The following is a 72089-nucleotide window of genomic DNA, read 5'->3' as shown; positions in this document are numbered from 1 at the left end:
CGAGTGCACGCCCGGCTCGCTTCCAAAACTGAAAAACACCCCGGATCTGGCTTTGCGTCATCCTCTTCCTCCATAGACTGAAGTATCACATATGCACCACAGTGGCGGTAGTAGACGTCATGCCATGATACACAAATGTGATTGGCTGGCGTGCGTATTGGTATGTTCTTGGTACATGTACATTAGAAACATGACACCATACAATCGATGAACCAGACATCAGCTATTTGGAATCAAATATTGAGGAATTATACCAGACTCTACAATTTAACAACTTAAAAAAAAAATGTATTGCTTTTCGATTAAATTTTATTCATGGAATACTGTTTTGAATACAGAATATCTCTCCCTTTTATTCTGAGCATGGTAAAAATAAAAATTTGCTGTGGAATTATAATATCTCCAACCTACGTAGAATTGTAGTTCACAGGTGGATCCAAATAAAATACACTCCAAGCATGAGTCATCTAACATGGATATGAATAGATTCTTCACCTCCAGTCACCCAGTATTTATGTATTGTACCTCTCAACCATGGTATATCCCAGACAATAGTCTTGAGTACAGACCTGCTCTTCCAAATTATCACTTGAAACATAATGGTCCCAATTCAGGAAGGTGGTTTCAATTGCACCATGATACATGTACACAACCATGTCCATGGACAATAATACAATATATGTACTGTAGCTTCATGGTAAAATTGAAACCACTTCTGAGAATTCAGGCCAATAGCAGTGATATAGGAGATTGGATTCAGGGGCGGATCCAGGATTTTGCAAAGGGGAGGGGGGGGCACATTTTCCTGAGGAAAATTTTACAAGAAAAAACAAACGAACTTTTCAACGAAACTTGAAGGTCATTTCGTCCACGTAAACTTTGACAAGGAAATCAAAAGGTCGTCACTTGGGTATGAACGACATATTCCCATTTAAAAAAAAATGCTGTGACTTACACTTGTGTAAGAACGGCATATTTACATAAAAAATGTTAATTATGGCTCTCTAAAGGGGGGGGGGGGGCGCACGGGCCGTATGTACCCCCCCCCCCCCCCGATCTGCCACTGATTGAAACATGTTTGTACACTTTACATGAAATTGGCTCAGTTTGGGAGTATCTCTTTGATTATTCATTATGATCTAATTGATCAAAGTGATATTCAGTCAGAAATATCTGGTGCATGATGATAATGTGAATTAAACTTTAAGCTTCAGGCTTGTAAATTTTTTTGTATACATGTACATGTACAACCACTTCTTAGAGAGTACTATACAAACCATAGATTACCCCCCCCCCCTTCCGTTCATTTTGGAGTGTGGTTTGTCATATTGAAACTTGTGACCATTTCTTATATCCTGTTACCTCATAGTGAACTGGCTGCATATATTCACTTTTTCCCCGAGTTTGAAACATGTTTATATACCCACTATCAAGCACGTTTCTCAAAGGGCTGCGTTTATCATTTCATTACACGTACATAGTGGAAAAACTGGACTCGTCACTGTGTAGCTTGTTTGGGCTGATGGCTGTTATGTATACTCGGCATGGTATGCACATTTTCTCTAAAACCAGAAACGGGTCCAAGTGATCAAAGTACAAAATAAAATGCATTTAAAAAAAAATGTGTTTTTATCTCTCATGCAAAAATATGTTTATACTGACTCAAACTGTGTTTTGGATCACACAGATTTGACATTTAGATCCACCAAAATACCTGGTATTTTTGCCAGTATGAAAGCAAATTACAGTAATATCCCCAAAAGAAAATACCTGCTCGCTCAACAGTAGCAGGTACTGTTCAAATTTACAAAAACTTTTGCCAAGGTCATGATTAGTATTCATGAAAGGAAAGGAGAACTATCTCATCCCATCGAGTATGTTCTGTTCAGGCGCCATACATGTAAATATACATCCGGTTATTTTTAATCTCGAGCCCTAGCAACTGACCGGCTAATGAAAACAATGCACTAGCGACCCTTACATCCGCGCAGCGTTTTGGCATGCCTACAATGCATAATACACAAACAGCGCATTCATACTTTGAGCTGAACGTTGTGATACTACATGTAGTAATCGAGTTTACCCATTTCGTTATCTGGAAGTTTACAAATCTTTCTGAACTTTTCTGTGCTGTTCCTGACATTGTTTCATTGTGTTTCTTATACTTTGTTTTCATGGCACTAAGGTTAGTGCTGTCGTCGTTAAGTGGATGTGACGTCACTCCGCCCCCGCCTGTACACGTGGGGCCCTCCAGTTGCTACATGTAGCTTGCTGAGCTAGTGATCTTGAATACAATTGCTTGTAAATGTTATGGGAACTCTTGTATTAATTAGCATAAAACTGGGGGCACAGCACAGTAATTGTAAGTTCAGGAATCAGGAATCGTCAAGACAATGTCGTTTGCAAGTTTCATAAACTTTGGGGGTAAAGAAAGGAAAAACTGAATAAAAAACATTTATTGTCGATCATTATATATTTTTTTCTTTAATTGAACAAGGATCTGTTATTAAAGTTTAACTGCAAACAAAATTTAACTTCCCTATACATAACTTATAATGATATAATGTACATTTAGACTTATAATGTATACCACTTCTTGTTTTTTATCCTTGTTGTTTTCTATCCCTCGACCAATACATGCAACCTTTCCATATTTACGTGCACATATGGTCATTTAGTCAGGGAGAACTCCCATCACTCTGGGCATGGAGGTAGCTTCTACCTCCATGCTCTGGGTCAGTCATGAACTTTGTAGTGATATGCTAACAAGCGGTATCTATATTATATTGTAGATAATTGACTTAACATGATGGGTATCTGCATATTGATATACATGTACATGTGTCTCACAGTAGGGTTAAATAGCATGTTCTCTCTCTCCCTCTCTCGCTCTCACTCACCCTCGAGGTTTCTTGTTCTCTCTCTCTCCGTACATGTATTTACAACATTATTTATCCATCCATGTATTTTATCTATCTCCATCCATCCTTTCATCAATCCGTCCATTATCTATCTATCTATCTATCTATCTATCTGTATGTCTGTCTGTCTGTCTGTCTGTCTGTCTGTCTATCTGTCTATCTATCCCTCTCTGGCCTGCCAGACAATTAAGATATATTTATTTGAGTTATCACATCCTTGCAATTCAAATGATATCAGTGTCGGGTATCCATCATTACAGACTCGGAATCCTACAGAGTCTTCCGATCACTGCTTGTACACAATAGATTTCTACCCCTCATGCACACATCCTCTTCCTCACACGTTAATACCAAAGGTTAATTGTAAAGCTGGCTGGCTGGCTGGCTGGCGAGGCGAGCGATATATGTCTTCCTGTTGTTATATGGACAACTGAGTTCAGTTTATTGCAATGTTTTCATATTGAAAAAATAATAATTTGTTTTTGCTTTTGATAATGTTTTGATATTAATGGTCACAAAATTAATAATTGTGATCAATTTTCTTTAGTGATCACCAAGTATCTATGCAGTATAATTTTTCATTAGATGTCAATTTGGTGCCAAATGATTTCCTCAAGATGGAGGGGACACTAAAATGATATTTTTCTGGGCAAATGCCTTTAAAATTTCTGCATCTAGACTAGAGGAGGTCTAAAGAACTGACTACAATACTTTATGAAATACAGTGTCTTGGGAACTATTATCTACCAGCCAGAGTATAAAAACAGTGTCCATTGCACATTGGAACAATTAGCAGCAGCAGCACAGAGGGTAAAAACATAAAGGGTTTTGAGAACTGTATGTATCTATATGCCATACCAAATTATGTAAGCATGTTTTTATTTCTGTTTTGCCTCTTTGATTTAATACAGTAGATGATTCCTCACTTTCATTCTGGATATCGCCAGTACATGTACGTACTGTATATCAGGACTGATGTATATGGCTGGTAGTGGTACCCTACTATCACGGGCTCTGTATACTCAATGAGGCTGGGGTCATGCTGATTAACCAGCTACATGTAGCTGTGATCAATTCAATTGTGAAGAATCAAATGGGCAGATGAGACCAGGGAGTACGACACTGCCTCTGTGCCCTCTCATTGCATACTAACAGATACATTTTGTAACGGGTCTTTGGAGCGCAGGGCTTTATAGCGTGCTGATCCAGTGTACTAGCAGTCTAAGATCTGTCTTGCTTATAAAGATGCGTGCATAGTTACGGTTCTCGCTATAAATGATGACAAAATTAATAGTGGAAAGGACATTGTGGGTGGTGGAGAGATAGAAAGGCAAGAAAAAGAGTAATTCAGATTAAGAAGTATCCTTGGTGATATACAGTAGGTGTAATCCATAAAAGGATTGTAAGCCTGATGAGATTGGATTGGATGAGGTGAGATGAGAAGTCCTTGTGGCAGTGAATAGAAGATGAGGAGATGAGTTTAGATAAGTCGAGAAGTCCTGGCGGGGATGAGTGGTGACAAGCAGTTAGAGCGATAGGAGGTCGCCAGGTCAGGAGTTCAAACCCCGGCCGCGTCAGACCAAAAGACGTTAAAAGATGGAGTACCTGCTACCCTGTTTGGCATTCACCAATACAAGGGATAGAGCTACGTTGATCTGGTGCTGCACTGTGGCTGCCAGGCCAACGATTAATTCGGAGGATTTCTGTGTCGAACAATAAAATGGATTTTTGATTTCGATTGATTGTTTTTTTTTCAACGATGCATCTCAACATTCCGGGCTTGACTGTCCATCCTTAGGAGAGCGTTTCATGAACATTTGTCATCTTGCAGGTTGTCTGAACTGACAACTTTCGTTGATTCTGTTTGGCTGAGAAGCACTCGCTATGGTAACCACGGGATAAAACAGAAGATCAAATATCCAATGATTATTTCATGAAACACTCCCCAGGAATGAACATCATCTGACATTTAGTAGATCTTGAAGTACATGTACAGTATTGTACTACATGTAGTACACCAAAATACCGCATTCTCTCACTCTTTCTCCTATCTTCTTTCTCTTTCTTGTACAGCTTGATAACTCGCATGTTGGTACGCGAACCAGCCAGTCGTGTGACGCTGCGAGATATAGAGAATGATCCCTGGCTCGAGCACGGCAGGAGGGCAAGGAGACCTTCGGATCCCATCATCACCAGGGAGCAGATCTCTGAACAACTCCATAATAGTATCCTGGACATCATGCTCAACGGCAAACTGGCCGAGAAGACTGCCATATTAGAGTGAGTGTAAAAGGGCCATTTCTTGAACTTTTTGGACAACCCGTAGAATTGAGTGTGTGTCTGTGTGTATTAAAACCAGAGGTGGAGTATAGTATTCTAGACATAATGCTCAATTGTAAACTGGCTGAGAAGACTGCCATATTATGTTTCATTTCTTAGACATATTTACTGCAAAATAAGGCTTGGATTGCACTTGTAAGAGTGTTGAGCACTCTGTGATGAGTGCGTACGTACGTAATTTGATGTCACTTGCAAATCTTCCCTCTGTTTAATTGTCCAAATTTGGCATCTGTACATTTATAATGCTTCTTGGTTCTGTTGTAGTGATTTGAACCTGGTACCTTGTGGTGCAAAATCCAGAGATTAATCCTCTGGATCAGAACACCGCTGTTGGTATGTCTGCAATAAAATTATATTTGTGTTTCGGTTTGTTGCCCATCTGTAGGTCTGTGGAGAAGGACTGCTATGATCATCTGTCTGCAACCTACTTCCTTCTGGCAGAGCGCAAGCTGAAGAAGCAGAAAGAAGAGAGGCTCAAGTTCTCGGCCAGTGACCTGAGAAAGGCCATGATCTCTGGTCAACCTAATCAAAGTGCGGGAGGTCAAAGGTAAGACAGCGGTCACTAACAATGCTTGAGAGATACATGTAGGTTGCATTTATGCTTCCTGTGTGAAGACAGAATTGGCATTTTGACACAGTGGGGGTTAATGCTCATCATAAATGCACTTCCACAGAGTCCAGTGCTCTTGATTTTTTTTTTGATGTGCATACTAAAGTATGTTGACCCAAGAGGAAAGGTGTGCTGTTATGCTGCTATCTTAATGCACTTATAAAAACAATGGCATCAAAATCTTCCATGACGTTTGCTCCTGCATCAAATGCTCCTATCGAAAATCCACACATTATTAAGCCAAACATAAATCCAAACTTCAAACTTGACTTTAACCTTGATCCAAATCCTTGCCTCATTCTGAACCGAAAACACTATCACAATCCTAACTTACACATTATATCTTCAGAGAAATTAGTGGAGGAGCAGTTGTCGCTGAAGTGAATGTCTTGTTACCCCATTTAAATGCTTTTTGAAATGTGTTTATAATCCCTCAGAAACTGACTTTTTGAAGAAATGCTTTGAAATATTCCTTTTTACAAATAAAACTCAAGAATTAATGAGGCTTTGCTCGATATTTACAAAAAATTGTACAAGGATGATTATAATCACTTGTAGGCGTAGTTTGATCAATTTTTTTGTCGTGATTACGGTTATGATTTATCATTTTATTCATTGTTATTTGATACTATTCGAAGGAGAGCCCAAGAAGATGTTCCACATCCAAGCTCTATGCCTGGCGTCAACAACAACAGCAAACAGACTGGCCAAGCCCCGCCCTCCACCACGCCGCCAGCCTCCAAGCCCGTTGCTATACCAGGGGCTGGTGCAGTAGGAAGCAAGCATGACAGCCGTAGCCTGGATGACTCGCCCCTATCTAATAGTCCTAGAAGACATCTTATAGAGAGGGAACATCTAACCATCCATCCCAGGCATGGTCGAAGTATTGTCAAGGAGGGCCTGGGCTCACTAGATGTAAGTTTCAAGCTTTTCGAGGACTGGATTTTTTTTCCTCAAATTTCCACTTGGTTTACACCTGGGGGGCGTTTCATGAAAGGACTTGTCGGACGTTTTATCCGACAAGTCTCATTTTATCCGACAGTTACCATAGTAACAGTACCTCTCAGCCAATCAACATCAGAGAAAGATGTCAGATCTGACAACTTGTCGGATGAAAATCTTGATGAAACACTCCCAAGATTTGTTTATTTCCCGTTTGGTCTAATACCACATGGTCTAATCCTAGTTTGTCTACAACCAATTCGTCTACTTATCATTTGGTATCATTTCCATTCAGCCTTTTCACCATTTGTTCAAACACCAAATATTCATATGATTAGATAAACTGTTTATGAACCATTTGACAGAGTGCAGAATTAAAGTAGAAGTGGAAATTATACCATCTGGCATTAGACTAAATGGCATTTAGTGCAAAGGAGGTGGCTCATTAATTTTAGCATACCTACCTCGTTGAATCACTGAATTGAATTCGTAGGTTGAATTTTTCACTATTTTCTCTTTCTAAGGAGGACGAGTATCAACATCTTGCCGAAGACGAGGAAGTAGATGGACAGGAGAGCCAGGACGGCCATCAAGATCACCAAGACCCTGCAGCATCATCCACCTCGGAAGGCTGTGGCAAGGATACAGGAGGGAACGGAGGCAGTAGGCAATCTCTCAACAGCAACAGACAGGCCCTCCAGTCAAAGATATGCACATCAGTACTGAACCAAATTACAGAGGAAGAAGGTGAGTGCTCGACCTTTAACCTTTTAGAGTTTTCCTTCACAATTTCTTCCAGGCCCAGTTGCATAAAAGTTCCTATCCTGGTGGGTGTTTCATAAAGCTGTTCGTAAGTAAAGAACGACTGGTGATCTTTTCTTTTAGTAAATGGTATATTCATTGGCGATGGTTTACCGCGTAAGAAAGGTTTACCAGTCGTTCTTAAAGTCGCTCTTAACTTACGAACAACTTTATGAAACGGCCCCTGGTATAACAATGCTCAACAACCAATCAACATTAAAGATTCCATGGGAGTTACCATTGGATGACAAAGTTACCAGGTATAGTAAGTTTATGCAACAGGGCCCAGGATAGGTTTGTTCGATCTAGTCAGGAAGCAGTGGAAATATTATTCAAGAGCTTTTCTTCAGTCTGGACCGCAGGACCATTCCATGAAAGATGATTTTTTTTTGTCAGCACTGACAAGTTGTCACTATCTGATAGTTACTACAGTGACTGTCAGACGCGTGTGCTTCTCGGCCAATCAGATCCATGAAAAGTCTTCAGATCTGACAACTCATCAGACGACAAATGTTGAAGAAGCTCCTGCAAGAAATTACCAACTTCATGAACTGTGAGATCATAGTTGCTTCATATTTTGACATTAGCAGTAGAAAATTTCATCAAGAAAAAGTAGAAATTGTTTATGCCATCTTTGATTATTGGAATTGGTACCACAAGAAGGTAGAACTTGATGTGTCGGTTGCACTTTATACCTTTCTTCTACTGTCCTGATAACTCTGTTGTAGAGTATGTGAATGTAATGTATGGTAATTGTACAAATTCATTTCCGAAATTTATTCAATAATGTGTACATCATTGTATTCCATATCATCGTATTAGTGTGAGAGCATCCTCAGCAAAACATTTCACACACCGCGTTGGTGCAGAAATGCTCTTACGCAATGCACTATTACGTGCTGCGAAGGTTGTTTTTGCGAGTATGTGATGCTCAAAAGTGTGGTGTTAAGGGCGTTTTTGCACTGACACAACAATATAGGGCTGAGCGATATTTCAATATTATCAAAATTATGTAATATTGGACAAATATTGAATATTCGATAGTGGTTGTATGATTATGTTGATATTTTGCGGTAACATGATGTGCTCAAAATATTGTCAGTTATGAAAAATTAATCACTTTTAAAAACAAATGCTGCTCTGTATTGTTAAAATCAATTTTGTATAAATGCCCGCTTCTCATGGGCAAGCCCTGATGCAAATCCTAATTGTCATTTCCCCTTCTCTGCTCTGATGGAATTGAAACTCATAATGAATGTTTATTATAATGAATTTTCAGTCTTTCATTCCCCGTTTCCCTGCTCTCAGGGTATTGAAGCTCCTAATGTTCGCTGCGAAATATTGCATTATCAGCAATGTTTTGCTGGCAATAATCGACCAACATTGAAATCAAATATAGACCATCACTAATAACCATATCTTATTGTATACAACTTTTTTGTGTGTCTTTCTCCCAGATGAGTATGAATCTGATGAGGACAGAGGGGCATTACGGAGGTTACCTTCGCGTGACAACAGACAACCAAAGACTTCCTCGAGTAGCAAGGACAATGTACGACAAATCAAACCCAGCAGTAAAAAGTTCACGCCTCCATCACGAGGGGGTTACAGCTCCTCGGACGCCAGCGACGACGATTCAGAATCCCGAAGAAGATCAGACAGGTTCGATTTGCCCAACCCTACAACCCATCGGAGGGGGAGCAAGGATGGCCCTCCAAGCTCAGGGAGCGAAGGTGGAGGAGGATCACATAATACCCATGGAGGTGGTGGTGGTGGTGGTGGTAGTACTGGCGGAGGGAGTAATAAGCAGAATGGTAAGGCTGGCAAGGGTAATGATTCTGGTGGTGCAAATGGCAACAACACGTCCGGTGGAGGTACTAAAGGTTCTGGGAAAGAGCGCAAAAAGAGCAATGAACTTCGTGAAAGTCTAAAAATGAGCAATCTCAGTGTGAACTCCTCGAACTCGTCGAGCTCGTACAGCATAAGCAAATACGCCATTGACCCGGCTAACAACACGCCGAGTGATTCCGACGATCCCAACGCAGAGTCCAAGACATGGTCGCGGAAAAACAACCTGCGCAAGGACCACGTGACTCGGTCGGACAGTAACCTCTACATCATTCCAAAGAACGGAGAGAAGCCCAAGCACATTCACACGTCACCGTCCAAAACCAGTCTGAAGAGAGATAGTTCCAATCTAAGTGAGAAACTCAACTTGGATCTCAACAGTAACATGCCCCGGCGAACCTCAAGAGAGAACAGAGACATTCGTAAAAAGCGCAATCGAATCGCAAGCGCCAACGGTCAAGGGGGCAGAGGTAAGAAGGACCCGAACAAGAAAGTGGAGAGCAACTGCTGTCGTCTCATATAATGTTTTATCATTTGGCAGAATGTGTTTGCTGTATGTCTGAATGGAATATATCTTGTTTCCAATATTAGTCAATATAACTTGCGGAGATTGAAGCAACTAGGTATAGAATTATAAACGGACTTCATGAATCTGTTTTGATATCCTGTTTTTAGTGTAGTGTACTCAGGACTGTTGATGTTACCATTATTTCCCTTGTTAGGTGTTTACAACCTCGCAGTACAATTCTGCTGGCTCCAAAATCCTCGTATTTACAATATTGTGGTTTGTTGGTGAATGCATCTTCTAATAAACTTAATTTTTGAAGGATCAGCATGGTATGTGATGTACTCCTTCTATCACAGCATCTCATCCAGGGCAATATTTGGGATTTTGGGCAATTTAAAGATAGCATGCAATTAATTCTGCTTTTTCCCTTCTCCATTTTTTTAAACCTTGTCATAGCTACTTACAATAAATTAAGAGTTTATGCAGACATGAATTTATTTGAATTGAAGCAGAACACTTGATTACAGGGCTCTTTACCCAAAACATAACAATTGATCATACGACTTCATGATCGATAAGATTGATAATTATGTGCAATTAGTTGTAAATATCAATTATATGATTAAATATTAGGGTTGGTGTTGTAGCATCCCAATCAGTTTTGAGGTTTGAGAAGAATAATCAGACATTCACTTCGCATGAAATAACTTGAAATCAAATTAGCTATGTGGTATCTAGATATGACTCTGCCCCATATTTTTATGTACAAGTCCAGAAATGCAGTTAAATTTCATTTTCATCAAAAGTGCTATTGCCATGCATATTTTAATCAGATATGAATGACATATTCATACATCCCTCTGTAGACAAGTCCTTCGAATCAAGTCCTTTGAAATGATAATCTTGATCACATAGCAGTTTAGTTTTATATACAAATACTACAATGTGAATTACATGTGTGTAAAAAGGCCAGCACAATGCTGCATTTTATCAGGGGATCATTTCTCTTTGTATATTTTGATTTTTTTTTTGTAAAACAAGTATTAAAGTTTTACATTTTATCACCCATTTTCTGTTGCATCTGCAAACTTTTAAAACAAAAATTTCATTGTATTTTTTTTTTCAATTTGAACTTTTTATCAGCTATTTTCTATGATATCTTGCAAAATGACATGGTATATAATTTAAAAATAAAATCAATTTACAGACCATTATATAACTATTCCAATCCTGTATTATTGATTTTTACTCCATAAATGGTATTACAGCTTAGTCAAATATATTTCAGAGTGGTAATCATTATTGATGTACCTTGAATTCAGATTTTTCTGAAACCCAGGAGAGTACGAGTTCAATTTCTCTTTCAGTTTGAAGGGGTTCTCTGGGCTGAAAATAATCAAGTAAAATTCACTGAGCTAAATGCTGGAAATATCATATCTGGTAACAAGTAACAAAGTTATTGAATTTTAAAGTTAAGGAATATTTTGTGAAAACAGTTATAAGGACATCATCATGAATGTTCATTAGGTGGGCTGATGCTGCCACATCTCCAATTTCCTTTTTCTTATGTTTATTCTTTTGTTATTACATGAAATCATAATTTTTTCATTTTTTTATACATGTGTGGATCATATGTCTCTCTTATGATAAAACAAGCTGCAGCATCATTTTTTTTAGTTCTTAGAGGAAAAAATTGAATAAACATAATTTCGTGTAATAAATACAAAGGAACCAGTGGGGATATGACATCATCCGTTCCTCATTGAATATTCATGCAGACATTCATAGAACTGTTTCACCAAAATAATGCAAATCTTTAAAATATCATAACTTTGTTATTCCTTGTCCACTTTTGAGTGTTTTGTTTGTCTGATTTTTCTTTATCTGTTCAAATCATATCATGTTTCAGCCTGGAGTACCCCTTATAGTAAATTTGAATATAGAATAGGATAAGTATCATTTTTAAATGGTTTGTTTCGATAAGTCAAATAGATTATGGGCAAATTTTGAGTTTTTTATCATGAGTAAAACACTCCCCATTTGCACAGTACTCAGATGTTTATATTTCCTCAAGATATTGATCATATCTTCCTCCGGACTTATTGATATTCCGACATAGTTTGGTCAAATCTACGCCATTATCTGCGAACGGGAAAATTAATGTTGACGGAATTAATGTACATAAGATACAGCTTCGGGAGTTTATTTTGTTAGGATACTGATCACAACTTCATCGTGTAATGTTTTTATTTGAGTTTGCTCAATTTTGGGTGTATTTCTGTGTTCTTTTAAGCAGTCTAATTTGGGATCAGTAGGGTGAAGTGATGTGTTTGGATGAAAAATGATTGTGAAGGGATAACATCAGTCTGGAATCCTGTTCACTTTTAAAGAGGCTGGAAAGTTTCTTTTCTTGTCACACTTCAATGAACTTCCATTGGCATTGGAATAGATACAGGAAACCATATTCATGATGTATGATATTTAATTTTTTTTTTATTTATTTACTTACCATATATTCACATGTTTACAGGTTATAATGAAAGAAATGGCAGAAAATTTACTCATATGAAACATACATGTATACTAGAATTTGAAATAGTAAAATGGACCAGAAAATAGCACAGGTGCTAGCTAGGCCTAGCCCCACATTTAAGAAACTTTTGTGTTGTGAAATAAGTTTTGTTGATTTTTAGACAGACATTGTGATGAATTACTTCAATATGAATTGAGATTCTCATCAACAATTTGTAGTAGAAGCCAAATGTAATAGAATTAAAGAATGGTGACATTTGAAGGCATTTGCTAGCTTTGCTAACAGCTGATTAAAAAAATTATCAAACTATGATGAAACATGTGTACGAGTACATATATTCGAACTGAAAAGAACCTGAAAACAACCATTATTGAGAATGAAAAGATTAAAGTACAAAACAATCCACAATATTATATAATTTGGCTTCTTCGAGACCTTAAGAGAACACATATAGTATATGTGATGAAATTAAGGTGGCATTTCCAGTCACTTCATATTTCACTTTTTTGAAGCACTAAATAATGATTTTCCAACAGGATTTTTTCAAACATATCACTCACATGTGAAGAGTCGGACCTTGCAGATCAGATTTCTAAAAGTCAAATAAATTTTAGCTTATGCCTCTAATGGAAGGATTCTACATGTCTATTATACATGGTTTACTGAAAGATTTTACAATTTACAGTTTACTTTTTTATTCAGAAAATAACCATATGTAATAATTTTATTCAAGCTTAGTTGGGCTTTTTTTTAAAGGAAAATCTCGATACTAATCTAAAAATGTATATTTCCATATGAATTTGTTTTGTTTGAAGTATGTGCTGCTTTTTTGTCCTGTTGGTGGCTGCATGCAATTTGAATTACAGTTCTGCTGGTTCAGAACTTGGGATGGAAAAGGGACATCATATTCTAGTTTGTTTATTTTGTTTGTTTTTTGTTTTTGGAAAATAGGAACATTTGAACATTACACTGTGTTCAAATGATTGTCACATTGTTTTAGATTATGTGTAGATCGGGGAGTGTACATTTACCCCATTCTGTACAGAAACTGGTTCTTAATTATGTTCTTCGTGTGTGTGTATATCAGAATCATAATATATATATGGACAATACAACAAATGCAAGGTATTATCGTTGACTTGGCTTTCCTCATATTTTCATGGTATTTATTGAATAGAATTGTGAATTTCCCTTAGCGACTTGTAAAATGAATTGTAATTTAGACTGGAATTATGTTTATAGGAATGGATTACCGGTAGATTGTCGAGCTACGGTGACCAATTTTCGAAAAACCAAGATCGCTAGAATGTTTTACTTGTATAAACACTAGATGTCTAGTTTGATAGGAACAATGATTAAAGTTTTTGATGTTGCTGAAGCAAAAAAAAGTATATATAGATAATCCTAATGAAGCGAATGAATGTACTTGCCAATACACTTAGTAATTTTTTGTCAAACAATCATAATTATTATTAATCAGACAGTTAGAGATCTATAATGTGTGGCCATGTTTAGTAAAAGTAGACATAGTGGGTCGTATTGAGATTTGGAAAATCTTAGTTAAAGACTGTGTGATCTTTGTAAAAAAAAAAGAGAGTGCTATTTCATTATAATTGTTGAGGGTTGGGGGGGATGGGATGGTTGCTCAATGCTATTATTCATTTATTTGTTATTTTTTATATATTTTATTTCTGCGTGCGAAGCATATATATTAGAAGTGATAATGTCTTCCCGTTGTGTAGACTGTGTGTCTGAAGCTGTCTATCTGAGTGTATATGAGATAAGGCTGACACACTCATCAATAATGTATAATTGTCCAATATTGAAAGAGATTCTAAAAAAATATATATATTTTGAAACAAGACTTGTCAATTACATATATGTGTATCAGTGAACTCGGTATATATTTCAGTGGTGAAGTCATGAGGTGTTCTTTTTGCGCAAAACTGGATTTTGATCTTTTAGGTGTTGTTGATTTTGTCATAACAAATAATGAACATTTTGAGCTTATGTGTGTGTGTCATATATTTAAAGGTTGCCAAAACATAGAGAAGTTGGCTGTAAAATCTTGTTTGAAGATGAGGCATGCACAATGCAAATGATTATAAGAACCAGAAGATAGCAATACATAGTTACATGAACGCGCTGGTTCAATTTCCCCCACATGTTTCTGGTAAAAGAAACAGCTTTAAATTATCAGTCAGATGTAGGTATTGTGTATTGAAATATTCAATTTTTGCAGTGTTTTTATCAGCAGTATTCCTGAATTAAAGTCACAATGCCATCTACACTGTAAATGGCTGAAATTGGGGGGGGGGGGGGGGGGGGAGCTTTTCCTGAAAAATTAAGACAGTGATTTTCTCCAGCTATTGTTATAAGCTATGGAAATCCTTACATCTGATGGGCTCTAAGCAAAAAACTCAGTAAAATTGACTTTTTTTTTTTTTCATGAAATACTCCGTTGATGATGGATAAATCACCTAGTAACGACTGCCAGATGAATTTGACGGGGATTATAAAACCAGGACCCTGTTTGATCAATCTTAGCAATTGATCATAGGGCTGATTCTGCAATTGATGGTATTGATTATAATGAATAGTCACCAATAAGAATCGGCCTCATTGTCAATCGCTGCGCTTTATGCTATGGGGCCCTGTCCATATAGAGGTAGCATGGGGCACTTCTAAGAATACAGGACTTGATGAAAATTTGTATTTTGGGGGAAGGGGGTCTCTGGAGAAGGCAGAGATCACAGACTATAATACCCCCCCCCCCCTGATGAGAACAATGAGCATTCCATAAAAAAGAAAAAATTGGCAGTGATTTTTACCGACAGATGTGATAAGCTACTGTAAAACCTTGCATCTAATTGGCCGAGAGCAAAACTAGTCGGTGAAATCACTGACAAAAGTTTTCATGAAAGGCTCCCCTGCTCTCCAGCTCCCCCCTCCCTTCCAGGATGGTTGCATGGTCCAGTTTGCAAGATCTACATGTACATGTAGTACTATTTTGTTTATACATTGGTGCTCTTGGTGATTGTATTTATATAAATCTTTGAGACCAGGGGGGGGGTGTTTCACAAAGATTTAAAGGACAAGTCCACCCCAACAAAAAGTTGCTTTGAATAAAAAGAGAAAAATCCAACAAGCATAACACTGAAAATTTTATCAAAATCGGATGTAAAATAAGGAAGTTAAGACGTTTTAAAGTTTTTCGCTTAATTTCACAAAACAGTTATATGCACATCCTGGCTGGTATATGCAAATGAGGAGACTATGACGTCATCCACTCACTATTTCTTTTGTATTTTATTATATGAAATATGATAATTTTCTCATTGTCAAGTGGTACAACGATTAATTCCTCCCTGAACATGTGGAATTAGCATTGTTTAATACTATATGGTTCAGTCAAGTTGGTCCTTATTGTCAAATCTATAAAAAATGAAATATTGTATAATTCAAACAATAAAAGCAAAAGAAATAGTGATGAACATCATCGACTGACTCACATAGTTGTGCATATCATTGTTTTGTGAAAAATAAGCGAAACTTGAAAATGTCTTATTTTACATCCGATTTTGATGAAATTTTTAGCACTATGCTAGTTTGATTTTTCTCCATTTATTCACGTCAGCATTTTCCTGGGGTGGACTTGACCTTTAAGTATGACTTAGAGTTGCACTTATATGTCTAGTTACCTGCGGTATAAAAGGCATTGATCAATAAGATTGCAGGTTGCATTTCATGTACGCGTAAGCATGTAAGTGCGGCTCTAAGTCATACCTAAATCTTTGTGAAACATCCCCCAGATTAATAGTTATTCGTAAGTGTTGGTTAAAGCCAGGGTTACACCAAAACCAAATTCGGATGGTTTTGATAGATTCAAATGTTCCCGAATCATTCCTGAACTTTCCCGCATTCGCGGGGGAGAACAGAATACTTTCGAAACAACCAGAAGACATGTATTCGCAGCTGATATGGTTCCGGTCTAACCCTAGCTTTACAACTAAATTTACTGTGTAATAGATAATGACAAAAAATTTGTCGATATTCCTCAAGACATAAATCTTTATCACCAGAATCTCGAGATAATGTTATTATTCTGTGGAATTTCAGGGAGAGATTATCAATTTTTTTCTGAAAAAAGACTTGTTTGTTATATCCAAGTATTGATTGGAATTACATGAAAGGTAATTTATTTCCAGCATGATGATAAATATTTCTGAATAAGCGTTATCCTATGAATTCCATTTCTCAGGGCTAGAGAAATACATTAGAATATGGTGGCAGATTCCATCCAAAGTTCTCTCTTTTTTGGCACTGTGTGTGAGGTAGAATTCACTTCACGTTATGCATCTCGATGAAAGTGCATATCATTTTAGACACAAAGAAAGATGGAAGGAACTGATAAGAGCCAATCATGAAGAGTTCAGAGTATGCTTGATTGCAGAGTTGCATGAAAATTCTCAGTTTGAGAGTGAGACAATTCATATCAAGCATATTACGGTATGAAGAGTAAATAAGTAAATATCTATCTCTGCCTTCCACCTCCCTCTCTCTTTCTCTCCTTTCCAGGAGCCAGTAACACAATGTGTTCCCTCAAATTTCATATATCGATCAATGTTATCATGCTTAACTGTCAAACCCTAATCTTTGTGTTTCAGGGCCCTGTCCCCATTTACTTCTCTTTTTGTACTCACATTGTCCGTCTATCTATCTAATCTATCTATCTATCTACCTCTTTGTCTCTTTCTTCTTGGTATTCTCCGTCACCCTCCTATTTTCTCCCTCTACCCCTTCCCTTTCTTGTTTCCTTTGTTCACCAACAACTCTCTCCTTCTCTTTCTCCTCTCTCACTGTCTGCCTGTCTGTCTCTCTCACTGTCTACCCATCTCTCTGTGGTCTTCTCCCTTCCCTTGCCCCTCTCTTCTCCCTTGAACCCCCTCTCATTCTTTCTCATTTATAACTCTGTCGTATCATATTCTGCACCCCCCCCTCCCCAGTATTCTTGTTTTCTTTTCACTCATCAACTCCTGTCTCCGAAAAATCTGGAAAAGGATGACTACATGTTAGATGTCTGTATTGAAAGTCCAGTTACATGCATGGTGTCCAGCTTGTAGCGAGGGTGCTCCGTCTGATTTGATATGCCCTTTCAAAATCCCATTTAGTTGTGTTTTTAGATTACATCAGATCTTTTAGCAGTCATAACAGCCCTGTATCAGTGAAAAGCAACGTATACATTCCAGGGTTTGTTTGTGCAGCATTTGTGTTTTATATGGTGTTTTTAATCTTATGGTTTTGATTACTAGTGTGATGCCATGGAAGTTCTGGCTTAGCTGTGCTGTATTTTTGTTTTGTTTCGTTGTCACAGACAGTATTTTAATTGTGACCTCTCACCTGGTTTCTGATCGGTTTGTTCGTACGTGTCTTGATTGATTAATAGCATTGATAAAATTGAAGGAATGTTTTATGTCCCGACACTGCTTTATTTTGACATGGACCATGAATATGAACCCCCAAAATGGTAATATTCTATTTGAATCAAACCCCTTTTTTTTTAATGCTGTACCATATGATCTTGGAATGTAGGTTGATGGATTGTAGAGGCATGAGTAATTTTCTAATTATCACCAAAGGTATCTGAAACCCTTTTAAGAAGTATTATTTTTTTATGACTAATAGTAATATTAATACTAATGGTGATAATAATTGGTTCTTGTATGATGCTTATATCTGCCAGATACAACTCTTCTGGCATTTTAAAAATTCCCATAAAAATTTAAGAATTATCTGAAAATTTTCTGGCCAATTTGAAATGTAGGTCATTTGATGATTCTAGCATACTTTTATCTGTGAATTTAAAGATTGTATAAACTGTGTATTAAGACAAGAAATTTCCAATACTTTATTGAATATGATTTGATGGGTTGGAAAATCATGCTTAATGGTACTACCATACCAAGTTTTACTGGTAAAACTGATAAAAAGTGTTTTATATGTACTTTTCAACCAACTTAAGGGGGAGAGGGGGGTTGAAGCACTCAACTACATTGTTGCTTTTCACAAAGCCATTTTTACATAGGACTGGAGTTCCAACATATATTACCTTTAAAATTTGTTACATTTTATTCTAGGAAAAAAAGGGTGATTTTAGAATGATTTTACTATTTTGAAATGAGGTTTTAGCAATTATATAAATCATATGAATTTATTTGAAATATTAATCAGTGATGATATGTACTCTCTGTGTATAATAATATATTCCTTTTGGAGTGCTGAATTGTAAAATGACCTTTTGGGCAAATTTTTTAATGTTCCTAATGTACAGTCATATTTCCCCTAATGGGCCGTATGGCAAATTGAAAACAGCCGTTCTATTCAAACCACCTATATGTAGCTGGTACAAAAACTGTTAAAATGGCTGTTTTTGATCGCTGTACGGCCGCCGTAGAGCAAATGTGACTGAGGTATAAAGAGCCAGGAAATCCATTCTGAAATGAATAGAATAATATTATCTGGTATAGGTATTACATTACTTTCCATTGCTCCTCGATTGGTAATAATAATAATATGAGGGCAAGATTTGACCATTTCTGTCTCTCTTGTGCATTTTACGGGTCATTGCTTTCATATTCATGGTTTTTAGATTCAATATTGTGTGAAATAAAAACAAAAAAGAGGATTAATCGCTGGATGTGTGAAGATTTCATGGTAGTTTTTTCTACCGTGCGAAATGCGAGCATTGTTTGGTACATTTTCATTTCGTATTTTTAGAAAAGACTGGATGTCGAAATTCCCTCCAAAATGTAAAGAAAAAAAAAATGCAATTTTATATCTGTAAATCCTGTATGTTATATAAGAAATCTAAGTAACTTATTGTTAGTCATTTTGTACTCCTCTATCTGCATATCTTGAATGAATTATGGTAGCATTATTTATGTTTTAATCTAAGACTATCTAGACAGAAGAGAAGAATAGGAAACAGGACAATTTGTACTATATAAATCTGTGTGCTGTGTACATGTTGATAAATAAAATTAAGGAATGAGGAAAGGAGGATTGTAAAATACAAACTAAGAATCCTTCATTTACAGTGCTTTGATGGGGAATGGATATGTCTGAAAGTTGTAACATTTTTCTGTCACTAGCAGGTCATATTGTAGTGATATATGGAGTAAAAATCAACAGCAACTAAAACACTTGACAAGTTGTGTTCTTTTTGTAGTGTGTAGGTGTACTTGATGTTAGATAATAATCTTTCTTTGAAGACTCGTGTGAACAACGTATGCAGATCTGCCACATTTGTGTTGCATTAAATCAGTAGCATCCATCAATTCTTATAAAAGAAAAAAAGACCACCCAGAGACTCGTTCAGATGCTGGTCATGTCTCGCATTGACTTTTGCAATAGTCTTCTGTATGGTCAATTCAATTCAATTCTTTATTCCATTTCCATTCAAAACATAATACAAAGTAATATAAAGTAATACAAATCAAATACAATTTTACAGACGAGCATTCTTACTTCGTAAAAAAAAAAAAAAAGTATAATATTGAGCATAAATAGTTATGAGGGGGGGTCCACTAAAAAGCAAAGCTTTTAAAGTGTGGATCCCCCTTGGAAATGGAGAAAATATAACCGACTTATTCATATAAATTATGCGTTTTTATATACAGGAAAGAAAAAAGAGAAGGAACAAAAAGGTCAAAATCATATTGATGTATGGTCTTGATGCACAAACTGCAGAGAGTACAAAATTTATGAATGAATGAATGAATTTATTTATTATCCAATGCAATAATAATACCAATTTACAAGTTTACAGACAATCAGTTATGAATACATTGAAAAGCAAGGATAATAGGAACCAGAAAATAGCATGAATGCCTGTCAAGTCTGGCCCCTTCTAGTCTAGATAGACAGAATTTAGCTGCAAGGATTACCGGTATTGCATAGAGTAAGGCTCACCTCTATTCAAATTCATCTTCCAGCTAAGTGAACTTGCATTAATGATGAATCCGCATGCTAGAATTTAGGTATGCAAAAGGATTAAAATCTCCATCAAATGATAATGATGGCAATGGTGCTGATAATGATGATAGACTCATAATAATACGAATGAAATAATCATCACCATCGTCATAGTGATAATAGCAATAACAGCAATATCAATAATAACCACTGATGATGATGATGATGATGATGATGGTGATGATGATAATGGTGATGATGATGATGATGATGATGTTGATAAGGAGACGATGATGGTAGTAGTGGTGGTGATGATAAATATTCCATCAATTTTCCTTGGAGATAAGGCATTTTGGGTTACTTTTTTATTTTTAAGTGTTACTGTGAGTAATGAGGCAAGAATTTTGAGGGGTTGCATTTTGGATAGGGTGTAGATTTCTGGAAATCAAGCAAGACCCCCTCCAAAAAATAAAACAAAATGGAATTAAATAAAAATAAATAAAAATGTAAAAAATATGAAACTAAAAAAATGTAAAAAATATGAAACTAAAAAATATAAAAGTGAGCGATTTGTGCAGAATCTCTCGCAGATCTGGGGGGGGGGGGGGGGAAAGAAGAATTATTATGCCAGATATCGATGAAAATTCCATGAGAATCTTGACATTAGCAATAAAATTTGATAAAATATTTTGATACTATTTAAGCTCCAGCCCTTCCCTAAAATCTCACCATATTCCCTTGTGTTTGTATAATATATGCCAAAGCTAAGAAAGAGTACATTCCTCATCAGTAGAGTGTTCAACTTCAATAGTCATCATTCTGATGAATAATTTGCTATCGGGTCTTATATAGCCTATGCATAAAATATAATTGCTTTGTGTATTTTGGCTTGCTCGCTTTACAGTCTCATATTTTCCCACAAATATCCAAAGTTATGTAATGTCAAAATTCCTATTTCTGCTACTTGTCTTTGTTCCTTGCTCCCCTTTCCCTATTTATTCTCTCTCTCTCTGTAGAGCTTGTAGTGGGAACCACTCAAAACTGATGTGCACACTGTACAACATTGTTTTACTAATTCAATATCATGCGAATCCATCTGGGTAAAATGATACCCTTGACACAAAGACTTAGACCTCTCTTTTTAAAGGAGAATGAAACCCTTGAAACCAGCTGAATCCATATAAAAGAGAAAAATCAAAGAAACATATTGTTGAAAGTTTGAGGAAGATTGAATGAATAATAAGAAAGTTATGAGCATTTGAATATTGAGATCACTAATGCCATGTAGATCCTCCCATTGGCAATGCGACCAAGATCTGTGATGTCACACACGTACAACTCCCTCATTACTTTAGTACTTATTTCCCTTATATTCTCACTTTTATAGAGTCTATCACAAGGTGAGGTGTTCTCTTTATGAGAGGACAAGTACAGAGGTTTCACAACATTATATCATTGATGAATCGTTTGTCATATGATTAGAATGAGCAAAAAGAGATGTTTTGGGGTATATTTTCAGTGTCCAAAACTGGACAACTCTCCCCTTTTGGACACTGAAAATGTACCCCAAAACATCTCTTTTTGCTCATTCTAATCATATGACAAACGATTCATCATTGATATAATGTTGTGAAACCTCTGTACTTGTCCTCTCATAAAGAGAACACCTCACCTTATAGAGTCTATCACAAGGTGAGGTGTTCTCTTTATGAGAGGACAAGTACAGAGGTTTCACAACATTATATCATTGATGAATCGTTTGTCATATGATTAGAATGAGCAAAAAGAGATGTTTTGGGGTATATTTTCAGTGTCCAAAACTGGACAACTCTCCCCTTTTGGACACTGAAAATGTACCCCAAAACATCTCTTTTTGCTCATTCTAATCATATGACAAACGATTCATCATTGATATAATGTTGTGAAACCTCTGTACTTGTCCTCTCATAAAGAGAACACCTCACCTTGTGATAGACTCTATAAAAGTGAGAATATAAGTGAAATAAGTACTAAAGTAATGAGGGAGTTGTACGTGTGTGACATCACAGATCTTGGTTGCATTGCCAATGGGAGGATCTACATGGCATTAGTGATCTCAATTTTCAAATGCTCATAACTTTCTTATTATTCATTCAATCTTCCTCAAACTTTCAACAATATGTTTCTTTGATTTTTCTCTTTGATATGGATTCAGCTGCATTTTTTCAAGGGTTTCATTCTCCTTTAATAACATTGATTCCCTTTTCTCATTTCTCTGTTTGCTTTTTCTTTCACTGGTTAGATAAATCAAAGGAGATACCCCTTTTTTATTAGGTCAACAAGATAACAAAATATAACAAAACTTACATATGACAAATAATTACAATACTCATCTTATCAGATCATAAACACTATCTGTCTACTCGTTTCTTCTTAGCAAATTGCTAGAAAACTCAACCCATCCCTTCCCATCCCCTGGATTTCACGGCTGACTGATTTATATTTATTATAAACAGCAGTTTTCATATTAAACTAAACTCCTCAAAAAAAGTTTGGAAATCTGACTTTGATCGATAATTTCTCCTTGGTTGTAATGAATATCGATGTGTAATTAATATTAATGAATAGATCATTTAATTTTCTTTAAAATGATACCCTACATGATATGATTACGGTTCACATGGAGGTGCAGTGCCTTGAAATGTGGGGCAAGGTCAAAATTCAAAAGTTGCAAAATGACACAATATTGAGAGTCACTGTTCTTTTTTCCGTGCATGGTGATGAGTGAGTTTCTCAGCGGTTTTTTTTTTTTTACTTTGATCGATAATCCTTCCTTGGTTTTATCGAATATCAATGTGTTATTAATATCAATGAATAGATCATTTAATTTTCTTTAAAATGATACCCTATGATTATGGTTCACATGGAGGTGCAGTGCCTTGAAATGTGGGGCAAGGTCAAAATTAAAAAGTTGCAAAATGACACAATATTGAGAGTCACTGTTCTTTTTTCCGTGCATGGTGATGAGTGAGTTTCTCAGCGGTTTTTTTTTTTTTACTTTGATCGATAATCCTTCCTTGGTTTTATCGAATATCAATGTGTTATTAATATCAATGAATAGATCATTTAATTTTCTTTAAAATGATACCCTATGATTATGGTTCACATGGAGGTGCAGTGCCTTGAAATGTGGGGCAAGGTCAAAATTAAAAAGTTGCAAAATGACACAATATTGAAAGTCACTGTTCTCTTTTCCGTGGTGATGAGTGAGTTTCTCAGCGGTTTCTTTTAATTGTTTTCATGCACCTTAACATCAACATTAACATGCAATCAAACACATCATTGCACAAGCAAACACAAGAAATAAACAAATATGCATGGGTATTTCGAACCATCTTACATGTATCTCACAGAACCATCACTACATAAACCACAACAAAACATAAAGAAATCAAGAAGCAGGGGTTTTATTTGAATGGATTTCATCTCTATTGACACAGACAAAAGAATCATGTTCTGTATTGACCTTTCATGACTATTTCTGCTCGTTTTGCAGCTTTTAAATTCAGACCTCATCCAACACTTTTGAATCCTGGGGAGCGTTTCATGAAAGGACTTGTCGGACGTTTTATCCGACAAGTCCCATTTTATCCGACAGTTACCATAGTAACAGTACCTCACAGCCAATCAGAGTCAGAGAAAGATGTCAGATCTGACAACTTGTCGGACAAAAATGTTGATGAAACGCTCCCCAGCTCTTTTCGTGTGGCATGACCATAACAAGCATGGTATCATTTTAAAGAGAATTAACTGATCTTTTGAATGATGTAAATTATGAATTGTGTAAAGTTGGGAGTTGGGAGAAATTAATGGCCAAAATCAGATTTCCAAACTTTTTTTGAGGGGTTTATATAGGTTTAGTTTCATTTTCTTTCTTATATTTTTTTCCTCGCGACTGTTTTTTTCTCTCTTTTGATTTATCATTTGACAATACCTTTCAACTCGCAAGCTACGAACCTAACTAGCGGGCTGTGCGATCTACCTGCGCCAGCGGCTTCGGGTAGCAGCACATGCCATTTCCGTTATATCACTCGATTGATTCTTCCTCGCCGCGCGCTTCTGTTTTCAATTTCGTGCTGTTCTAACTTACTTCTTCAGTTTCTAGCTCTCAGATCAGGGATCGGACCATTTCTACACAGAATTTTCGAACATTCAAACCTGTAAGTTGATGGGATGGAGGGCTGACAGATGGAGCACTGACGTTTGATTGTCAAAAAAGTTAGTTAGTTAGCTTGTGTCTTGTGACTGTCTAACCCAGAGAGCTCCAGCCCGCGTAGCGGGCTGGAGCCCAGACGCTCAGTGTGCAAACGGGCATTCAGGTGAGAGTACCGTGAAGTTTGGTCAAAATAATTTTGATAATACATAATTAAAACAGAAATTAAGCACTTACCACGATTGTATGGATGATAGTCTAACGAGTGGCAGTTTCCTGACATCGAGGCACAGACTGGAACCTCAAAATACGATCAGTTCTGTCGCGGTAGCTCTCCTCTTTCAGAATTCAACACAAAATGGCCGATCGAGACCGAGGCTAGTATAGCACTAGCGCATATAGACTTTGTCAAATTCGCGCATGCGCCCTACACCCTCTCGAACGGCCATTTTGCTATGAATTTTGAAAGAAGGAGAGCCACCGCGACAGAACTGATCGTTTTTTGAGGTTCCAGTCTGTGCCTCGATGTCAGGAAACTGCCACTCGTTAGACTATCATCCATACAATCGTGGTAAGTGCTTAATTTCTGTTTTAATTATGTATTATCAAAATTATTTTGACCAAACTTCACGGTACTCTCACCTGAATGCCCGTTTGCACACTGAGCGTCTGGGCTCCAGCCCGCTACGCGGGCTGGAGCTCTCTGGGTTAGTGACTGTCATGACTGTGAAAACCAGTCACCAGAAGAAAAAAAAATTAAACATAAAAAATCATTCACAAAGACACAATCATCATTATTATGACATGGGAGTTTGAGAAAAAAAGTAAACAAATACAAATAGAATAAGAAAGTCATGAGAAAGTAACAAATATTTAGAAAGGTAATCGTTTGTGTTGCCAGTCAGCAGTAGACAGCTGGCAGCTAGCCGTCTGTTTTGAGGATTTTTAAAACATATTTAAATTGTTTTTATTTCTCCTCGCACACAGACGGCTCGCTAGTATCGTGCTCCCACCATTATATATTAGGGGATTAACATTGCAAAATCCCCCCGATTTGGCTCATCGATTTTTGTCATTTCATAAAAATGTATAAAAAGAACTGGACCAAAAGAGATTATTAAATTCCATTTTGATATCCTTGTTCTCTGGGACAATCCCAATTTTTGGACCAGCGCCTCTACTGGTCAGAAGTGACACACGACCAGTTTTATTGGAGACTCTTGGCCAAAATTGTAATTGGGCACTATGCATGCTGCAGTTTTGCACCAGCCGACTTCAAGCAAATTTCCCCTCCACGAAATGTCATAGCAAGTCTCTCAAAACTAGTGGTGTTACTGTTAGACCAAAAGCTTCAGTCTCTGTACATTGCCTTGGTTGTTCCGCTGAAATACGTTGGCTCCACTCACCAATACAGGTGAATAGGGACAGTAAAATTGTAAGAAATTGTTAGATAAATCCCCAGACCCCAGAAACGACGGTTATTCCTGTCTAGTCTCTCAAGCACATAGGTCAATTTCCCTGCTGCTTATAGTTATATTGCGATTGTAAACGGCTGTATTTCGGCTTTGGTCTCTAAGTCATCGTTCAAATTCTCAGACATCACTGCGCTTGGCTTTATATGAGGAGGAAATTTGCTGGAGACTTGCCAAGGATTAATACTATAATAGAAACCATACCAACGGCCAAAAAGAATATTTTCCACCCCAAATTTTGTCTCACTGAGGTCAGAAGCCTATTTGTTTTGTGTGAAGATGACAAAAATCCTTATGAAACAAAAGGAGTAAATTTGAAAGTAGACTGAAAAGGGGTAATTTTTCATGAGGAATCTGATTGCCACATTGATTAAAATAAAATTTTTAATGTAAATACATGTATGCCATTTTTGCCCAAGTGTGGGCCCCCTTTTGAAAGTCACAAGATATATTTTTAATGGTTATATATGTCGTTCAAAGACAAGTGAGGACTTTTTGGGGGGAGCTTTTCAAATTTTATGTGGACAAAATGAACTTGAGTTTTGATTGAAAACCTTTTTTTTTTTTTTTGCCTCCCTTTTGGAAAATCCTGGATTCACCCCTGTGTCAAATGATACAAACTTCATTGAACTAAATTCTGTGTCATGTGTGAGCTATGTACAACTTTTTTTTTTTAAACAGATGTAAGTAGTCTGATGCAAAGACCCTGATGGAAGAAGAGAGGTCAAATTGGTCCTTTCACACTCTTGGTACCTACATCAATCATGATGGGTGGCATAAAACACAAGAGGGTAGAGAATACTTTACAAGTATCCTCAGACATGGAAAAAGGAGAATGTTTGGTGAGTACCCGGGTATTGAATATTATGATTGGCTACTCGAAGGCTAATCGACTTTAGTCAGGGAAGCGTTTCATGAAAGGACTTGTCAGATGATAGGCTATATCCGACAAGTCCTGGGCGCCGTCTTACAAAGAGTTACGATTGATCCAATCAATCGTAACTATGGAAAGCCAGCAAACAACAAAATCTAAAATACATGCTTGTCCAAAATATTTTTTAGAAATGATGTACATGTATATTCATACATTCACTGTTTTTTTTACAATTCAGTATGCTTCTCTTTGTTTTCAAAGGACATTAAGCAAATTTCCTAAAGAAAAAAATTATGACATTGATGGATTTCCATATACTTAAGATTGATTGGATCAATCGTAACTCTTTTTAAGACGGAGGCCCTGTTTTATCTGACAGACCGTAGGAACTGTGCTTCTCGGCCAATGAGAATAAGGGAAAGTTGTCAGAACTTGTAGGGACAGTGATTTTCCGTTTCAAAAAATTGCCTTTTCCGTTTCAGAAAATCTCAAATTCCGTTTCAGCATGTCAGAAAACGGAAATTCCGTTTCCCCATAGACTTTGTACACACGGAAAAGTGACAATTCCGTTTACACATGAATAGCAAAATCACAACACGTACACTCGCACTGGTCAAAATTTGTATCTGCTACTGTACCAACAACACAATAGAATCCGTTCTAATCGGATCTATGCGGGTGCATAAAATATTTTTACAAACCTATTTAGCATGCATACATCCTCACCTTTCACATTATTAGCATTATTTCACGGTGAAATGATATTTCATCGATAATTTTGGGGTTTTTTGGACATCGTTAGCATCAGTAAACGGCTTTTGCCAATCCGCCATCTTGGATTTTAAGACCACGATATCGTGCAGTTACATCTTAAAACGTAGAGGGCAGCAACACACGACCGTGTAGTTGAACGATATGTGTGCATGTGAAGCCCCACCCGGCCGGCTGCGCGGGTACCGGTACGAGTGCGGGGTACAATCGAGTGTGGTGATGTCGAGTGCAGTCACGATGTGTGAATTGTCATGATAGTAGCGAAGTGAGATCGTGTTTTCTGGGGTTTTGTGGCCATTTAATATTCTCATTTTGTTGTGATTTTGGAGTAATTTCTGTTGCTATTCTGTGTATTTTGAGGGAAAATACGTTTTCCGTGATTTTCCGTTTGAAATGCCACTTTCCGTTTCAAAAGGCCCTTTCCGTGAATTCCGTCCGTTTTCCGCGATCGCGGAAAATCACTGTCACTAAACTTGTTATATGAAAAATGTTGATGAAATGCTCTCCTGATCAAGAGGCCTTGATTTTCATAGAAATAGCCTATTCTTCAAGATATCGTGGGAAGCACCCAGTAAATAGAGAATTTTCAAATTGCATGATATTTGTGCATATATTGGGTATGAACTTGTAGGGTAATGTGGTTACAGGTCAAAGGTCACCAAGTTTGGTGCATCACTTCAAATGTAGCTTAGTATATGCATAGATTATTAAATTGAGAGTGAATGATTCTATTGTACTTGTGGAAAATGCTTTTCTTCAAATCAAATGAGATATGTAGCCCTATTAATTGTGTATTTGAAATTTTATAAAATCAGAAGATAATATTGATGTTTGGAAATATAACAGTCTTTGATTTTTGGAAAGTGGGTCAAAATTTCCCAAATATATAGGATTCTAATTCCTTGTTCAACTTGCATTTTTATTTTCATCAGGCTGTCTGGACAGTCCTTCATTACCGTCCCATCTAGAGCAGCCCAAGATATTAAAGTATAAACTGTGCTTGGTTGGGAAAGCTGGTGTAGGAAAGAGCAGTACTGTAGCTAGGTTATGTGGGCAGCAAGTAGCTACCAACCATGTGGAAACCCCAGGTAAGTTTAAAGGTCAAGTCCACCCCAGAAAAATGTTGATTTGAATCAAAAGAGAAAAATCAAACAAGTATAACTTTGAAGATTGCATCAAAATTGGATGTAAAATGAGAAAGTTATGCTTTTTCAGAAAACAGTTGTTTGCACAACTCAGAGATATGCAAATGAGAATGTCAATGATGTCCCTCACTATTTTTTTTTTATTGTTTGAATTATACAATATTTCAATTTTTACAGATTTGACTATATGGGCAAACTTGAATGAACCATAAGGGCAATTCCATAAAATGATCAACCTTTTTGTACGTCTGACCCCCATTTTTCTTTAGTTTTACTTCACATCATAAACTGACCAACTCATGGTCATTTGAGAACATTACAGACTGTCAAAATAACAATAAATCAGAGACAAAAAATTCCATGAAGGTCCCCTCATTTGCATACCAACCAGGATGTGCATATAACTGTTTTCGTGAAATTGAGCAAAACTTAAAAATTTCCTAACTTTCTCATTTTATATTTGATTTTGATGAAATTTTTAGTGTTATGCTTGTTCGATTTTTATCTTTTTATTCAAATAAACCTTTTGTTGAAGTGGACTTGTCCTTTAACCATGCATTTCTCTTTAATATGTCATGGTATTAAAATCTATTTGTATATTTTGTTTTTAACCCTGCTTTTAACCTATTGGGATACAAGGCTTACACCCTAGTCACCAAATATATAGAACATCATTGTTGTGTGCTTTGTAATATTCATGTATGAACAAACAATTGTCCTGGTTTTGATTGAATTAGATGATGAATGTGAGAGTTAAAGAAATGCTCATTAGAGGATCTTATCTGGAGGAATTTTCCTTCTAGGGGAGTTGACCTGTGACGATTTTACTATGATATCATTAATTGAAAAAAAAAAAATTACAATACATGTATCAAATATGATGTACTTCATGTGTTGAAAGGTGGGAGATTAGCATTAAAAAAATTCAAAAAAAAATTAAATATTTAGTATAGTTTTCTTTTAGTTATGATTGTTGTCCTTAAAATTAAGAATATGTTGGTGTTAATTACTTGACTGATGTTTTTTTTTTTCTTGAATTTTGAAGGCATTGAATTTAAATAATAGATAATAATCAGATGATAGAGACGTGTAATACCACTTAAATATTCTCTATGCATGTGGGTTTATTTTAATATTTTTAGTACTTAGGCTAATACAAGTGCTCCTTAAAAATGTATGCTTTTAACACAGATTTTAATCTGTCATTGTCTGTTATTGATCTCATAAAATAAGGTAGGTTGATCCACAATTCTGGTGCCATTTTCCCAAAAGCTCTTTTACCAAAAGTCTTGGATTTTACATGTATGTGTTTATATCATGTGTTTCGTTAGGTATTGTTAAAGCTGTGACATACTGGCCTGCAAAGCTGAAGCATTCTGGGAAACCTGTCATGTTCTGTCTTGAGTTCTGGGATGCTGGGCATGCTGTCCAGAGGAAGTTTGATCACATTCATCCAGTAAGTATTACTGAAGTACAACCACTGATTCACATTCAATTAATCTAAAAATAGATGGTCAACTTCTCATATTATTTCACTTTCATTCATGCTCATGAATGGAAAATGTGAAAAGTTTCTCGACCACTTGATTTCGCTATTTACTGGAAAATTCTGTGACATTTTTCCTGTAATTCTACTCAAAAACCAACAAAACCAATAACATGGATGGCCAAAGAAACTATTCTTCTTTTATAAAACATATTCATAAATGTCACTCAGCTTCCTCATGGTCATTTGCAAAATTTATGTCAGTTCTACTCGTGACTCTTTCTCACTGGTTTCAAGTAAAATATTGTTTACTTGGGGGAGATTTCGAGGTCATCACAAAATGAAAACTTGCCAATAATTGCACTGCTTCAGATTGCCAGAGAGAACCACACATTGAAGTCATTGTTAATGTAATCATTAAAAGAGGTATACTAGTATTATACCAATGATATGAGATATAGATGTATATTTTCCCTGTTGATGAGGTTCCTTTGATTGTTGGTGCCTGCTCCCAACTTTTAAACTGGATATTTCAACTCGATAATGCGATTATAAACTGCTCCCAACCAGGGATGTCTTAAAAAGGATACAAATGTACCCGCATAGTACCAGCTTTGACCCCATGTGATGAGCTGACGACAAGATGATGTGTTTTAAACAGGTGTTACAACAATGCGTTTCAGGTGTTTCAACAATAGAAACATTTTATTTTGGCGACAGTTTCTCAGATCAACAAGATAAAGTCAGATTCATATTTGGCTTGTCCAGTTCTTAATGATTCATTAGTATGTTTGTGGGCATGACGGGTATCAGCGAACAGAAATAACCATAATTCAAATAATATCGAAAGTTAATTATCTTAGATTCATGCAAGAACATGCATGAATTATACACAATATGTTCATAATAATACGTCTTCCATAATGAGTGAGCTCTAAAATATCTCATATTGGATAATGCTGAAATTAGTCAATTTGTAAGTAGTTCATATTATATTGGCATGCAAATATCACAAGGGCTTCCCTTCTGCTGTCCATGACTTATTTGAAATTTGCAAAAGAAATGCTTCTAGAGACAAAAATAGTAAATACTGATATTTCGCTTCTGCAGAAGCCAGACGGCTCCGAAGGGTTAACATCAGGATGCCACATGGAAAATCAACCCCCCGTGGAATATGCTTTGTCAATGATCAGGATGCTTTATTTTCCTGTATTGTGCTTGAGTTTTCTACCCTTCCTATCACGGCCATGCCCCAGCTATACAATTACTATGAGAAATAGATAGCAGCATGTATCCCACTGGCAAAAACGATTCCAGTTATTTGGAATGAATATTCAAGGTGTGTGGTATATTTATAATATATGGTGCACAGTCAAGAATCCAGCTAAAGTTTTCATATATATGTTTTCAATCTCTGTTCTCTTTACATTTTAGGCTTGCCGAGAAAAGGCTCAAGCAGTGCTCTACTTCTTCTCCTTCATTGATCGTTCCAGCTTCGAGGATTTGAGAACCCAGTTGTCCAAGACTCTCTCTAACGAAGACACACCTCTTCTGTTTGTGATTGGTACCAAGTATGACCAGTACAACCGCAGTGAAATCACTTCCAGGGAACTTCTGGACTTCCAGAAGCAGTGGCAAGTGCCAATTCTTAAGTTGAAGAACGTCTTGAAGCCCACGGAATCGAACGCTCTGTTGGCAGGCGACTCCTGTGCCGAGGTTGACGATGTTGCTCCTGCCATGAACACGTTGGTGGAATACCTGTGGATTCATGATCAAGTTCTTACAGGGAATATTGAAAGGACTCCAAAGCTTAATACTTCATCAGGAGTAGAGACACATACAGCTAGTGATGATGATGAAGCCACTTACGTCTGACACATATTGATATTGCAGAGTTACTGTGATCTCTGGCAGGAATGCTTTGTAGCGTTATCTCTTGAATAATGGTATTGATGGCTGGATTCATCATCATATAACACTTATTGCCAGAGAATACAAAGCATAATTATTATAACACTGGCTTTAGCTTATGCTACTACATTGGGTGATTCAAGTTCAGTCTTGACCTGTTGGTGTTGGTGTCAATTTTTACACGAGTATAACACCAAACATAAACTGAAGATGGTCCTGAAAAGTCACTCACTAGTTTTTGAGATGTCAATAACGTTATCTGGATCAGTTTTACAAAGTCAGAATAGATTTTTGAGCTAGGGGAAGCAATCCAAATTCCAACACTAACACCAACACCAATTCAAACACCGGACTTGAAATCACCCATTATCTGTAGTGCTCAGTGCATTCAGGAATCAATCCTACCTGGAAGGCTGGTATACATTTATTTCACCCGGGTAGAGAGCAGCACAATGTGGATAAATTTCTTGCTAAAGAAAAACATTCCATGGCTGGGATTCGAACCCATGATCCTCCGTATGGGTGATGACAGTCAGAACCACTAGACCATGATGATCTGTCAATCTGTAGATTAAGCCAAAATTATTTCAATGTGTGTACTTTGAATACTTTCCCAAACTTAAATTTCAAAAGTTTGATCATGTAATTGTCTTCTATAAGCATCTTATCTTGCCAAAAATATGACATGGCTGAATGAGACTATGAGAAACCCTCTTTAATCAACGAAATGAGTAGTATTGCAGATATGCTGTTAGGGTCAGTGGTTTTTATTTGAGAAAATTCATTGTCTTGTATTTTTGTTTTTTAATTGTTACATACCAATTTAATTCATTATATAATTTCTATTCATTGTGTAGAACAACCAATTGGTTCATCTTACCATTTCATATTGGATATTGGCTCATCACCCATCAGTGATTACATTCAAGGTCCCGACTACAGTTTTATCAAAATTTAATTTCAAGCCTGAATAATTCCCCAACTTACAGAACTTAATCACATCTTGAATTATGAACTTCCCTGCCGAGACCAAATTTGCAAAGAGGGTGGTATCACTCACTAGCATTTAGAAATCGTTAATTTATTTTTAAAAATGTTTCTTTACAAATTGAATACTATAATTACCACTCTTATTCTTATTTGACCACATCTGGGATGCCATTATTTCGACAACTTAAAGGAACATCATGGCATGGTAGTCTAAGTATACATAGGATTGACGATGATATGCTTGGTTTTAGGGGTACATGTGTTATTAAGGTGTACATTTCATTATTATATATGTATTATATATATTATTATATCAAGTAAAGTATCAAATGATGTATGCAAACTGGAGTCAAAGTATTGTAGTTTTTTTATTGCAAACAGGTTGAAATTTCAAATGAATACCTTGTTACTACATATGTACTTGGTTCCCAGAAATGGTAGGGTTGGCAATTTTCCAGGAAATTTAGTTATTTCCTGCCAGGGTGTAAATACTGGGAAAACCTTGTAAAATTATCAAGGCTGTATTTACCGGTATTTTGCCACCAGTGTTTCCAACTCCATCCAACCCTCCGGGAAAGAAATATCTGTAAATTTAAATCAATTGACTTAAAGGGAATTTCACCCTGACAAAAACTTTGATGTAAAAAATAGCAGAAAACAAAATATTGGTGAAGGTTTGAGGAAAGTTATTAGACTTTCAAGTTTTTGATTTGTGACGTTATAAACGAACAGCTGCCCCATATGTTATGTAATATAAAATCCATAAATTTCATTTCTAATGGTTCGTGATGACTTATTATGTATTTCCTTTTTAGGAGCGGGTGTGAAATCATTTGTGTATTGGTTTTCCAAAAAAAAGGTACAATAAAAACCATTTTCAATTTTCTGAAAAAATTACATTTCATTGAATTGTTTGCCATACGATATGTAGGTTGTGTGACGTCACAAATCAAATAATTGAAGTTCTAATAACTTTTTTATTCTTTGATAGATTTCCTCAAACCTTTGTTAATATTTTTTAATTATTTTTCTGCTATTTTTACAGTTAAATTTTTGTCAGGGTGAACTTCCCATTTAAGCAAACAGGCATGTTGCTTGTGGCTGTTGGTATTGTGACTTGTATGTTCTGAAATATTTGAGGTATGGTCGTTGTTGTAATTGGTGGGTGTTAGCTTTGAAATGATTGAGGTATGATTATTGTTGTGAGTGCTTGTTTTTTTTTTGACACTTGTTATTTTATTTTTTTTATGTTGTGTGACACTTGCTAGTTTGTGAATTTTTCATGTATGGCCATTGGTGCGATTGGTTGTTGTTGCATGTTAGAGGTGCATTCAATGTTTATGTTGGTTGGTGCTTTGACACTTGTTTATTTTGAAATGTTTTTCAGTTTTGAAATATTTGAGATATGGTCATTTTTGTGATTATTTGTTGTAGTGACACGTCATAGCTTTAAAATATTTGAGGTATGATTATTCTTGAAACTGGTTGTTTTTCTTGTGTCACTTGTTAGTTTGTAAATGTTTGAGGTATGGTAATTTTTGTGATTTCTTGTGACACTTCAAAGATTTGAAATATTTGAGCCTTGTTTGAGGTATGACTAATGGTGCAATTGATTGTTATGAGACTTGTTCTGAAATGTTTGAGGTATGGTCATTGTTGGGATTGTCATGTTAATTAGAAATAAATATGTAAAGTGGTGGCATCTACGTAGGGGCAGATTACCCCCCCCCCCAAAAAAAAAAAAAAAGTTTTTTTTTATATATAAAACCAACCGTCATCGTTTGTGTAGTTAAAACTTTAACCAGATGTTATTTTTTTCTTTTCTTTTTTCTACTTTGTCTTAATTCTGTTCTGTTCTCTTCTCATTTCTTTTTCATTTATCAAAATAAAATCAATGGGGGGGGGGAGAAGAAAGAAAATAGGGGGAAATAGAAAGAAGAGGAAAAGTAGAGAGAAAGAATGGAAAGTGAGAGGGGAAAAGAAAAGGAAAACAAAGAGGGACAGAAAAGGAAGGGGAAAGAGAGAGATTGGGAAGCTAATTAAACGGAGAGAAGAAAGAAAAAGGAAGGAGAAATCGAGATGGAGAGGAAAAAGATAAAAAATGAAAGAGAATGAAAATTGAGAGGGAACAGTAAAGGGAAAACTAAGAGAAAACAAGAAGGGGAGGGGAGAGAAAAGCCAAAGAGAAACAAAAAAAATGGAAAGCGATTAGGGAATGAAAGAGAGAGAGAGAGTAAGTAAATAAAAAGGAAACAGTTTAAAAATATAACAGAGGAAAGAAAAGTTTTGAGGAAAAGGACAAAGGGTTACATATACATGTAGACGAAATATTTCTTTTAGCTCTCTCATTTAATATTCAGGTCCTTTTCTTTTACAATTTGTATTATCGAAGATATCTTAATCCGGATGCGATGGTGATTTGGCGTGATGGAGACAAACTTTTGGAGCGATAAACACTTGAAATAATCATGCTACACAAAAGAGGTAAACAGACATATTTCATGGAACAGTGGACGGGAAGACTTCTAGGTTTAAGTCCAAAATTTCAGATTCATGTTACTCGAAAAATAAACTTGCGTTTTACATTATTGTTAATTTTTGTCACCGATATTTCTCGTTCATAAACCGGCTGCAGGCGCAGGCCTCCCCGCGGAACGTAACGCGTCAAGGAGCTCTGCCGGGCCGCTAAAGCTGCCGGACCTCTCGCCGCGCCCTAGCTCAAACTGGTGGACCCAGTGGCAGTGGCAGTGCAGCATAGCCATAGGCATACTAGACCAAAAGCTTCAGTCTCTGTATTTTGGTTGTTCCGCTGAACTGCGTTGGCTCACTCACCATTAATGGGGATTACAGTAAAATGTCAGAAATTGTTGAATAAATCCCCAGAAACGACGGTTATTCCTGTCTATAGGCATACATGCATAGCCAGGACTCCAGGAGATCTGAAAAGTGATGCAAATGCGAAACGATCTCAATGTATAGTCATAATCATGAATTGAGCTGCGATTTTGCACTTGCGCAGTTTGCATTTGCGATGTTTTGGCAGTGAATTAATAATACGTGTGAGGAAAATAATACTTTATACTGCCTGGCTCTAAATCAAAAATTTTGAGACTGATATTTAGAACTCTTCTAAGAAGCATGGAAAAGAAGTGAAACTTTGTGTAAAGTTAAAAGTAATTATTAGTTTTAATTGTTTTTAAAGATCGTGATGTTGCATGAATTTTATATTCCCCCCCCATAAAATCCCACCTTTGTCACTCGGAGTATCAGAGCGAGTTCTGGGTCTCGATGTTCGGGTAGGTGGAGCGTAGCGTAGCGCCGCGGTAGTGAAGTGGAGTGGAGCCTGCATGAACATCGCGAGGTAAGCTCGCAGGAGGCTCCTAGTCCTAGAGAGTAAAAATCATTTACTAATGTGTGCTTACTCTCCACGGAGCCAAGGATTAATTGTGTCCCATTCATGTGCGTGTACCGCGAAAAAATCTGAAATTTTCACCAAAAAGATTAATTTCCTTCGAAAAGATTTAGCCCTAATGTAAATCAGGGTCTACAACTTCATTTCCGACATTTATACATTGATTTCATTTTTAAACAAGAATTCATTAAAAAAACAAGAAAAATATGAAAAACGGGCAAAACCTGCCACGATGTTTACGCCATCTTGTTTCTTTTTGTTCTTCGCCAAGATGCAGTATACCGTCAAATCCATGAATGATAAATACCTCAATTGCAATAGATTAAAAGTTTATTAGTAGAACACTAACCATATTCAACCAAACCACAACAAATAAGATGCATGTACCGTTACCGTACACATTTCTTGCAGCTGCTCATCACCTGATGGAATAATTGTTTGCACAATATTTTTGCTCTTTACATTGATATTTATGCCGACAGACAGCAATTTCTTGATAAACTAAGTTTATCACTTTGACAAACCCTGTTTATCGAGGTGATACCCAACAGGGTTTTTCGCAAAACTGTTTATCAAATGATAAACATAGTTTTTCACTCAAGAAACCAAACCATAAACAAGGTGTTTTGGTGATAAACTATATCTTATGATAAATGAGGTTTTTCTTGATAAACATAATTTTTCAGTGATAGGCCTAAACTAAATTTTGCAAAGAGAAAAACTAAGTTTTGCAATTGATATGCAGAGTTTTTTTAAATACAGTTGAAAAACTTTATCGCTTGAAAAACTTAGTTTATCATTGATTTATTAAGGTATTTTAAAAAAATGTGTATTCCTGTTTTGAAGCAATTACTTTTCAATTTATTGTGTGTAAACTTACAACAGCTACCCACCCGGAGAGGCTGAAGGCATCCTCACTGAGCAGTATGTACGCAGCTACTCTGCCGGAGACGACCCTCCCAAAGATTCAACTCTGTAATAGAATGACTCGCAGTGCTGTTGAGCTTGGACAAGTGGTGAGATGGAGTCTTTTTTTTTTTCTCTGCGGGCAATCATGGTATCTTCTGATATCCCATAATATAACATTCACCCCACTTTTTCTGACACCCCCTGGCCCCACTATTCTGTCACCCCTTTTCCCAATTCACTTTGATACGTGCAGCATTTTCTTTTTTGTGATTGGCCTTTTTAAAGTTTCGTCGCTGTGATAGTGTATATGCCTCATCGGGGACCCGTTGCATAAAAGTTACCATTACGGTAACTTTGCCATGCAATGGTAACTTGTCTGGGATCCTTGATTTTGATTGGTTGGTGATCAGCGTTACCTTGGTAGTTACCGTTGGATGGCAAAGTAACCATAAAAGTAACTTTAATGCAATGGGGCCTAGATCTGGCTGCTAGCTAGCTGAGCTGGGTACAGTACAGCTGTAGGCAATCACTTTTCTACACATCTCTCCCCAAAAGAATGTTCCTACCTATAAAGAACAAATGTACATCATTTCCATAACATTTCATTATCCTTGAATCAAAATACTCGCCTCAAAAGATCACAAATTTTTCTCATTTTAGAATTGTCCCTCTAAGAGATATTTTGATAACTTTAAAAATTCACATATAATATTTAATTTGCGCGATGAAAGGCTGCCAGGAGCGAAGAAAGCATTGGATTTTTGGTGAATATTCAATAGCATAACCGCCAATCACACAATGAAATCTGAATACTCTTCTTCCATGATAAATACATGTATACAGTAATGAAAAAAAAAACCAATTACAGAATGAGAATGCTCCTGTACCAAAGTAAATTGGGAATCTGAAAAGGGTTTTTAAAAAGTGAGGTCTAAATTACTGACTATTAAAGTGGTTTCATGATGAGCGTGATCGGTTCATCACGGATGGACATTTGATAGATTTTTAAATTTTTAAGGCTTGTAACAAATTAGGAATAAGATGAACAAGGTTCCTTTGTGTTTTATGGTGAAGGGAAGGGTAGGACAAATGATAAAAAAGTTTTTGCCATGATAACCTACAAACACAAATATCCACTAAACGTGCCATATCTTGGACAGACAAAATAAAAATGTGGTTTTCAACATTTTTGTACATTTTTATTGTTTCTCTCTAAACAACTAAACATTGATCATTAATTGTTAATGCAAATAACACTCAGGTATGTTACATGTAGCTTCTATGTTCAGCATATTAAATTCTAAACCAATATCTAACTTCTGAGAGAATCGCATCATAGACAGACATCACGGACGGATACAATTTGAAGATATCAGGAGTACCTTGTAAGAAGTTCTTATTACTTTTGGGGGGAGCAAATGCTAATATATTGATGATTTGTACATTTCTGAATATGATTGCACATTCAAGTTGCTGCAACAAATTTCAATCAAGTTATAGCAACTTGATTGAAGTTGTAGCAACTTGATAAATTTCTATGCTAGACCTATAATCTAGACATGATTGCTTTAAACACAGTTCTTGTCAAAATCATAAGGTTTAGAAGTATTTTAGCTGCCAGGCATAGGGATGACTTGCTGTCCTATCATGTTTTGAACCATTTATTGTCAATTTTTTTTTTTTAAATAATACAACAGTCATTCAAGTTCTTGCCAGAATGACTGGAAAGTTACTGTAACCATTTTGTTTTTGTCAACATGTAGTGGAAATGTAACATTATATGAATGAAGGTATACACAACAAAAAAAGTAAGTCCCCCCCTGAACAAACATCCATAATTTCCGAACCACTGGGAGATTGTAATATTTTTTTACATGAGCGTGAAGGTAATTTTATAAGCTACCCTCTTAGTGAATGTTACGGACGTGTCTTATGTCATGCTTCAGTGCGCACCGCCAGAAGGCAAAATTGTCACTTTTTAAAAGTCACAAGCAAAATATCATGACTTTGATTCCAGTTTATTGGAACAAATTCCACATTCTCACCATGAAAAATAGTCGGACGGCTTGTAAAAGGTACTTTCTAAAAGACGATACAACTTTTTTGGCTAAATTTCACGGATGAATAAACACAGTCAAAATTTGCTATCATTTCAATTTTTACACATTTCTATCGATGAAAATGATCGAATATGATGACAATTATTTTTGGGAATAGTATCTTCAACAATATTCATCATTTCACGGCTCAATGAACATTCAATGAAAACAAAAAATAAGATTTTTATATCATTGGCAAGTAATGCTTCAATTTGGTAACTTAAGTAATCTTTTCTCAACCTGTTTTGTGATGTTCATTACCAATTAACATGTTTCAATGATCCAAAGGCGTTTAATTCAACATTCACGCTTGAATGAACATATGGAATGTGATTAGCTCCTTTTTACGCTATTGGAAAAAATGCAATTGCTAACTATGGATATCTGTCACAAACCTTCTTGCATAGTTAATTTGATTTTTATGAAAATTCCGATGTTTAATGCTTCAGTGAGCACAAAATATTCAAAAATTATGCAAATGAGAAGAAAATTCAAGGCCTTGGCCCCACTCTATGCCGTATCGAGTGGTTATTTTTGTGTGTGCACCTTTTGGATGGTATTACTCTGAAGCCATGTGCGAAGTTTCATGAGAAAACTATTGGCAGAAACTAACAAAAACCGTCCATGAAACAAACCCTCATTTCACTCTTGTTAAAATTTTGACTTCCTCTCTCAGACATTGCAGAGATGCCAACCCTCCCGATTTCATCGGGAGGCTCCCGAAAATTCATCCCAACTCCCGCCCTTACGATTACCATCTTTATCCTCCCGAAATTACGATTTTTTTGCATTGATCAAATTGGATTGGAAACTCATGTATCGTCTGCTAATTGTAGCATGTAGTAACTCAATTACGTTCGCTGCTTCTAAGTTATGTGTGAAAGGTAAACAAATAAGGAGCAGCGAAAAGCTGGTGCATGTGATATGCCCAACGGGAATCCACTGTGCACCAGGCCGGTAGGCCCGGCTAGCTTCGCGAGGCGTGTGCGCTCGCGGCCACTGTAATTGTCGAGTCGTGCGGTGGAATATCGGTGTGTGATTTCGGCGTATTGATGGGTTGATATTGACACGAAATGGCGGAAAATCAACAAAAGAAGACCAAGAAATGGTCTCAGAAGTATAAGACTGAATACAGTCTCCAGTACCCGTGTATTCGGAAGTCGGAAAGAGGAATTTACCATGCATTTTGCACAATTTGCAGCGTGGACATTTCAGTTGAGCACGGAGGTCGTGATGATATTCGGAAGCACGTAGGGAGCAAACAGCATCCAGACGAAAACGAGATCTTCGAGCTCCACTAAGGCACTAGTACCCTGTTGACTTATTTCACCAAGCAAGGGACCAGCGAGGAGGAAGACGTTACCCGCGCTGAGCTTTTCTTTATAATAATAAAGAGGATAATTCCTCATTATTATTATTGTTTAACAGGTACTTTTCTTCTATTGTCCCCTCATTTTTTTTACATATAAAAGCATATTTGATATTTTTCTTTGATTTTTATGTTAAAAAAGTGGGAACAATGTTTCTTTAAAAACATGTGAAATGCTCCAAAATAAGGGTCAGATTGCACCAGAGAGCATCTAGAAACCCAGAGCTTCCAGGGCCCTAAGGCGGGCCCTGGACCCCGGCCGCAAGGCCAAGGGTCGAGCGCTCCGCGCTCGAGATGTGCGCTACGCGCACATAATTTGGAGTCGGTTGCAAATCCTCCCTAATTCTGATTTCCAAAAGTTGGCATCTCTGACATTGTGTACACTATGGGTGCATATGTATGAGAATAAGTAACTCCTTATTCAATATGGTGGAACTTTTTTTTCAAAGCTGTCCTTAGCAGTATCATTTGGCAGTAATGTTTATTGAACTATGGGAAGAATTCTATGCAAAAATGAAATTGATTTGTTTAATTATGGATAAGTGAGCACGCTTCAAAGGGGGAAAAGGGGCATTTTCAATGTCACTGACTCAATTTGATGGGTTATAAAGTGAATAATGGGGGCGAATTTGATTTTAAATGTAACTTATTTGGTGTTGTTTTTATCATCCATCATTTTTATTACCACACACTTTCTGAACTTTTTACACTTTCATGGTTGAGCGAGCACACTCAAAAACTTAGGAATTAATACTCTTTTTACTGCATAAATCTAGATTCTTTTCCTAACAATTTTTCAGGATCAGTTGAATTTATGGACAAATCAGTGGTGGATCCAGAATTTGAAAGTGGGGAGGTGCCGAGAAATTGGGGTAGGGGAGCCACTAACTTTCAAATTTTAACATGTTTTAACAAGTTACAGAGGATACTACCATAAACCCTTATGATGATACGTCACAAAAAAGAATGTGTTCACTCAACCATAAACATACGTTATCAAAATTTTGTGTGGAGTATCTAAATAATGGATAGTAAAACAGCGTTAACACCATAAAATTCACAAAAAAATAACCTGTGCCCAACTTTGTCATGTTTGTATTTACACAATCTGAAAAACAACTCTTGTGACTTTAAAAAATTGTCATTTTTAATTCAATCTTTGATTACTCATGCATGACCCAACTGATCAATCTCATTTTCCCCCAGGAGTTGCTTAATGAGTGTACAAAACCACCTACGAAATAATATATCTCAAAATTATTCCGTTCAAAAGTTACAGCATTTTGATTTAGGGGGGACTTACCTTTTTTGTTGTGTATAGTTTGCAGGGTTGACAATTTCCCAGGAAATTTCACGTACTGTATGTATTTGTTATACATGTACATAGAAACACTCGGCTGATCATTTTCTATTGGATTCTGAGATCGTTACCACAACTAGCATTTATCTTTATAAAGGGTAATATTACCTATGAACAGTAATGAATTTTTCTTGCTTCTTTGAAATATTAATTCCTTATGTTTTTTTTCAAATAGTTCATATTTCATACTATTGGATGTTATGAGTGTATGACAGCTGTCAATTAATCAGTTCATGCTTTTTGATCAACTTATTCATTTTTGTCTCGCCTGCAAAGCAGAGCGAGACTATACATGTAGGCGCCGCTTTTCCGACGGCGGCGACGTGTTTGTTGTGTTTTTTTCCTTTCTAGTGCTCTCTTGAGCATTTCCTGTGTGATATTGCCCCAAGCCCCAGTGCAATTTCTTCCCTGTCATGATTCTATGAATTTCATTCAGGACAGAATTTTCTAAAGTTTGCCCCATCTACTGATTTTAATTTGTGAAAATTTCTTCACAGCAGATAAAGGTTAACACTGTCTGTTTGTATGTCTGAAAGGGTGTATATTGTGCCCCCCCAAAAAAAAGGTAAAATAGGGGTTCTCAAAATTGTCTTTACAACTTAAAATAGAGGTACCTCAGTTACTTTTGTCCCTTGTTTTGATGTAGAATTGTTAAAATGTCCTTGAAATTGAGTGCAGTATATATTGTCATTTTGTGTTTACGGCTATATCACCGATACGCATCTCTCCAGGGGAGTGTCCTCAATGGGCATGTCTTGGACATGAAGAGGTCTGGAGTCGAGAGATAATCTTGCAAACAACAACATCCACTTGGAGATATCTCTTTTGGGGAGGGATCTTCCTTGTAGATGAAAGAAAGACTAGTTACATATGAGTACATAATATGTTTATGGAGTCAACATAAAGTGTTCCTCTTCCAGTGTGTTTACACTCTTCAGACTTTAGTCTCCACTATTGATGATATGGGACTTCAATATTTGCTATTCAGAATGGAGAGTGTTACAAGTAGGAACATAAAGAGACCCAGACTAGGTTACTATGGTTCGGGGCTTTAAGCCATCCATTGTGTTCTTGCTTGCTTTTGTGGCGTTTCTTTGGACTGTTTGGCCCCACTGACTGCACAGGAATAATGCAGTGTTTGGTGTAACTGGCAGATGAGCTGTGTTTCGTAGGCAAGTGTTAGGATGGATTGATGAGATTATCTTTTGGACGAAGGGAGCCTCACACATGGTGGTGATACATGGAATCGTGGATTTATTTAATAGAACATCAATATTGATTTCAGATTGGAGTGACCTTAATCTGTTTGTGGTGGTGATTTTGATACACACTCAAATAATAAGAGCTACATCTTTGTGGTTTGCAAAAGACCTTCAAACAATGCAGCTCCGTCTTTGTGGTCTGGAGAGACAGTCAAATAATAGAGCTACGTGTACATGAACGAGTTTTAATCTTTGATTTAATAGAGACCTTGACCAAGTAATTACTGTATGAAATAAAACTTTTATTATCAGCTTCAAAGATTTAACATTGGTGCATTTTCTGCCAGTTTGAGTTTTTTGAGAGAAAAATACCAAGAACTTTTATATCCATGAGGATTTGAAAAAAAATTATGCATTACTATAACTTCAAGCCTTATTGGAGTTTTTGTGTGTGGATTCAAGTATTAATTTGATTGAATTTTCTCTTAATGATGGAATATTCTTTCTAAGATGGCAGTGTGGTCCGGACACTATACTTTCAGCTCAACCTGATCATAATTCCTCAAACTTGAAATGGTCAAAGTTCACTTTGCTTAAAAACATGCAATTGGTGAGAACATGCAGACTTAATATTTCTAGGAGTCACTCATAAGGAGCATATATTCCTTAGTCGTAAAGACTCGTAATCAGCAATGAAACTGAAAAAATAGACTTTAAATCAAGACTTGACTTTCATCATCATGTCTGAGAGAGGAGAAGATAGTTCACTTCCTATAATGGGCCAAGGTAGAAGAGCCAAATCAGCAGATCTTTGTCGTTCCCGACAAAGGGTCCAGTCTGCTAAAAGCACCCGTAGTGCCATTGAGACGGTATTACCAACATCTCAAAATGCAGTGTCCAGGGCAGTGTACCTTCGGAGATTGAACATTCTTATGGTAAATAGGTCTTCCTTCTGGAGCTTTATGTCATGATTGGAAAGCATGCAAATGAATTCATATTATGATTGATTAGTTAGGGCTAAGTCTGACCAATCCACAGGTGCCTGACTGATGCTGCCTGTCACTGGTGCAATTTCCTGTATGCTGTTGGACCAAAAAAATGAAAACTTCACAGAATCAAAGACTATGACAGTTTAAAGGAGAATGAAACTCTTGGAGCAAGTTAGCTTTTGTGAAAGCAGAAAAATCAAAGAATAAGATCAACAAAACTTTGAGTAAAATAGGACTAGCAATAAAAGAGTTATGAGCATTTGAATGTCGAGATCACTAATGCTATGGAGATCCTCCCATTGGCAATGCGACCAAGATCTGTGATGTCACACACGTACAACTCTCCCATTTGGACACTGAAAATATACCCCAAAACATCTCTTTTTGCTCATTCTAATCATATGACAAACGATTCATCAATGATATAATGTTGTGAAACCTCTGTACTTGTCATCTCATAAAGAGAACACCTCACCTTGTGATAGACTCTATAAAAGTGAGAATATAAGTGAAATAAGTACTAAAGTAATGAGGGAGTTGTACGTGTGTGATATCACAGATCTTGGTCGCATTGCCGTTTGGAGGATCTACATGGCACTAGTGATCTCAATATTCGAATGCTCATAACTTTCTTATTATTCATTCAATCTTCCTCAAACTTTCAACAATATGTTTCTTTGATTTTTCTCTTTGATATGGATTCAGCTGGTTTCAAGGGTTTCATTCTCCTTTAAGAACTATATGTCTTCAAAGTTTCATATGATATTATCAAGCAAGTTATGTAGAGTATAGAAATGAGATTACCTTGCCGGACAATACATCTCATGTTTTTACCTTTTTTTTTAGCTTGAATTTATTGGCCTGTAATTTTATGATAAGTGATATTGTTGCATTCAGGGGCGGATCCAGGATTTAAAAAAAAAGGTTTTAACCAAAAATTAAGGATATTTCGTACCAAAAAAATTTGACAAGCAAAAAAAAAAAAAGAGGTCTTCACTTTCAAAAGAGGGGGCACACCTCAGTTTTCATGACATTTTTACATTGCAAATTTAATTCTGCTTCTCAAAAGGGGGGGGGGGCACGGGCCGGCTGTGCCACCTGGATCCGCTAGTGGTTGCATTTGCACTGCCATATTTGTTTATATCACTAGGATTATTTGCTTCTTGACCAGAGATGGTGTAACTCCAGGGGGGTGTTTCATGAAAGGACTTGTCGGACGTTTTATCCGACAAATCTCATTTTATCCGACAGTTTCCATAGGAACAATGCCTCTCAGCCAATCAAAATCAGGGAAAGTTGTCAGATCTGACAACTTGTCGGATGAAAATGTTGATGAAACGCTCCCCAGGAGTCCATCAGAGTAATTACGACTTGCAAACAAAATATTGCGATATCATGAAATTACGGGCCGATAAACTTGAGCTAGAATATTGGGAATTCCTGCTCAGTAATCTTATTCTATACATTCAGTTTTGCTCTATACAATTAGTTATTAAACAGACTGGTATTTTTTCACAGTCTTTTTTGTAACACTGGATTTTACTGATCCACCAGTCTAGCTATTTCCCGTAACAGTGCCATTTCCAGTTTAGGTTGAAATGCTCAAGGCGCTTTAAGAAGACATAGAGGGAAGAAAAGAAAGAGAGAGACAAAAAAAAAATATCGTTCACACTCCTTCCGGGCAACCAGTGTAGACTTTTTAGGACGGGTGAAGTAAATAGGTTTTTTTCCTGGCTTAATTAACTTTATACTTTTTTAATCAATGCAAAATATTGTCTGTTCTATTATGTCAATCTCTTTGCTATTAATTGTATTTTTCTCTTCTATTTTCTCCCTCAGTCACAGAAAGAAGATAATTCAAACATTCAAAGATCAGCAACTCCTAATTCATATGGGTAAGTTCGTGCTAATCTGCAATTTTCCTGACCTTTGATACAGGATCTACGTGTAATTGGATAATAATAGAAAGATGACATCTTGATAAGGGGTACTATTAACTTTACTGTGTTTTATTGATTAGTGCTCTTTTTGTATTACTTGCATCATAGAGAAGATTAAACACAATTATGATCATGGCATGTGGTAAATAGCTGTTGTACCTTGAACCACAGAAAGCTAATCACTAGATGCTTTCAGGCAGACTCAAACTCTTAGAATACTAGGTATTCTCTGATCTGAAAACTGCTCTGACTTACCCCAAATCTTAAAATACCAGGTGTTTTGAGTAGTGTGGAAGCAAATTACATGTACCTGTGAGAAATACCTGTTATGAAAATACACGTAATGAAACGGCCCCCAGACGGTCCCCAGGGGGCTGTTTCATAAAGCTGTTCGTACAATGTAAGCAAAGAGCGACTTTAAGAACGACAGGTGATCCTTTCTTACGCGCTAAACCTTCGCCAATGAATATACCATTTACCACAAGAAAGGATCACCAGTCGTTCTTAAAGTCCCTCTTAACTTATGAACAGCTTTATGAAACACCCACCCGCTACAGTAGCAGGCATGATATTTTCCCGTCTAAAATCGGAATTCCAATTTTTAAAATATTTTTTTTTCACATTTTGTTTTAAATGTGAAATCCTTTGCCCAAGAACATTCTCATGCTGTTTTTTTTACTGCTTTTTAAAGTCAAATGATAAAACTGTCATGCAGACTCACCTTGAAAAATCACTTTCGATTTCTTTACTATGCGAGAGCTTGTACGACTTCGCCGGTGACTTAGCAATCCTTGGCTATTTTTCAGATTTTTTTTTCAGAGGGGAATATCCTGCCTGGTCGTAGGTACAAGTTTGTCAATATTTTATTATGAAAACTTTCACAGGGAATCATTTTTCCAAGGTCACTGTCACAGGTACCCTGAGGCCCGGGGGGCCACTTACATTGACGAGTGGATACCATATGCGACCAAAAAACATGTAAAAAGGATGTCTTTTTCAAGATAGGGCACGTTACGTACGTAACGTAATAAGGGTGTCAAAAACACTAAAATAATGAAAAAAGGGTATCTATTTTCGCTAGGAAAGCTACGTGTTTAGGGTCAAATTTGCGAGGGCATAAAAAATTAAGACTAAAATGTTTAATAAAGGATGTAATTTTTGCCCCAAGAGTCAACAAAACGTGTTTAGAGTACGATTTGCGCGAGGTGTGGGAGGTTGGACTGTACTAAACCCAATGATGTAGGTATAGGTAGAACCGACCCGGGAGAACCGACAACCGATCGACGTCTGGAACAATTGAAATATCGCTGTACTTGTTTAGGAGTTCAATTCAAGGAATACTTGCCAAGAGTATCGCTTTGTTTCCAATACTTGTTAAGGGTAGGGTTTTACACGCCAATACTTGTTAAGGGGTGCATTTTCAGTATATGGAAAATACGTGTTTAGGGTGCTTTTCGAGACCCCATGGTTGTGCATGGTATCCACTCGTGAATGGAAGTGGCCCCCCGGGCCCTGAGGCTGACATTGTTGGAAGCAATCTCAAACCATGTGCCTCATCTGATACTGGAACCATATTGTGCATGCTCGTGATTTTGAGAACTTCTACGTTCCTCAATCATGGGTTTATATATAAATGCAGAAAATAATTATTTGGTATTTTGAGGCCTTAACGATTTTTTGTAAGTTCATGGGTATTTTTTGTGATCGAGGTGGCTTTAAGTTTAAAGCAGCATTTCTTTCAAGCCAAACTGACATGGAGGAAAGGGGGGGGGGGTAGTAAAATAGTTGTAACAGTATACATGTATTTACAGAATGGTATCTAAGACTAAGAACACCCAAACTTTATGAGTTCACATTCCATTGCTTTATTTTTGCTGTTATTATTGAACCTAAATCATGAATCAAAGTTAACAAAAATATGATTTTTGTTGTAATTCTAGCTGTTCATTGTCAGTTCCATGGACGTTTCAGTAAGTTTAAATAGATTTCAGTTTGCATATGTCCTTGTGTACTGGTGACAGGTTTTTTTTATTACACTTTGTTCAGTTTGTTCTCACTCTCTCTCTTGCAATGTGAATCAAATCCACAGTGCACACTTCTCTGTTTGTAAGTTACCCTGTTACACATTATGCAATATGAATCTGATCTTGATCACCTTCTCCTGTTGTACATCTTGACCTCCTTTTTATATCACTGGCCTGTATTCTGAAGTCAGGTTTAACTTAAACTTGTAGTTTAAGTATGGATAGCCAATTGTTTCATAAATCACTAACAGTAGAGATATCTTATTTCAGCTCATTTGGCTCTCAAATCATTCATTAATTATCTCTAGGAAGTATAAATAGATGATTGTCTTCACCATCGATGAATCAGGAAAGAGCACAGTGAGCATAAGAAACATTCAACTTAATACAAATTTTGACACTTTTGGCTTGATGGCTTCCCATGATTTTAGCACAGAGTTAGACCATGGTCTAAGTTAAACCTGACTTCAGAATATGGGCCACTATCTTGTATATCCACAAATCTTGATGTTACATTTTTTATTGCCAAAATAAGGAAATCACTTTTTCTTGTGAATCACAGCCTTTTTTATATGCAATATTATGTCACTTTTCTTGTTTTATCTTATCATTGTCGTGTTGTAATGAATCGCTCTCCAGGGTACCGTAAAACAAAGGTTAGCGATTGATCGTATGCTATCGTGATTGATTGTACATTGTAATCAATGCAATCAATTGTAGAAAAATGTTCTACGATCATTGCTAAGCTTTGTGTTACGGGCCCCAGGATAACACACACACCAAAAAAAAATCTGGGGGGGGGGGGGCGGAGTCAGTGGTGCCTGCATGTGATAAAGTGGAATTTGAATTGATAATTTGTTTTTCACTGCCTGATTGATATTTTGACATTAAATCTTCAGGGCTGTGTGACATCACTTTTTCTTGTGAATCACAGCCTTTTTTATATGCAATATTATGTCACTTTTCTTGTTTTATCTTATCATTGTCGTGTTGTAATGAATCGCTCTCCAGGGTACCGTAAAACAAAGGTTAGCGATTGATCGTATGCTATCGTGATTGATTGTACATTGTAATCAATGCAATCAATTGTAGAAAAATGTTCTACGATCATTGCTAAGCTTTGTGTTACGGGCCCCAGGATAACACACACACCAAAAAAAAATCTGGGGGGGGGGCGGAGTCAGTGGTGCCAGTGGTGCACTGATTGTTGGAATAGGCTTATTTTTATCCAATATGTCATGACTACTCAGTGAAAGCGTTGTTTTGATTGTTGTTTGCTATATGAACTTTTAATTGGTTGTTTACTACTGATAAATATATATTTTGTTCTTTAAGATTTCATACACTAATACAGTTAATACTGTGAGGCTATTGTGGTGGACAGCGTTGTGCATACATAGTGAGGAACGTTTCCACTGTTTAACAACTGATTTTTAAACTTGTTTCATCTAACATCTGCTGAATTGTTATCGTTTTCATAAGGTATAATCAACGATTTTATATTTCCTGAGGGGAGAAATGCAAAGTATTCTTATTTCCCCCTTATCACGTGCCTTGTCTGTAGCGTTCTCAATTACATCCCTTTTTTAGATTTCTTTTTTTTTTTCTTCATTTTTTCTCTTGTATGTTTCATTTGTTTCTCGTCTCCCTCTCTTCTATCCTACAACATTCACATAGTCGTAATGATCGTTTTTGTATCTGGTCTGGTTCGGGTTTCTTATCTCTTCTCTTCCCATTTTACTCTTCTTCCTTTAAACTTGTATTGTCTTTTTCTCTTGCACAGCATACTTTCATTCCTTCCGTTTCCCTCTTCTTGCACAGCAACACAGGAGCAGGAGCATGGCGGCGTGCATGTCTATTCTTAGCGTATCTAGTGTAATTCTTCCCGGCTCCGACGGCTGATATGTCTGACTTTCCATTCAGCTCGTTATGCAACGATGACCTGTTGTCTCTTTCATCACAACACGGCGCTACGTTAGAAAACCCCTATTATGATGCTTATATAAAAAACTACCTGAATAATCATACTGCTGATCTTAACTCAAACTTTGACCCAAATGACCCATGCGGGCAGCTTAATACTTCACAGTATTTTACAGAACAAAACTTTAAATCTTTCATTAATTCTAGCAGTCTTGAAGAAGATATTTTTCTTCTCCATCTTAATATTCGTAGTGCCAAGAAAAATTTCGACAAATTAAAATTATTTCTTGATAATAATCAGTTTCCCAAACACTCAATCATTGGATTAACTGAAACGTGGTTTTCGGAAAATCCTTGTTCTCTTTTTGAACTCTCTGATTTTAATCTAGTTGTTAATAACAGAACTCTTAGACCCGGTGGTGGTGTTGCACTTTATATACCCCAACAATACGAATATAATCTTATAAATAATATGACTTTATCCAGTGAATCTTTAGAATCACTCTTTGTAGAAATCATCAACCCAAAAGGAAAAAATCTGATACTGGGAGTTTTATACCGACCTCCAAATTCAAATACTCAACATTTTCTGGAAACCCTCAATGAGTTTTTAATCAATCCATTTCTTAAAAATAAAGAATGTTTTTTTATGGGGGACTTCAACATCAATTTAATAAATTGTAACACTAACAATACCTCACAAGAGTTCCTCGAAATGTTCTTGACTAATTCTTTCTTACCACTAATTACTAAACCAACGAGAGTAACTAGCACTTCTGCAACTATTATAGATAATATTTTTAGTAATGTAACTTACCCTACCCCCACAGCTGGTATAGTCCTTAGTGATATTTCTGATCACTTTTCAATTTTTGCGAAGTTGTCTAAAAATAAACTTTTTAAGAATGAATCATATAATACTTCCTATCGTAAAATAACCGATGATAGCATTTCCCTTTTAATTAATGATTTAGACAATACAGACTGGTCGACCATTTTTGACTCCACAGACGTTGATATAGCTTACGATTCTTTTATAACCAAATTAACGTCTTCTTTAGAAACCCATGTTCCTCTTATTACCAACCGAAAATCAAATTATAAAAAGATCCCAATACATCCCTGGATTACTAAATCTCTCTTACGATCTATTAACCGTAAAAATAACCTTTATTACAAATATATCTCTAAACCAAGCGAAAACTCTCGCTCTAAGTACACTTGTTATAAAAACACCCTTACCACATTATTACGTATTGCCAAAAGGGAATACTACACTTCTAAATTAAACATCTACAAAAATGATATGAAAAATACATGGAAGATTATCAATAATGTACTGAACAAAAAGAAAAAAAGCTCTACAATCACAAAAATAAAATCAAACAATACTATCACAGACGACACTGATATAATCACAAGAGAGTTTAATTCGTATTTTTCAAATGTTGGCAACAACTTGGCTAAAAATATTCCTCGAACTAACAAATCTTTTTCCGATTTCCTCGACGACCCTAACCCCAATTCCATGTTTTTTAATCCTACTGATTCGATGGAAATATTAAATATAGTTAGCAATCTACAGAATAAGAAAAGCCCGGGGTACGATGGTATACCTAACTTTCTACTAAAAAAAATTATTGCAGCCATCGTTGACCCATTAGTACATATCTTTAACACATCTCTTAGCACTGGACGGGTCCCCAATAACATGAAAATCTCCAAAGTCATCCCACTGTTCAAAAAGGGTGATAGCCAACTCGTTTCCAACTATCGTCCGATATCCTTACTAACCTCACTTTCTAAAATTCTAGAAAAACTTGTCCATACCAGAACAAGTGCTTTTTTCAAATTACACAAAATTTTTTCAAACTTCCAATTTGGATTCCGTGAAAACCATAGTACTTCCCATGCAATTTTATCATTTATTAATAAAGTCACCACTTCCATCGATAATAGTTGTCATACTGTCGGTATCTTCCTGGACTTCTCCAAGGCCCTCGACACTATAAACCATGAAATTCTTCTTCATAAACTACGTCATTATGGAGTTAGAGGGAAGGCCTTGGAGTGGTTCAGGAGCTACCTCACTGATAGGACCCAATTTGTATCAGTAAATAATAACATTTCATCTACTCTTCCAATTACTTGCGGTGTCCCCCAGGGTAGCCTACTAGGCCCACTTCTTTTTATTACTTATATCAATGATATAAAAAATACATCAGATTTACTTTCATTTATACTTTTTGCTGACGACTCCAATATTTTCTTTTCCCATGATGATATTAACCAACTCGTTAGAATCATAAATTCTGAACTAACAAATGTTACAGATTGGATCAAGGCCAACAAACTTTCGCTTAATCACCAGAAAACAAACTACATGCTTTTTAGTAATAAAATCAATACTCTACCAGACAGTATTTTCTTTGATAATTTCGTTCTTAATAATGTTTCCACTACCAGATTCTTGGGTGTCCTTATCGACAACAAATTATCCTGGAAGCCTCATATCGATAGTACATGTAAAACAATTTCTAGAAATATTGGAATTATTAATAAACTCAAACATTTTCTCCCTTCTCGAACTTTGTTAACACTATACTACACACTTATTCTACCATATATTAATTACGGAATAATTGCCTGGGGATGTGCAATACAAACACAACTAAATAGAATATTACTTCTCCAGAAAAAAGCTCTAAGAATAATTTTTCAAACACACTTTAGATCACATACTGATATCTTATTTTTTGAAAATAACATCCTCAAAGTAAGTGACATATATCTCTTCGAACTAAGTCAATTTATGTTCAAATTAAGCAAGGACGATCTCCCCACTATTTTCTCAAATATGTTCCATAAAAATGCATCCGTACACTGTTACCCAACAAGGCAACGACAATATTATCATCTCCCATTAACAAGAACTCTATTTGCAAAGAATTCATTTGTCTTTTCCGGGCCTGCCTACTGGAACTCTCTGCCTCAAGATTTTAAAGAATCCCCTAATATAAATATTTTTAAACGCAAACTGAAAAAAATGTTAATATTGCAATACTCGTTGCAAGCAGATCATGCTGAATAACTGAATATTATTTGTTATTACTGTTTTCTTCTTAAAATTGCAACTAGCCAAAGTACCTGCTCCTGCTGCCCGCTTTCTTTCTATGTTATGTACCCTGCACTTCTCTGTCCCTCCCCTCTTCTCCCCCTCACATTCCCCCTCTCTCCCTAATGCTATTTTTTGTAATGTAACTAAGTTTATTTAGGGGCTTGCCTTTTGTACAAGCTTTGCTTTTTTCGGCAAGACCCTCCGTTTTACTTTAAAATACAATTGTCATACAAGGTAATTTTATTTATTGAATTGTGTTCCTTAAATCTAAGATTATGTGTTATGTATATTTTATTACGTCTTGCATTATTTTCGACCTTGTTTTGTTATACTTATCATGCTTATGTTGTGAAACGGAAATCAATAAATCAAATAAATCAAATAAAGACACAATCAATTGTATGATTAAAGATGTCTGTTTAAGCCAACAGGGCCAAGGGGGAGCTGTTCATGAAGAGTTCTGTCAGTGCCTTTCACTGATTAATTTGCTCTTAGCCAATCAGATACAAGGATTATCAGTAGCTTATAACATTTGCCGCTGACAAAAGTCTTCATGAAAGGCTTCCATGACTGATGAAGTTTATACATTTTGCTATATTGAGATCAGTAGTTGTATATTTTCATTCATTGTTAAATTTGTTTACCTGAAATATATTCTTTTACTTGTTTTATTGTTTGTATTCTATTTTCTTATTGTTAATTTGCCTCGAAGCATCTTGAGTAATTGAGATTTATAAGTGCGCTATGGTATATAAATCCTGTGTATGACATAGTCAATGTTTTAAAGATAAGTGAATGTTTTAGTAAAGTATACTGATTTCATGAGAAAGTCTATAAGTATAAGTTGTCACTATCATCCCTGATTTAGATCTGTTAGAGTTACATCATAAACTGAACTTTCTGAAATCCGGAAAACTAAGCAGAAAAACAATCAAAATGAAGATCGCAAACACAGATAAGCAAATGTTGGACAGTGTATTATTATTATTGACCCAACATCTGGTTAGAAGGCCCTGCACATTTTGCTAATTTCTCACCAATTGTAGAATAGAGTTTCTTCCAGAATCCTTTTGCTTACATGTATACAGACTTTTGATTGGTCATTATATTGGATTCTGTACAAAGTCATATATGGAAATCGGTAACAGAGCTGGTATTTATTTTGAAACCTTTTTACTCAGTTCAAGCACCAGGATGAAGCAAGTTCCCCTTCCACAAGTGAGGAATAGCTCACGTACAGGGACCAGCGCACCAAGGAATGTGAAGAATATTTCCATCAGTAGTGATCGATATCTAGGCTCATCAAAGACTGGACGCCAAAGCTCTCAAAGGTGAGACCAGCATTGTCAGGTGTACGATAATCATTATATTGGTACGATCCTCTGTACAATCGATGTACAATCAATAGTATGAGAAAAGTACAATTGTTCAAGAATTTCATCATTTCTACAATGATTATATGTTTCTTGATAGGACATTTATTTCTTAACTTTCATAATCTTGATTCTGGTTAAAGAAAATTTTCCTTGCACTCTTCAGCCGCTCGCAATTTTGAAAGACCTTTTTGTTCCATCATGAAACTGAAAATTGAGAAAACAATTAGAATAATGATTGACCTGATTTCAGAATGGGATACAGGATTGCAAAGGCCCACTTTGTTCTTACATGTATTTTTCCTTTGAATCATTGAACTTTAACATTGTACGATAATTTTCTTTTTAAAAATGATAATTTTGACTCTCTGAGTATAATAATTCAAAACTTTGGACCTGGAATCGCCAGGTGAGACATTTTTATTTTGTAATTTCTTATTGCAGGAAAATAAATAATTTGAAAATACTGTACTGGTAGTGTATATAGGCTTATGTACATGATCTGCAACAGTATTGTCAATTCCATTATCAAGTAGAGTTTTCTGCTTGCTCATTTTGATACCACAGATAACCGTGATCACAAATATTTTTATCTTCATACCTATCAGCTCTCTACACAAGTCCTATCCACAGTATGATGCGCCCTCGTTGCCCAAAAAGGAGCAGGTTCATAGATTCGAAGAGGAGCAGACCAACCTATATATCACACGGACGATGAAACGAAAGTCAGAGGTATCTTGACACATCTAACGTTTCTCTTAGCCCCAATACACACTTTCTCTCTCTGCCAAGTCTCTCATCACATTTTAAGGGGAAGTTTTCTCTGGTGTAGAGTTGGATTTAATAAAAAGAGAAAATAAGAAAAATATATCGAAGGTTTGACCAAAATAAAAAGCAAGCAAAAACATTGAAGCATACTTTAGTTTGATTAAGCGGTAGAAACAAATTATTAGAAAAGAAGCATCTGGAAAAAAAAAGAATAAAATGGTAAACTTTGAGTTGCATAATCTTGATGATGTGCCCTTTGTACTATTTCTAATCAAATATTTTTATTGATTGGTTACAATATGATCTTTTGCTAAACAGATCAGTCAGTACTATAAAAATATTGATGTGATTACATGAATATTAAATCATTCACATATTTGTCTTTGTATTTGAATTATTCGTTCGTGTATTTAAGTAATTGCAGTAATGATCATTTTGCCTTTCATGTTCTTTGTTGATCTTTGAAGGTTTGTATGTTGATGTAGAAGCCATTTCTTTGTTATTCTTCATTGTTTGCGTTCATATATTTGTAATACATCTTTCTACCATTTATACTACCTCACATATATCTTTTTTCTATTTCTCATGCTTTGAAACTGATATATAAATCATGTTGGAAATATCATGCACAATTATTAATTTCTTTCATTTTCAATGTTTTCTTTTGTGCGTGTAACTCTTTAGATCCTATCTCACCGAGTTGATAGATTGTACTATCTCTGTGGATCAGGGTTCCCGGTGCAGGGCAGGTATGATGTCAGCGATGTTGAATTACAAAAACTACAAGACTTCTCTAGGGTTCGAAACAATAGCAGAGCTACAAGGTAAAACAACCAGATTATTTTATTTATTGTGTCTCACTCCACTATTTGTTCTATTTCACTTTTCTCCTTTATTTCTCTCTCCTAGGTATTTTTTCCTCCTTTCATTGTCTCTCGTATCTCTCCTCTTCTCTCCCTCACTCCCCGCCCCTCCTCTACCCATTCACTCTATCTTTCTATCTCTCTATTTCTCTCTCTAACCACCCCCTATATGTTGATTATATAGAGGTATCAATTGTAAAAGTTTTGTTTTTGCATCATGTCATACATTTTTATTTTTTAAGTTGAAAAGTTCAAATATGCATATCAAACTAAATATTGTGACCGGTAAATAACGTTCTACGGTCTACTGATATTTTATTTCCAAAACAACCACTTGCCCGATCGGGCAATTGACTTTGAGAAATGCTTGCCTGCACGTCATTTTTACTTGCCCCGGGCAAGCGGGTTTGTCGCGCCCTGAATGCACTATTATTGTTATTCTAAATCAAGTGATTCATGTTGGTATGCTTCTGTTTGGATTTAAAAAAGGCTTTATACCCCTTTACTACCCCTACAAAGCTGACTATTTCTCATTCCCTTTTGTTTTATTCAGTGGTTTTTCAAGCGGAAGGAGTGTGCATAGTTTGACTGAATCTAGTCTGTTAACAGAAAGCAGGGTAAGTCTGTCATTCACACATTACATGATTGAATGAACAAACAAACAAGTTAATGAATGAATGAAATCAAATTTAATTGAACATCATCAAATATTTTGTTTACCTAAAATCACAGGAAAATTACCGGACTTTCTTGAATGAATGAATGAATGAATGAATGAATTAATTAATCAATGAACTCAAATGTAATTGAACGTCATCAAATATTTTGTTTACCTAAAGTCACAGGAAAATTACCTGACTTTCTTGAATGAATGAATGAATGAATGAATGAAAGAAAGAAAGAAATCAAATTTAATTGAACTTAATCAAATATTTTGTTGACCTAAAATCACAGGAAAATTACCCGACTTTCCTTTAGATATCAGTTGAAACAAAATTCAGGAAAATTGTCTCTCTCTGTCCCTATTTCACTGGATGGTCTTTAGTCATGTTACCATACAAAACTGTGTAGAAGAAGTCTATTTTGATTTTTAACAGAGTAAGAGATCACCTCTTGGGTCACCGTTAGGATCACCTCGCTGCACACCCGTTCCTCCTAACATTGATCTTACCGTAGAAGGAAGTGGGGTCACTCACTCTGGTGACAAGGTCAAAGGTCATGCAGTGTCAAACCAAAATCAGAATGAAGGGACTCCACAAGGTCAGATGTCTTCCAGAATCCAAGGTAATGTAACTCCTCTGTCTTGGAAGACAAGTGAGCGGTTTCACAATGATGTAACAGTAGCTTAAAATCGGTTTAAGTGTTCTGGAGAGGGGTGTTTCACAAAGATACGAGTGTGACTAAATTTAGTCACACTTAGATTCCAAGCTGTGAGTCTGGTAGAAACCCCTCTATGGCACTGATTAGGGCCACGTCTTACAAAGAATTACGATTGATCCGATCAACCACAACACTATGGATGGCCAAGAATGTCAACATTTAAAATGCAAATTTTGTTCGAAATATTTTCTTGATACGATGTTTATTCATGCATTCATCATTCTCTAGAAGATTCAGTGTGATTCTCTCTGTTTACTAAGGAGATTGTGCAAATTTCCTGCAGAAAAAAATCATGGTATGAATGGATTTCCATACAGTTGGGAATGATTGGATCAATCATAACTCTTTCTAAGACGGGGCCCAGACCATGCTTAGCAGATGCATGCTATCTCCTATTAAGTAAATGAGATTGCCTGTTAAATATCTTAAGCATGCACTTAATCATAATTGTAAGTCACTTTGACTCTCGTGGACATCACCCCCATTGTAACCTGTATATGGATAGGCATGTTAGAACATCCTATACATCCTATACACATCACCTAATTGGTCAGATTAGGTCTGAGTCATGTCAGAGTTTTTTGCTCCGGAATCCGCTGGTGTTGCGCCAGTCGGAATCGGGTATTCCGATAAATGAATTCACGAACAGGGAAGTACAAAGAAGCCACAGATTATACAATAATTGATTTTATTATTATTTAAAGAAACATTCATAAAAAAAAATATATATATATATATTATTAGAAGACGGGAAAAAACTGTTTACGTGGCCATCTTGTTCTCTTTGTTACAAGCTAAGCTAGGAGATGCATATAGAGTCTGCCGCCCTCTATATGCGTCTTGTAGCTTAGCTACTAACAAAGAGAACAAGATGGCCACGTTAACATCGGAAAGCTTTTCTTATCTTCTCATCATATTTTTCTCGGTGGTCACCTGAAATGTAAGGAAGAAAATTGGGTTATGATTGGTTAGACTGAATGATACGTGCTCGATAATTATGTTAAGATATTCAGAATAAGAAAATGTTAAACTATTTGTTGTGTATTACATTGTTTTATTGGAATACTGGAACGAAAAAAAAACCGGAACCTGCACACATCGTACGGATTCTGGTATTCGGTCCGTTCCGACCCAGGCCTAGGTCAGATCATACTTTCATCTTGCAAGCAACTGCCTAGTTTTCAATGAGGTTGCATATTACATATGAAATATTAAAGCATTCACATTTTAGGAATGATGTCAGCTCACATCTCAGTAGTCATCTACTGTTATTAATGTTCTGGATGTTAAATAAAAGAAAAACATATTCCTTGAATTATCTTTAATTCTTTTTCCTGCATTCTAGATGGAAATACAATGAAGGAAGATGGGAAGAAGAGTTCTGTGGACAGTGACTCCCATAACAGGAAAGCAGGAGACTCGTCTGAGAACCAGATTGCAGGTGCCAGTAGGACGGAGGACTCATCAGAAGAACAACATGCTATCCCTCATAGAACCGGAGAGACAGAACATGATGAGAAAGATAGGACTGAGTGCGAGAAAGATAGTGGACATGAAGTTAGGCAGAATGGAAAGTCGGATGGAAGAACTGATGAAGGAGGAGCATTGGAAGAAGATGGACAAGGAGCAGCCTTGAGGCAGCTTTCAACTGGTGGTGATGGAGACGGTGATGCGAACAAGGAATGCAGAAATGGTGGAGGAACACTTGTAGGAGGAGGCGGGGATGCTGCTGGTGTCTCAGGAGGACTGGCATCTGGTGATGCGATCAAGGATGCAGATGATTGCCATGGAGATGGTGATAATGCAGATGGTTGCCAAGGAGAGGGTGATGGTGCAAATGGTCGCCATGGAGACGGTCAAGATCGTGATGATGCAGATGGTTGCCATGGAGAGGGAGAAGATGACGTTGAAGAGATAGGAGGTGGAGAAGGCGGAGATGATGCCTTGAACAGACTCTCTTCTAGTGATGCCATACAGGAATCGGATGGTCAGCTTGGTGATGAGGATAAAGGAGAATGTCAAGATAAAGTTCACAATGATGGAGAAGAAAGTGTCACATCAAAGGTATTTTAAAAATTCTTACATTATTTACTTTATTCATCCATATTTGTGCTAATAATCTGATGAAGAAACAAGCTAATGATTACATTTAAATGATTGTGTGTTACATATCAGAATTTTAAAAGGCCAATAAGAAGTAAAGCTGAAAATTTGATAGTAATTTTATCCAGCTTATTTTGATCACAGGCATATTTGCTCCAACAATTGTCATCTCAAAATAAATATTTAGCAAAGTTCAGTATAAATTTTGTGTTGATTTTGGCACGTTTTTATTTTAGTTCAATTCATGTAAAAAGAATATTTTTAGAAATCTAATTTCCCTCTTTCTTCTGGAAGATATACTTTTATAGAGAACAAATTTTTATAGGGAACTCTGATTTATATTTGAATTTAATTGTAACATAATGTGTCTGTCAACCTGCAACTTTGATTCTCATGGGATTGTTGTTGTTTTTGTCTCAGATATGAGTTTAATATGTTTTCTCTGTTTTTTCCTTTGTTTCTTTTAAATTTTCTGCCCCTAGGAATAGCAATAAATCCTTGCTTGTTCTTTTGGCCAATTTTAATGTTTAACTGTACATGTAGTTTGATAAAAACAAATAACCTTGCATAGCAATCTTGTAGATATTGTGTGATTTTGTGCCTTTTCCTCTTAGCGCCATTGCCATTTTATATTTGGTTTGCCATTAAAAGTCTAATGCCATGCTCTTTCTATTATACCTTTAATATTTTTAGTTTGCCCTTTCAGTCTTGCCAATTTCTCCTCTTCTCATTAATTTTGTCTTTAATTCCCCTCCCATTGTTACCATACCTGCATTTCAAATACTGCTAGTTTGTAGTCTGTTAGCATCTATAGTTTGTTTTGGTTTTATTTTGTCTGCCCCCCCCCTCTTCTCTGCTTCCTTATTGTGTGACCTTTGACATATCAATAGCATCCAGTTCTTGGAGAAAGACAGGTAGAAAGGTGAGTACTTTTTCTGAATGTATGATTGAATTTTTTGTTTGGAATGAAACATTTAATTGTTCTGTTATTTGTCAGCATGCATTTAATTTTATCACCTTGTAAGGATTGTTTTAATAAATGCCCTGAAAACAATTCCATATTAAATGTGTGTGTGTATTTTCAAATATTTTTTCAGCATCAAACTTCACATTCTACATAACAAAAACAATCCACAACATTCCAGAAAAACCCACAATATTTTACCCAAAAAGAGAAGCTACGTATTTTAGGTGCCCAAAATGTTGCATCCAAAGGACATCGTGCAAATTTCCTGTAGAAAAATTATGACCCTGGTGGATTTCCATAGAGTTACGATTGATTGGATCAGTCGTAACTCTTTGTAAGACAGGGCCCTGGCATGCATGCTGTGATATACAGAATTGTATTGTTAATCCCACTGAAAATTTTTTGCTTATATTAACCTGTGAAATATTGAATGCTAAGATATGCATGAAATCATTAATATGCCATTATAATATAATTAACCTAAGAATGATCATTTTTGTGGGGGGGGGGTGATACTGATTAAATGTAATTTTTCTGAAGAATATAGGTTTTTTTTTCCTACAGTATGTATTTAATTGTTTTCTTAATTTCTTATATATTTCGTGGTTTTTTTTTAACGAGATTTGTCTGTGACACTTGATCATAACAAGCATGAAATTTATGCTTGTAAGAAAGGTTGAGGGATGGACACTGCTCCCCCTGGCATCACTCTGGTTAATCGGGGCCTACATGCAATTCAATGAATATTTGATATAATGCGCTAAATCAAAAAGCGTAATTCTATTAAAAAAAAGAAACATATCATTTAAGAAACATTTCCAGCTATTACAAACTTTGAATGACAGAAAAGTACAACATATTTAAGTAAGGTTATAGTCCAGTGGCAAGTGTCCAGTGGTCATTTTTTCATAAACTTCTTAATTGTTTCAGCTCAGACCAAAAAAAATATAATTTTCAAGGGTTACTATTCACTGACTACCTAAATATCCAACATTGGATAAGCTTTAAGTAAGCAGTGAATGGAGATGTTCCTGGCTCTTTTGAGCATTTCGGGGGCGAAATCTGACCAAACCCTCTTGTCATTCTTCCGTTACAGTTAATAGTTTGGGATTTAATATTTGGTTTTTTTTTTCTCTCTGTTTTTATTTGATTCATACAGTATTGCTCCAGGATTAAAACTTGATAAGACACCATGCACCATGAAGAAATCAGAGTAAGTTGACAAAAGATCTTCTAGCACAATACATTGTTTACATTTTCTCCTTTATTATTTTCGTTCATACCATGTGTTCATCTTTTGTCTCCCCCCATTTCTCTAGTCTATATGTTGTATCTTTATATTGTAATTTTCTATCTATGCCTGCATTATTGCCATTTAGATATTGGCACTGATGTATTTGAAAATTATTTGACTCTTCTTAGGACCTCTTTCTCCCTGTAAATGAGAAACCATTTGCGAATAGTGGAAGTAAAAAAAAAAAAAAGCTTGGCAAACGCAAGCTATACAATGTAAAAAACTTTGATTGCCAAGTTTTTTCACGTTTTGTTTTGGATTTTGCTCGAATTTTTATGACTTTTATTTTGTTATTTCCTGTTTAGCTTAAAAATTTTCTTTTCCATGAAAAATTCTGTGAAGTCTATTCTTCATGAATTCTGTGAGTTTCGTCTGTTTTCCATGGCACAGAGAACCAGGGAATTTAGGTAAGAAATGTGTGTTCTTATTCAATCTTGACAGTGTATACCTGACCGACTTTGGTGATCCCAAGGCACCAACATCGAGCGATAGAGACGGGAAGCCAATCCACAGCTACGGCCGGGAGATCGCTCAGCTGGAAAGTAAACTAGACAAGGTGGATACCTTGACCCAGGAAGTAGATGACATAGGTCAGGTGACAAGGGTGAATTCTGATGCATCTGATTGGGGGAATGTCAGCAACCAGGATGGGAACTATGAGAGCGGTGTGTTCGCCAGAGCTAGGAGTGACGAGGAGAGGAGGAAGGCTCTGCAGCGGAGGGAGGAAAGGAAAGAAGCAAAGAATGCGGTTAAGGTGGAAGAGAGTGACGCCCAACGAGTCCGGGATAAAGCAGAAAAGGAAAGAGCTCTCAAACAGGCTAGGAAAATCAAGTTCAAGGTATTTTTGTTAGTGAACACTTTAAATGGTGTTAAAATGTATTTTGTGTAGAGATATTAGTAGGTATTGAGGTTTTCAGAGACTTAACTTAGTCATTTTCTTTTGTTTTCACTATGATAAGGAAACTACAAACCAATACGATCCAACAGCTCTGTGTAGCACCTTCTTCTTCCTGCTTTCTCCCTCCGCTGCTTTCGGAGATCAGCCCTATGAAGGCAATAGTATCCAATGTTAATACTCATCCAGGGGTTAAGACAGGACAAGTTGATTATCATTGTTAGACAAGGTTTATGTAGTTTAATCGTGGCTATATGCAGGTTCTGAGCATGTATCAATAGGTTTCAATCGACACATATGAAGTTTAAGTCATCTCATCTCAAGTCCTGAGCAATTCTGGTTTCTAACCCAAAATGCAACATTTTGTGCAGTTTAGTTTTAAACTAGCAGTATAGCAGTGTAGTGTAGTCTTATAGGCACTCTTGCATGACAACACATTTATTCGCTACTCAACACATTTATATCCTAAAATCAGGTCAGCAAGTAGCATAACAAGTAATTTTTTCCCCTTAATGAATAAAATTAGAGGCAAATTTACACTGAAATATACACTATACTATCTATAGTAATATCAAATGTATTTGTGAGACAGGTCTTTATATTACACTGTCAATGACAGCCCATACTCACTGTGGGTCAGTTTGAATTAATTTTGGCTAAAAATGATCATCTGATTAACCATTTCCAGCAGAAAAGCAAATTCTTGAAGGCAAAACTTAAATTTAATTTTCAACGCATATACAAGAGCAATATGTAAGTTTTAATTTGCTAGTTCAGAATTAATGATAAATAAAGTCAAAGAATGAGACTATTTGGAGGAAGAGAAAAAGCATGATTTCTTTTATAAATCAACTGAATGTTTCAGATTACTTGTGAATTATCAATACGTAACTGTATTTTTGTATATTGTTTTCCCCAAATATTAGATGGAGGATGTGTACAATTTTATCAGTAGCAGACAACGGGAAATCTTCAGCCAGAAGTTTAGGGAGCTGGACTCTGACGGAAATGGGAAGATTACTCTGAAAGAACTCACTAAAAAGATGCATTCCACTACTTCTAAGGATGATATTCGCCATCTACTTAAGGCAAGTAACTCAAAGATTGCTCCTGACAAGTGCCTTCGTTTTGATTTCTGTGAAGACATGCACTTAGGTTTAGATAGTAAGATGTTAAACAAGGATAAAATGAGACTGACAGAAATTACATGAAACGAGTGAGTAAGCAGGTGCAGGCCATTCCTCAATTCCTGTGCTTAAACGAAAATGAAAATCCCAAAATCTAATACAACATAATATCATTGATAAATAAAGGATAATAAAAATGCATCCACTTATCCCCCAATCTGATTTCCCAGTATGGAGAACCACCTCTTCAAAGTTGGGATTCTTCAGGTTTGAAGTGTCTGGATGGAGATCGCCAGATTAATGTGTTGGCTCAGTTGGTAGAGCATCCGTCTCACAACCGGAGGTCGGGAGTTCAAACCCCTGCCGCGTCAGACCAAAAGACGTTAAAGGGTGGGAGTTGCTGCTACCCTGTTTGGCGTTAACAATTAAAGGGATAGAGCCTCGTCGATCTGGCACTGCACAGCAGCTGCCGGGCCCACGATCAATTGGGCTAAACAAATTTTTAGAGTATTTCATTTCTGATGTCTATTTCGAACAATAAAATATGGATTTTTTAATCTTTGATATTTGATCCTTTTCCAAATACCCCTACTCTTGAATCTCACCAACATTAATTTTATCCTCATTACAGGTGTTTGATTTGAACAAGGATAAAACTGTTGACCAGCGTGAGTTTGTGACGGTTGCTGCCCTCAATGACAAACTGACCGGGAAGGAGGTGACATCAGAGGCCGCACCGTTAGAACTGAACTTGAACCGGCTCTCTGTTCATATAACAGCTTACAAGGTAAACATAGTCTTGATATTATTCAGTTCACGGTGGGAACTTGGTGGTCCCACTTTCTAAACCATCACACACACTGATATCCATAGGTGGCTATACAGAATTGCAATTGATATGGGGGGGGGGGACAAGTCCAATTCGCCCCTTCATCCCTCCCCTTCTTCCTGGGATCATCGCCAATGCCGATATCTGTATGAGAGTGTTCTCTGTCGGACATCCATTGTAAAAAGTATTAAACCATTCATGTATTTTTTGTGGTTTTGTCGTTGTCAAGTTGTTTTGAAGCACTTGGGAGATCTAATTAGGATGGAAAGTGCATTACATAAATTTTATAAAGGCAACTCAGTTTCCAACATATATAATGCATTTTCAACCCAAATGAAAGCTGGTTTGTCGAGTTGTTTAAAAGTATTTAACATGAATATTTCATTTAACCTTTTTGTGATGAACTTTGTAAAACTCATATTTTTAAAAACACCTTGATGGGCTTTTCTGTAGTTTGTAACATAATTGGGCTTAAAGAAGAGATATTGGTATATGTCAAGGGGGGGGGGGGCAGGAGTAATATTTTCCCAAAGAAAAATATTATATGCTTTTATTAGGTTTGATTTAGAAAAATAGAATTTGCAAAGAAAAATGTTACATTCTTATCAAGGAAACCAACCATAGATTTGTGTTTTCAAAGATGATTTTTCTGTCTAGCCCAGAAGATGTTGTTTTGCTCATCCAAGTTTTACAAGAGATATCATACATTTGGGGGCAAAACACCCTCAGCTAGCCCAAATGTAATATATTGGCTGATTCTATGTGTTCGTAAAAGACTTCTTTTATTCCTTTGATTTATTTCAGGAAATGTTTGATGCTGTCGATCAGAACGGAGACGGACGTCTGGCGATGGACGAGATCATGTTCATCATCACGGTTTCAACCGGCATCGACATCGCGGTCGACAAGGAGGCCGTCCGTTACATCCACAACACCATAGACAAGGATGGGAATGGCAGCATTGATTTTGTGGAATATCTTGCCTTCATTCCTTTCTTCCAGAAGATCCATCAGCAAATTATCGGAAAGCCTGTCACGTTTGATGAGATTGAAGAGGCAAGGAGAGCTGTGAAAAAGGCTATGAATAGATAGTTTGAAAGAGATTGTAAAAGACAAAGAAGAGTCCCAAAAGTGTGATATCATCAAGTATCTAATTTCTTGTGCATTTCAGCATTTTCATGAGCATGTTTCAGTAGAGCATGATGAAACACATTCAAAACAACCATTTGGACATGAAGTGGTTCATGGTGGCCCAAGGGACGGAAAAATGAATACACAATGAGCCCCAATAAAAAATCAGATTAAATTGGCCTGATTCACAACTATTTAGAACCAGGAAAAAAAAGAAAAAAAAAGGATGAAGGGAAAGAAGCTTTTCATCCTCTCAAAAAAGGCTCCAAATCAAAGCAGTGGCAAAAATAGTCATTTTTTGACTGGTTGCCAACACACCACAAGACAGAAGAAGAAGGAGAATTTACATTGATTTTTGTGTCATCACATCGGGTTGTGGCGTCAGGGTCGGGCAGTCGCCAAACCCGACCATTGGAGAAAAAGGCCCAGTAAATTCCCGAAACGTGGGGTCCAGTTTACCAGACCATTTGAGAAAAGAACACCCTAAATCCTGGAAAGGTCGGGTCCAGTTTATCCGATGTTTTGTGAAAATCGCAGCAAAATTCAAATGGTCGGACAAACTGAATCTGATTTTTCGAGATATTTAAGGTGGCCATTTTCTCGTATGGTCAGATATACCTAATTGCCCGACCACGAGCCTTCATACGGGCACACCTTGGGGCCTTCATGGACTGAATCCCACCAAATTTGGGGTATGGATAATTTTCATCCTGCTTTGCCGAGATGTATGGAAAACCCTGAAATGCAAACAAAATATGTTTTGTGACGTCATGGCTTCGGTTCTCTATAGACCTTGTATAAGATGTACACAGAATAGACAACTCTAGGAATGACCAAATAGATGGAAGAGACTATGTTTTAAAGCCTGTCTTTAAGTTTGATTATATGAATACTGGACAACCATTCTTACATTCCAATCTTATAAAGGTGTAGTGATCATTATATATACCCGGTAAGAAGAAGCATATTATTGGTAGAAAGTCACATTTACCAACCTCTTGTGGTAATATTTACTATCTGATTAAACATCCTTTTAATACCCGTCTAAAAAAGTTAGCTATTGTCATTCAAAAACTTTATGCAAAAATTTCATTCTGAACCTTTCATTCCAAATTTGAAAATCGTTCTTCTATAGGACCCTTAAAAACATTTTGATGGTAAATTTGTCCATAAATGCAGTTGACCGACTTTTGTGGAATTATCTTCCACAGGGTTTCAAAAACCCAAACATCAGCAACCACCTTCAGGGAAAACCTGAAGACGTACCTGTATAATCAGGGTTCCCAAAGAAATTTGAAAACAGACATCCATGACTAAATTGCTGCTTTCCATGACGTCCATGGAGTTAGGATGTCACAAAACTGGGAAAAATGGAAATCATGAACACCAATTATAATAGCAGAGTATGAGAGTTGCGAGACATGACAAACTGGAAAGCTGCCATAGCCAAGAGGTAAATGCTATTCCATGACTTTTCGCAAATTTTCCAAATTCCCTGACTTTCCATGACCACAAATTTTTCAAGGATTTTCCAAAACTGGGAACCCTGATAATGGTGCTTTTTGACAGACAACCATCTCTATATTGAGGGCTATCCTTGTGTAGTTTGAACTTCCTATGTATTTTTTCTCCCTTTTTGTAATTTACTGTGAAGCGCCTTGAGCATCTAATTAAGATGGGAAGTGTGCTATACAAATTCTATGTATTAAAACAGGATTTAGATCGCAGAAAATAATTCAGAAGAAAGAGTTTATCACACGTAATTTGTCAGTGTTTATTACAACAGTATATTTCATACAATTTTAATAATATTAAGTGGAAATGAATGACTAAAATCCTGAAATTGTTAAATGGATTGAAAACATCAAAATTGTTTATTCTACACCAATGAGCAAGTAATTAGATATAGACATTCTTTGTATATCTCTATTTTGATACATAAACGGGGGAATGTTTCATCAACATTTTTGTCTCGTAAGTTGTCAAATGTGAAAACTTTCCTTGATTTTTGAGTGGCTGAGAAGCACTGTTACCATGGTAATTCCTGGTAAATAAACAAGACTTATCGGATAAAACATCCGACAAGTCCTTTCATGGGAATGCTCCCATGAAATTATGAAATTCAAGGGATTAAACATTTTGGTACTGTATTGCAAAATAAGACTTCCATTATTTAAAGGACCATTGTTGATTGCTTTTTCGGGTCCATGTGAGCATGAGTCTCCTAAAAGAAGCTTCCTCATGTTGAAGTTTCAGACACATTTGTGGCGATATGTATCATGTACAAAACATGAATATTTCTGTAAAATATTTTCAAATCACTTTGAAAATTTCAAATCGTAGCAAAAACAAAATGGTCGGTATTCAGCTGGGACTAGGTGCAGACTTTACAAAATTGTTATTTCTTTCTTTTATTCTATGGTATGCATTTTCTCTGTTTCCCACTTCCATTCGGTGATGGCAATTTTGCGAAAATATTGTGAAAAACTTTGTAAATGCTGGGAAGTACAGGGAAATACTAGAATATGCTTGAGAAACATCTTGGTAACACCTGAAAATATTCAAGAATACATTTTCATAGTATTTTCTTGCATTTCTAACTATTTTTCCATCTTCCTCAAAAGTTATCAAGGCAGTATTTCCAACTCCGTCCAACCCTGCTTCTATGGGGTGCGGTTTCACATTCCTCTGTCAGTATTCCTGACAAATTTTATTTTTACCAAAGATTTGCAAAATTGTATTCATGTATATAATGTGTGAATTTAAGTGAGAGTGGAACAAAGTGCCTTGATGGATCTATAATTATTTTATCGCATGATAACTTCTGACCAATCATACAAGAATAATACTTCTTGTATGTTGAATCATGATAATGAAAAATGCATACATGTATATTAATTTTGGGAAATTTTGTTTTCAGACTGTCATAATAAGGCTGGTTGTGTGCGGGGTTATGCTGAATATATATCTAATATGCTTGAATGTTTGCAATATTTTATGGTTAGTCACTTTGTAATTGTGTGTATATACTAATCTACAATCTGCTTATGTAAGATTATGAATTTGAAAGAAGAAAGCTTTATTTTATATTCATATTAAAAATATTAAAAATTACAAAACTTTTGTTGTCTTCTTCCTGTGATGTATCCCGTCAGTGATCGGTTAGAGAGACCCACAACATGACCTCACGCCCGGGGGGGGCCAGTCAAATATATTGCTGTACACACGCGTGACCCAAAAAATGCGTTGAAAGGGGTATTTTTACGGTTTTGGGCGCGGGCCGCGCGTGCACTTGTAAAGGGTATCAAAAACACAAATTTTCAGAAAAAAGGGTGGTTTTGAAAGACTGGTCAAATTGTCAATCGCGGGGTCAAACGTATTTAGGGTATCTTTTTTTCCAAAGCTTTTTTATAAGACTAGCCAAATGTGTTAGGGTATTTTTTCCCCCAAGCTTTTTCCCCTTGTTTTTTTTTTCTCCTCGTTTCTGAAAAGTGGTGTTTTAACCTTAACTGCCAGGGGGGGGCATGCACCCATGAATATAGTTTTATCTCTTTAAGCTTATTGTTAGCAAGTAGAAAAACTGACTTGTTTAGGGGTCATATTCTGGCAACAACTTGTTTAGGGGCCAAAATGTGTAAATAAAGCCCGCAAAAAACTTGTTTAGGGGGTTATTTTGCACACAGAGAAAAACTCGTTTAGGGGGTGTTTGGAAATTACTTGATCACGCGTGTGTACAGCAACATATTTGACTGGCCCCCCTGGGACCTCACGCAGAGACTCATATTCGGGGGGGGGGGGTGGTATTTCTCAAAGATTTAAGTGTGATTTAAGTCGGGCTTAGTTCCTTCGCGTACATGATATTTAACACGCAATCTCATGGATTAATATGTAGTGGCACGTGTCCTTTGAGCATGATTTGACCGATGCATAATTTGTTATTAAAATTTAAGTGCAAATTTTAGGTACAGTCATTTTTAAACACCCCCAAGATACACAGGGACCGTTCGCACTCCCCATGTGACAATCTCTTCAAATTAAATGTGTAGGCTTTTTCTTTTCAAAATCCTATTCAGGCAATCATAATTCTGGATTTCATTTCATGCTACTGGAAATGCATGAAATCTAGTCTTGTACCTTGGAAAAATTGTGATCCTGATCTGATTAAGAATGTCTCATAATAATAAAGAATGGCATATACTTTCAGCTTTGTAATTATATAAATACTATATAGGTTCAATAAATAGCAAGATAAAACAGAAGTAGAAAAATCTGTTATGCATTTTTTTATACCCGAAATTCACTTATTAGTTATCATGAAGAGAATAGTTTATTCAAGATAAATGCACTAATATGAAAGTGCAACATTTACATTTTGCTACGAATTGGCAACAAGCAAAGTTTAGATGAATCGTGCTAATTAGCATAGGGACCCGTTTGTTGACTATCAGCTGTAAGGTTTTATGGATGAGCTCGTGGAAAGTTTGGGCATGGGAGGAACTGTTGTGGAAGTGGTAAACAGAAATGGTTTGATATATAAATATAGTGCCTTTAATTAAAAACAAGAGCGTTGCTAAGGCGAGCTCATAATACGCCCGCCTGTAAAGCAGGAAATTGAGTTATTGGTCAAGCAAGAACATCCCGTCTAGGATGGGCATATAAAAATCACTATTTTTATGTGATTCCACCAATAATAAATGACCAGTTGTCCAATAAAATAACTTAAATATTTATACAAATTTACTGGTATCACCTGATCATAAATAATTCAAAATGTCAGATTGATGAAAATAGGGGAAGTTCCAAATAGTGACTCGGGGACCATATTTTTTTTCTTCACTGATGAAATGCAATTGAACTGTGATCAAACTCATGAAAACATCCCAATGACAGCAAAATCAGAGTTTATTTTTTATTTTTGCCTTTTATAAGGATACAAAAATAAGTAGATAAAAAAATTGTAATTTTGAAAAGCTAGGGGCACCAAATTCAGAATGATGCCCAGCTCTTAGCCCCTACCACATTCCTTAGGTTTGCCAAATATCAGTAAACTTAAAGGGATGCACCAGGCTGAACGGATAAAGAAAAATCAGACAAACAAAACACTGATAATTTGATCAAAATCGGACAAGGAATAACAAAGTTATGGTATTTGTTTTATGCTGTGGCATGGGGGGGGGGTCCCTTGCCCCTGGATCCACAGCCAGTGTCCCTTTTTTCAATTAGTCCTTGTCTTCTTTATATATTTTTTCTTTTCCCTAAGTTTGTGAAAAATAATGAGAAAATGGCTACAAATTAACATTTTTTAAGAGTTTTTTTAAAGCTCATCGAGCCTACCTTCACATAACCCAGCTAGTAGCTGTCTGATCTCTTCTCTCTCTCCCCCTCTGCAATTCTTTCATTTTCCCTTCAAATTTTATTTCCTCTTTTTTTCATTATTTTGCTTATCTGTCTCTCTTTTGCCCCATTCTCTTCCTTTCTTTCTATTCCCCTTCTCTATTTTCCCTAGTAATATCTTCCTCCATGTTTTATCAATCTCCTTCTTTTGTTTATTTCATCTTGCCTTTCCCTTCATCCCCCATCTCTCCATTCTCTTAGTCCTAATTTTCTGTATCCCCTATCTATCTATCTATCTATCTATCTCTCTGTCTGTCTGTCTATCTATCTATATAGTTACTTATTTCTAAATTCCATCTCCA

General features: G+C 36.3%; 3 protein-coding genes across 9 annotated transcripts in view; all 3 read left to right on the top strand.

Moving 5' to 3' along the window:
* The window catches only part of LOC129278887 (SNF-related serine/threonine-protein kinase-like), an 18241-nt gene extending 3843 nt beyond the window's left edge, over nt 1–14398 (top strand). Inside the window, exons 2-6 of the mRNA XM_064094932.1 lie at nt 4995–5201; nt 5647–5808; nt 6510–6786; nt 7338–7560; nt 9072–14398. Coding sequence (XP_063951002.1) covers nt 4995–5201; nt 5647–5808; nt 6510–6786; nt 7338–7560; nt 9072–9985 — 1783 coding nt within the window. The 3' untranslated portion in view covers nt 9986–14398. The remainder of the gene's footprint in view (nt 1–4994; nt 5202–5646; nt 5809–6509; nt 6787–7337; nt 7561–9071) is intronic.
* Nucleotides 14399–24496: 10098 nt separating this feature from the next.
* On the top strand, nt 24497–33666 carry LOC129278918 (ciliogenesis and planar polarity effector 2-like). 2 transcript variants are annotated; one of them, XM_064094930.1, is made up of 5 exons: nt 24497–24676; nt 26823–26983; nt 28719–28874; nt 30263–30387; nt 31852–33666. In XM_064094930.1, the coding sequence occupies exons 2-5, from the start codon at nt 26851–26853 to the stop codon at nt 32290–32292; spliced, it is 855 nt and encodes a 284-aa protein (XP_063951000.1). In that variant the 5' UTR covers nt 24497–24676; nt 26823–26850; the 3' UTR covers nt 32293–33666. The 2 variants fall into 2 exon arrangements, with proteins under 2 accessions (XP_063951000.1, XP_063951001.1); XM_064094931.1 differs by having other exon boundaries at nt 24652–24734; nt 31852–32447.
* Nucleotides 33667–35565: 1899 nt separating this feature from the next.
* LOC129278896 (uncharacterized) lies at nt 35566–69512 on the top strand. Of its 6 annotated transcripts, XM_064094925.1 has the most exons (16): nt 35696–35802; nt 37616–37746; nt 46498–46553; nt 48539–48568; nt 54845–54994; nt 55645–55768; nt 56489–56628; nt 57221–57284; nt 57765–57951; nt 59393–60111; nt 61041–61072; nt 62277–62330; nt 62853–63249; nt 64233–64394; nt 65065–65220; nt 66067–69512. In XM_064094925.1, the coding sequence occupies exons 1-16, from the start codon at nt 35787–35789 to the stop codon at nt 66352–66354; spliced, it is 2706 nt and encodes a 901-aa protein (XP_063950995.1). In that variant the 5' UTR covers nt 35696–35786; the 3' UTR covers nt 66355–69512. The 6 variants fall into 6 exon arrangements, with proteins under 6 accessions (XP_063950997.1, XP_063950995.1, XP_063950998.1 ...); XM_064094927.1 differs by lacking the exon at nt 48539–48568 and having other exon boundaries at nt 35566–35802; XM_064094929.1 differs by lacking the exons at nt 35696–35802; nt 37616–37746 and adding an exon at nt 40737–41166.
* The last annotated feature ends 2577 nt before the right edge of the window (nt 69513–72089 follow it).

This window comes from Lytechinus pictus, chromosome 2 (assembly GCF_037042905.1).
Source record: "Lytechinus pictus isolate F3 Inbred chromosome 2, Lp3.0, whole genome shotgun sequence".
NCBI classification, from domain to species: Eukaryota; Metazoa; Echinodermata; class Echinoidea; order Temnopleuroida; family Toxopneustidae; genus Lytechinus; species Lytechinus pictus.
This window is presented reverse-complemented; position numbering and strand designations above follow the sequence as displayed.

Bases quoted from the DNA above. Each gene is read 5' to 3' on its own strand.
- LOC129278896 (XM_064094924.1), top strand. From the start codon at position 44,410: ATGTCTGAGAGAGGAGAAGATAGTTCACTTCCTATAATGGGCCAAGGT. The intron at 61,073-62,276 runs GTGAGTACTTTT...TGATTCATACAG, and splicing joins GGAGAAAGACAGGTAGAAAG to TATTGCTCCAGGATTAAAAC. The intron at 63,250-64,232 runs GTATTTTTGTTA...CCCAAATATTAG, and splicing joins CTAGGAAAATCAAGTTCAAG to ATGGAGGATGTGTACAATTT.
- LOC129278918 (XM_064094930.1), top strand. From the start codon at position 26,851: ATGGAAGAAGAGAGGTCAAATTGGTCCTTTCACACTCTTGGTACCTAC. The intron at 26,984-28,718 runs GTGAGTACCCGG...TATTTTCATCAG, and splicing joins TGGAAAAAGGAGAATGTTTG to GCTGTCTGGACAGTCCTTCA. The intron at 28,875-30,262 runs GTAAGTTTAAAG...GTGTTTCGTTAG, and splicing joins CAACCATGTGGAAACCCCAG to GTATTGTTAAAGCTGTGACA.